At 50.9% G+C, this 72,089-nt stretch overlaps 1 protein-coding gene across 1 annotated transcript; it reads left to right on the forward strand.

Moving 5' to 3' along the window:
- Positions 1 to 44,228: 44,228 nt before the first annotated feature.
- LOC144893945 (uncharacterized) lies at positions 44,229 to 52,796 on the forward strand. The gene is made up of 2 exons (XM_078785191.1): positions 44,229 to 46,523; positions 52,680 to 52,796. The coding sequence occupies exons 1-2, from the start codon at positions 44,229 to 44,231 to the stop codon at positions 52,794 to 52,796; spliced, it is 2,412 nt and encodes an 803-aa protein (XP_078641317.1).
- Positions 52,797 to 72,089: the final 19,293 nt, after the last annotated feature.

Below are 72,089 nucleotides of genomic sequence, written 5' to 3' on the forward strand. Positions count from 1 at the left end.
ACGAGCAATTGGAGAACAAAATTAATGCCCAAACAAAAAACATGGAGGGGCAAATGGGTAGATTAGAGGAGGGTTTGAAAGAACAGATCGAAGGGATGGAAGGAAATTTGGAATGTGAGAGTTGTAATGGGGAATGTTTCCCACATTCTGGCCTGGTTGTTTATCGGGACCGTGTGGATGTCACAACACCCCAACCGGGGGATGAATTTGGAATTGTGCAGCACCAGGGCGGTGGTGCGGAGCAAGTGGTGGCAAAGAAGGTTTCGAAGAAAGCCGTTTCCAAGGTGTCTCGGGGAATAACTGTTAGGTCGCGGTAATACACCACCGCTCGGTCGAAATAACATCTAACCGCGATCTGTAACAATTGGTGTCGAGGAGTGAGATACGAGGCCCGAAGCGCGCTTAACGCGCTCAAAATTACAAGCAGTTGGAAATTGTTTTGTTTTACAAAAAACCCGAATTTTGAAAGTCGCGCTATGGCAGATCAAGACGGCTGGGTTCCGGTAGAGGAGAGTGAGGCAGGGTCGATCCAGGACCAAATTGAGGGACAAGAGGCGAGCGAAGCAGTGAGGGCGGCAGGTTCGCAAAATGGCGTCCTCGCGCACGAGGTTTCGGGCGCACAAGATGGCGTCCTCGCGCACGTGGGTGTAGCGGCACCAAATTTTGCCGCGCCCGTGACCGTAGCAGTACCAAATTGCGCTGCGCCCGTGGTCGCGGCAGCCGAGCCAGAGATGCCAGAGTACATGCGAGTCTTTATGATTCAAATGATGGCAAAAATGGATGCTCAGGGGGAGCGATTGGAGGGCCAAATGAGAGCTGATAGTGAGCAAATGAGGGCTGATAGTGAGCGATTGGGGGGCAGAATGGGGGGCAAAATGGGAGAAATGGGGGAACGGTTAGAACAAAGGATGGGGTCCAATAGCGAGAAATTGAGGGATGACATGGGAAACCAGATCGGGGGTTTAAGGAATGACATGGGGGCCCAGATCGGAGGGTTAGGGAGTAGAATAGAGGGATTAGACAATAGATTAGGGGAAATACAGGAGGGGTTAACGGGGGTAGAAAACAGAATGGCCGCTCAAGAGAATCAAATGGAAGGGATGAAAAAGGGGTTAGAGGGGTTAGAAAACAGTATGGAAGGCAAATTGAGGGACATGAGGGACCAAGCGGAAAGGGAAGTTAAAAAAATGGGGCAGCAGATAGAGGGGGTCAGAATGGGGGTAGAAACTAAATTGGATGCTCACAGGGAGGAAATGGAGCAGATGAGGGTGGCATCTGGGCAGGAGATGCAAGTGATGGGAGAGGAGATCAGAAGAGGTGTGAGTGAGGAGGTCGGAGGAGTGCGCGAGGAGGTGAGGCACTGTAAGGAGCGCATGGAGAAGGAGGTGAGAAAGGGGACTGTAAAATTGCAAGGTGGTATAGAGGAGTTGACGCTGGGAGTAGAACAACTGACAGTGGGACAAAAGGAGTTGGGGGACCAGGTAAAGAAGAACACAGCGGTAATAGAGGGTTTAAAAGCGACACAGAAGGAGATGAAAAAGGACGTAGGGGTAATTAAAAAAGAGTGTCAGACGGTACATGAAGACCTGACGAGGAAAATGAACAAGGTGGTAGAGGTGATGGAGGTTAAAGAGCGGGAGGTGCGGGAGCACATATAAAAAAATAAGGTGGAGTTAGAGGAAGAACTTAAGGGGGCGCACGAGGAGATGAAGGAGGTGAAGCAGAAATTAGAAGAAGTGGAAGAAGGGGTGAGCGAAATTAAGAAGCGACGGAGAGAGGATAAGAAAGAGATAAAGGAGGAAGTAAAAGAATTGGTCCAAAGTCTGTGTTCGGATCGTGATGATGTGCTCATTAACCGGATGAGGGATTCGCAGGTGATGGAGGAGAAGCGAAGAGAAAGAGGACCCGGTGTAAGTGGTGACCAATATGGTCGTGCGTATGATGCGCCAGGTGATTTAATAAGCTTGGGGGTCGAGATGGACCCGGATGTTCGTGAGAGGCCAAGAGTGAGGTGTATGGCTGGTCCAGAGGGTATGGAACGAGGGTGCGAGCGAGAGGGTCCGGTGATGGGAGAGGTGCGAGGTGTGAGTGAGCAAGGTTGTGGTGGTATGGAATGGGTAGCGGGTTGCGGAAGTGTGACCCATGCATCGACACCAACAGGGGTAGTTTTTAGAGGGACAGGGGAGGCACGGGAGCCCCTTGGGGGTAATGTACTGTGGGGGCCCGGCCGGTTCGGCCCCGTGCTGACCCCGCAAGGGGCGACGCACGGGGTCCGGCAGGCGGGCAACGACTCGCATACGAGGTGGTCCCACAAGGTCCCACTCGCGCCGTATGACGGCAAGAGTGATCTACGCGCGTACCTGGCGCAGTTTGACTGTGTGTGTAAGGGCAACGGTTGGGGTGAGGACGAAGGTGGAGTACACCTGGTGGCCGCATTGCACGGCGCGGCGGCGGAGGTGCTGACGGCATTACCACCGGGTGCTCTCACCCTGCCAGCCCTCCGCGACGCCCTAATTAATCGATTCGGCATTGAACAGCAGAGCGAGCTTGTTAAAGCTCAGCTCGCGCTGCGAAAACGCAAGCCCCAGGAAGCCATCGGGGAACTTGCCCACGACATTCGCCGCGCAGTGGGGATCGCACATGCTAACATGGCAGCGGATTCCCGGGAAAGCCTGGCGCTGGACCATTTTATCCAGGCCCTCCCGGATATTGAGCTCCGGCAAGAGCTCGCCATGTGGCGCCCGCAGACTCTGAGCCAGGCGGCTGACGCTGCAGCCTGTTGGGAAGCAGCGAGGCCCCTGGCCCGGGGGAGTGAGCGTCACGCAATGGCGGTCCGCCAGGTGGGACCCCCGATGGAGGGCGGACCCCTTAGGGGGCCTGCCCCCGACGTGAGTCCTGACCTGGCGGGCATGGTCCGGAGGCTGGTGGACCAGTGCCTGGCGGGACCTGCACCATGGCAGGCGGCCCCGGAGGTGGCCCGCGGTGGACCACGAGCGGGTAATCCAATTCGGACCTTCAGGGGGGGAAATTGGGAATTCCGGAGACAAGCACCTTATCAGGTGAGGTGCTATACTTGCAACCGTCTGGGTCACCTGGCGCGGCACTGTCGAGCCACGCGCCGGGATGATCCCCGGCGGTTGAGGTCCTTAACTCCGCCCAGGGGGGAGCGGGTTAGCCGACCCCAGACACCCCCCCGCCAGACCCCGGGAAACTAGAAGGCCTTACACCGGCGAGCAGGCGCCCCCGTGGATTGCCTCGGCTTTAGATGCCGAGGCGGGACCCAGTACCTCTGAATAAGGGGGGCTTATTAGTGCCAGAGGACTGGGGGATTGATGAGCGATGGGCCCGGTGGGTAAGGGTGGCATCCCTGCCACCCTTCCCATGAAGGGGGGCAAAGGAGCACTAGCTTATGGGGTGTATGGCAGTGAAAACTAGCCCGGGTGGGTTAGGATATTGTGTGTAGGGATCTAGCGAAGATGACATTAGGTAACGTTAAGGTTAGTTCGTGACAAGGATACCTGTAGAGGGGACGCAGGTAGATTAGAGTGGATGATAATGACGAGGGAGCGCAATAGTTTAAGGGAAGACGGAGAAGCGCAAGTTTCAGAGGGGAGTAGTTAGATGAGATGATGCTGTGTGAGAACTGGACAGGTGTGTGGAGCAGTGTATGAGTAGGGAGTGTTGTGGATCAGCGCGAATGCGCTTGGGGGAGAGAAGGGTGCAGGCGGCACCAAGTATGAGAGCACAGGTGTGCAAGTACAGGTGTGTGGAATATATGGAGCAGAGAATGAGTGGTGTGGAGAGAGTTGGAGTAAGTGGTATGGAGTGGTGTGCGTGGTGCGAAGGTGTGGATGGGGGAAGAGTGGACCCCCATCACGGATACCCGGGGCGGGTAGTGTAAGTGTTAGGTAGAGGGTATAGGTAAATTGTGGTTGGATATTGGCATTTGTGGTGCGGATGCAGAATGGTATTGTGGATGGGTGCATTGGTGTGGTGAAATTGGCTGGTTGTGTGGCCTGTTAGTATGAGTGTGAATGGTTGGGCACTCCGCCACTGTTAGATGTCGGCCAGGTGAGGCCGCAGGTGGGCTCTGGGAGCCGTTAGTGTCAGTGGGTGCCTGAGGATCCCGGGTGTGGATCGGGCAGCCCGTGCCAGAGAGGGCACTGAGGGGGTGAGAGTGCGAGAGGGCCTTCCCCAGTTAGTTAGGTTAGGGTGAGGAGCAGGTGAGCTTGGTAGGCAACAACAGTGGTGGAGGTGTGCAGGTGGGCGGACCAGCTGGGAGCGTCACACGACCCAGCCACCGAAATTGTGCGGGGGCACCGAGTGATGAATCGGGGGAGTGAGACCCCAACTTGAGAAGCACCACAGTTTGGTCAATGGGAATTGGTTTTTAGAACCCATAGTGTAAGTTGGCCAATGGATTGGCAGGGAAAGACCCCGGGTAATGTAAAGTTGTTAAAGTCATTTAGGAAATAATTAGGATTGATGAACCTGTCGCACCATACGCAGCCACTTACCTGAGGTGATGATGATGACTCCACACCTGTGTTCCTTTGTTCTGTGTTGCAGGAAAGGAGAATTGCTGTGTGGATTTGTGAGACGCATCACGACGCGGATGAGACATTGGGGTGATTCCATCTCTCCCTCCTTAGGAGGGACTGATGATGAATTGGTGATGGCAAATTTTGATGTTGAGTTGGAGATGGCAAATTTTGATGAGAGTTGGAAATGGCAAATTTGATTGGTTAGGAGGGACTGATGATGAATTGGTGATGGCAGATGTTGATGTTGAGTTGGAGATGGCAAATTTTGATGAGAGTTGGAAATGGCAAATTTGATTGGTTAGGAGGGAGAGAAGACGAATTTGGTTTATGGGAGGAACGGGGAAGACAGTAGGGACGTTTGTTGATGTGTAAAGTAGATGTTTATGGGTAGTGTTGAGTTTTGTGGATACAGTAAGGGGTAAGGGAGGGGCAATGTAGGTTACCTGGTGGGGGGGGGGGCGTACGGTAGGAACATACCTGTCTCACCTGGTTCCCATGTGCCCCCAGTGTGCATTACCTAGTATTGCGTGCACTTTTGCGCCCTTACCACCTTACTCACTTGTCTTCTTTTGTCTCCCACCTCCGAGGATCTGGCTTTGGGGCAGAGAGAGAGGAGAGAGAGGTGCTGGCTCCGCAGTTGTGGGCCTGTACCTCCGCTGCTTGCTGCCTGGATCGATACACCATATGGACCGCAATTTTGGTGGCCGCCCACAATGGACCGCAGTTCTTTGGCGGTCAAACACCACCCGTGGATGGACCTCTGGGTCAACGTGGCACCTATGCCATACAGGTGAACCACTTTTAGTTGGCCCCCCTGACGGCCACAATTTAGAAATGGACGCGGTTGGCGCCTTTCTTTATTTCTGAAGAAGCCAGAAGGCCAAGTGCACTCCAAGAAGGCAGGACCAGCGGCAGAACATCGGCCGGCTGCGACACCACCGGTGACTATGAACACTTTATTGGTGCACCGGATGGTGCTGACTGTGCGTATGGGGTGGTGCTGTTGGTGCTCGGACGGGGTGCTCTGCACATTATTAAAGGCCGTAGGGCCACAGGGCACTCGTGGGTTGGTGTATCGATGCTGGCATGCGTGCTCTCTCTCTATGCATAACATCTGCATGTGTTCCTCAAAGAACAAGTCCTGGATCGTAGTGTAAATATCAGTCTTGTATAAATGATGCTCCCTACCGGCTGTATGTTTAGTTTGAGGATGCTTTCCGCGATTCGGTTATCCTGTGGGTGTGTTTCTGTTAGGAGAAGGGTGCAACGTCGCAGGGGGACATATTTACTCATTTGTGAACATCTGTAAAACTGTCGCACTCAGGGTTGAGTTAATAGTAGAGGGAACTACATCTGAGTGCCACACTAACGTAGGTAAAAAGTTATCGGGTCGGGACGCCCCGAGGTAGAGAAGGGTGCAATGTTGCGGATATGGGATTTGCATCCATCCATATCCGCTTGTAAATATTCCCCTATTTCCTCAATACTTCCCAACTATCCCCAATCCCCCATTCCCTAGTCCCATTTTCTGTAAACAACACTCTGTAGACCCGACCTCCCCCTATTTCCCCCATTAAATGTCGTTCCCAGGTTCACCGCATCTCATGTAAGACAACTATAGGACATCTTGCTAGTTATTCTTAGTCTATGTCAGTTAAGGATTCGTTTCCATTAATTCTGACCCTTCGTTGCACCAGAATGTGATTGTATGGCACCGTTAGGAAGTTTAGGACCTCCCAATACCTCCCCGCAGCTCTTCCTCACGGTTCAGAAACAACAACAACAACAACAACAGCAACGGCGGCGGCGTGCACAGGGAGTGCGCGTCCTCACTCCGGCTTGGTTGGTAGGGGGTGTTGGGAGGGCACGAGGCCTTCCCCACGAGCCGCCATCAAACATGTGCTCGACGGGGTTACCAAATAGGGGCTCCCTGTCAGCTCCTCGTCAAGGGCGGAGCCCGGTAACCCCCGCACCCAATGGAAGCGGCGGACCGGTCCCATCTGGGGCGGAGCCAACCAGCCGAGAGCGTGTCACTCCCCGTTGAGCATGCGCAGCCGAGGGAGTGGTGACGTCAGATGCGCGCTGAGCTTGGAGAAAGAAAGACGCCACCTCCGAGCGCTGTGAGGCCTCCCTGCATCTCTTGGACCGTGCTTGATCCTGTCCCCGAGCCAAGGTGCACCTTGTGCTATCGAACTACCTGTCCTTCCCTGCCATCAATCCCTGTGTAAGTCAGCCTTGTTCCGTTTGTCTGTGGTCTGTCTGGGATAAGATAAGACTGTAATTAAGTGCCTATCTCTTCTGTGCCTTTACCTCACTACCTTGTAATCTACCCCTTTTCTCCCCCACTGTAATTATATCCTCCTCCGGAGGTCTTGAGAACTGTACCCCTTGCGTCGTTTCATCTATCCCAGTCGTTGTGTCCTTTCCATCATTGATTTAGCATAGCGCGATTTGGTCAACGTTTGGGTGGAATCGGGGTCTAGTCGGGGAATAACTGTTAGGTCGCGGTAATACACCACCGCTCGGTCGGGTGACACCGTCACAATTTCGGTCTTCGAGGCCGGCCGATAGGCACAGTGTGACCGGAAGGGACGAGGTTCTCCTGACCACGTGGCCCTTGACTTGGTTTGTCCGCACAATGTGGGCGCTTTCAGGATGAACTTTAGCCGGGGAGCGTTTGGGCGCCCCAGTCTGATACTGCCGCCCACGCGCAGAACAACTTGTGAGTGCACGTGGGTCCCGGCGGTCCCACTGGCCTAGCGCTACCATGTTTAGACAGCGAACTCCGTCCCCGGGCACCGGCACCTACTCCCGGAAGTTTGAGAGATCAGCAGTGCCGGGCACGGTAGGACACCCGCGGAGCCCCGGCGGACCGGGGACGCGCGAGCCTACGCGTTAGCGTGCTATGGCGGAATCAACGGCTTCGGCCACGGCCGGGCCGATATTCGGCCCGGTCGCCCGGAAATGAACTGGTTCGACTCCCGCGCTAGATAGGTCGCGGGCGACTGAGATGTATTAACAAATGATTAATTAATTTGAGACGTCCGATTTCTAGTGTTTGGAAATTTGGAAGAGCTTGACCCTAGCCTTTCCCTTGCGAGGGCAAGGAGGAACTTAACACTTGACACTTAAGCTTAGTTTGAAGTACACCCTGCCAGCGCTCCCGGTGGGACGGCAGGGCAACCAGAAGGGATGAGGTTCTGCTGACCACGTGGCCCTCGATCTGGGAAGCGAGAGGCGTTCCATTAGTGGACGCGCCCCTCACGCCCGACTTTTGGGCGGCCCCGGCACCGGGATTCATTCCGGTCGGCCCGGAGGTGGGGGTGCGGGGCCTGTCACGGAACGTCAAAACAAACGGCCTGCCGGGGCCGCCCAAAAGTCGGGCGTGAGGGGCGCGTCCACTAATGGAACACCTCTCGCTTCCCAGATCGAGGGCCACGTGGTCAGGAGAACCTCGTCCCTTCTGGTTGCCCTGCCGTCCCACCGGGAGCGCTGGCAGGGTGTACTTCAAACTAAGCTTAAGTGTCAAGTGTTGAGTTCCTCCTTGCCCTCGCAAGGGAAAGGCTAGGGTCAAGCTCTTCCAAATTTCCAAACACTAGAAATTGGACGTCTCAAATTAATTAATCAATTGGTTAATACATCTCAGTCGCCCGCGACCTCTCTAGCGCGGGCGTCGAACCAGTTCATTTCCGGTGCGACCGGGCCGAGTATCGGCCTGGCCATGGCCGAAGCCGTTGATTCCGCCATAGCACGCTAACGCGTAGGCTCGTGCGTCCCTGGTCCGCCGGGGCTCCGCGGGTGTCCTACCGTGCCCACGTCGCCATGGCTCACTGAATAAGAGAATCAGACGTGGTGCCCGGGGACGGAGTTCGCTGTCTAAACATGGTAGCGCTAGGCCAGTGGGACCGCCAGGACCCACGTGCACTCACAAGTTGTTATGCGCGTGGGCGGCAGTATCACACCGGGGCGCCCAAACGCTCCCCGGCTAAAGTTCATCCTGGAAGCGCCCGCATTGTGCGGACAAACCAAGTCAAGGGCCACGTGGTCAGGAGAACCTCGTCCCTTCCGGTCACCCTGTGCCTATCGGCCGGCCTCGAAGACCGAAATTGTGACGGTGTCACCCGAAAAATCATGCAGCGAAAATGAATGAACTCATTCATTTCGTCATCTAAACAGTGACGCGCATGAAGGGATGAACGAGATCCTCACTGTCCCTATCTACTATCCAGCGAACCCACAGCCAAGGGAACGGGCTTGGCGGAATCAGTGGGGAAAGAAAACCCTTTTGAGCTTGACTCTAGCCCGACTCTGTGGGGGGACTTGAGTGGCCGCAGGCACTCAATAGGGCTGGACCCGTGAAATTTCGGGGATTTTTGGTAAAATTACCTCAGGGTAAAGTTACATAGGAAAACACCGTGTTAAATTTCCGTCGCCGAAGGACTCTATTTCTTATTGCGAAATTCTCTAAGACTTCGCCTCTAGGAGTTATTGAAAATATTAACTTGTAGTGGTTACCGCTGGATGTACATAATCGCCTTGCACCGGCCAGAACACGGCCAGACGCGCCTCTCCCGGGCATGCCCGGACTCACTGTTCCCGGGCACGCCCGAACCTCCCGGGCACGCCCGGTCTCGTCTTTCCCGGGCATGCCCGCTCTCGCCTTTCCAGGGCTCGCCCAGAGCGTCCGGGCATGCCCGCTATCGCCTTTCCAGGGCTTGCCCAGAGCGTCCGGGCATGCCCGCTATCGCCTTTCCAGGGCTCGCCCAGAGCGTCCGGGCATGCCCGCTATCGCCTTTCAAGTGTTCGCCCAGAGCGCCCGGGCACGCCCAGCCTCGACTTGCTAGGCCGCAGCCAAACACGCCCGGGCAGGTCCAGACTCGCCTTTCCAAGGCTCGCCCTTGATACCCGGGCATGCCCGGTATAGCTTTTGCCGGGCAAACTTCCCGACATAAATGTGTATATATATTGTTGCCCGATAAACGGGCTTGTCAGAATACCTGAGCTGTTTTGTTTCAATAAAGCAACTCGGACGAATTCCGTCTTTGGTCGCGTCAATTCTTTCGACTCGCGTTGGAGCGCAGTTCCTTCATTGGTGACCTACCAACATGGATACGGCAGTGACGCTTAAACTGCCTACCTTCTGGGAGGCTCACGCGGCTGTTTGGTTCGCCCAGGCGGACTCCCAGTTCGCCCTGCGAGGCATCACCACGGACGACACCCGCTTCCACCATGTTGTGGCGGCGCTCGGTCCCGCCACCGCGGCCCGCGCCTTGAGCCTCCTCCAGCACCCGCCGGCTGCTGACAAATACGACGCGCTGAAGACGCTCCTCCTCGGCGCTTTCGCCCTCTCACCGGCAGCACGCGCACGGCGCCTGCTTGACCTGCCCGAGCTCGGCGACACGCGCCCGTCCGAGCGCATGGACTATATGCTCTCGTTGCTCGGCGAGCACTCTCCGGCATTCCTGTTCCGGGAGCTGTTCCTCCGTCAGCTGCCTAACCCGGTACGCCTCGCCCTGGCTGGCACGTTGATCACGGATTCCCGCGCCCTCGCCAGGGAAGCCGATAAGATCTCCTCGGCGGGCCAGCACATCGGCGCGGTTACCTGGAGCCCGCCGCCGTCTGAGGCGACGCCCACGACGCCCGAGCGCCCTGCGCGGTTGGAGGCCGAACTGCCGGTGCAACTGGCGGCCGCCACGCCGCACCGCCCGCTTCTGACACGACGGCCGGGGCCTCCACCTGACCGGGCGTGGTGTTATTACCACGCCAGGTTCGGACACAAGGCTCGGACGTGCCGGCCCCCGTGCACTTTCGGCAGGTCGGGAAACGGCCGGGCCGGCGTTCATTCCCAGCCATGAGCGCCGGCCACTCGGGCAACTTGCTGTTTATTCGGGACAAAGCGTCTGGACGGCGTTTCCTGTGCGACACCGGCGCCCAACTGAGCGTCATACCTGCCTCCGAGCAGGACAGGCTGGACGCAGTTTGCGGCCCCTCTTTGGTCGCTGCTAATGGCTCGGCCATACGCACTTTCGGCCCACGCGTCGTCACCCTCTGCTTCGGCAGCTAGCGCTTTCAATGGACTTTTGTTACCGCCAGCGTCACCGTGGCTTTGCTGGGCGCCGACTTCCTCTGCACGCACGGGCTGCTGGTCGACTTCAAACGACGTCGCCTTGTCCACGCCGAGACCTTCAGCTCCCTGGCGTGCACAATGAGCAGCTCCGCGCCGACCGAACTGGCGTGCGCCCTCCCAGCAACGAACGAGTTCGCTCGCCTGCTCGTGGAATTCCCGGCCCTCACGCGGCCGACGTTTTCGGCCGTCGCAGTGCGGCACGGGATCGAGCACCACATACCCACTACGGGCCCGCCGGTCTACGCCAGGGCCCGCCGCCTCGACCCAGCCAAGCTCGCCGTGGCAAAGGCCGAATTCGACGCGTTGGAGCACCTCGGCATCGTGCGGCGCTCCGATAGCGCGTGGGCCTCGCCACTGCACATCGTGCCAAAGCCGGGGGGTGGATGGCGCCCGTGTGGCGACTACCGCCGTCTCAATGACGCTACCACCCCCGACAGGTACCCGATCCCGCATATTCAGGACTTTTCCGCCCGTTTGGCGGGACCGGTCATCTTTTCGAAAATTGACCTGATACGGGGCTACCACCAGGTACCTGTCCGGGCGGCCGACGTCCTGAAGACGGCCGTCATCACGCCGTTCGGCCTGTTCGAATTTTTGCGGATGCCGTTTGGCCTCAAGAACGCGGCCCAGGTGTTCCAGCGCTTGATGGACGGCGTGCTGCGCGACCTGCCGTTTCTTTTTGTCTATGTGGACGACATCCTCGTCGCCAGCACGTCCCGTGCCGAGCACCTCCTCCACCTCCGAACACTGTTCGGTCGCCTCAGCGAGCACGGCTTAATTGTCAACCCGGTCAAATGCCACTTCGGCGCGACGACCGTTGACTTTTTGGGCCACCGCATCACCAAGACCGGGGCCGTGCCGCTGCCGACCAAGGTCGAGGCCATCACCACGTTCCCGCGTCCCCGTTCCATCAAGGCCCTCCAAGAGTTCCTCGGCATGGTGAATTTTTATCACCGATTCGTGCCCCGCGCTGCTCAGCTCATGCGGCCCCTTTACGAGGCCCTCCGGGGCAAGCCGGCCAAGCATGACATTGTTTGGTCCGCGGCCATGGACGCGGCCTTCGCCAGTGCCAAACGGGCCCTCGCCGACGCAACGCTGCTGGCTCACCCGGTGCTCAACGCGCCCATCGCCCTCACTACGGACGCCTCCAACTACGCGGTGGGCGCCGTCCATGAGCAATGGGTGGACGGGGTTTGGCAGCCACTCGCTTTTTTCAGCCGGCAACTCCGGCCGAACGAGTTAAACTACAGCACGTTCGACCGCGAGCTGCTCGGGCTATTCCTGGCCGTTCACCATTTCCGACACCTCCTGGAGGGCCGCCCGTTCACGGCTTTCGTCGACCACAAGCCGTTGGTCTACGCAATGGCTAAGGTCACGGAGCCGTGGTCGGCCCGCCAGCAGCGCCACCTCTCCGCCGTGTCGGAGTTCACCACGGACATCCAGCACGTCGCCGGCAAAGACAACGCCGTGGCCGACTGCCTTTCGCGGGCCAGCGCGAACACGGTCCACCTCGGCGTGGACTTCACGCTCATGGCGGCCGACCAGACCACCGACGCCTCGGTGCAGGCACTCTGCGTGGCGGACACGGGCCTCCGCCTGGCCGACATCCCCTTCGCGGGCACCGTCCTGCTCTGCGACGTCTCCCAGGGCCAGCCTCGCCCCATCGTGCCCGTTTCCTGGCAGCGCCGCATCTTCGCCTCCATCCACGGCCTTTCTCACCCGGGCCGGAAAGCTTCTCAGAAGCTGGTGTCGGCGCGTTTCGTCTGGCACGGCCTTCGACGAAACATCCGCGACTGGGCCAACGCCTGCACGGCCTGCCAGTGAGCCAAGGTCCACCGCCACACCCAGGCCCCGCTGGCACCTTTCGCCGTGCCTGAACGGCGTTTCGACCACGTCCACGTGGACCTGGTGGGTCCCCTGCCCCCCTCGCGGGGGTTCACCCACCTGCTCACCATGGTGGACAGGACCACCAGGTGGCCGGAGGCCGTGCCCCTCACCTCCACCACCACCGCCGACGTGGCGCAGGCGTTCATCTCCACCTGGGTCGCGCGCTTCGGCGCACCAGCGGACATCTCATCCGACCGCGGCCCACAGTTCACGTCTGAGCTTTGGGGCGCGGTCGCCCGTTCGTTGGGGGTCACGCTGCACCGCACCACGGCCTACCACCCCCAAGCCAATGGGTTGTGCGAGCGGTTTCACCGCTCCATGAAGGCCGCACTCATGGCCGGCCTTCAGGACGACGGTTGGGCCGACCGGCTGCCGTGGGTCCTTTTGGGCCTTCGCACGGCCCCCAAGGAAGACCTCCAGGCGTCCGCCGCCGAGCTCCTCTACGGCCAGCCACTCCGCGTCCCGGGCGAATTCGTGCCTGACGCTACCAGTCCCTGGTCCGCCGCTCGCCAGCGCTCGGACCTCCAGGAGGCCGCCCGACGATTTGCCCCCGTGCCGACGTCCCGCCACAGTGGCCCCCAGTCCTACGTCCCCCCGGCACTTCGCACAGCGGAGTACGTCTTTGTGCGTCATGACGCGCACCGGGGGCCACTCCGGCCGCCGTACGACGGGCCCTTCCGGGTCTTGCGACGGGGCGACAAGTCTTTCATCGTCGACTTCGGCGGCCGGCCGGACCGGATTTCTGTGGACCGCCTCAAACCGGCGCACATGGACGTCGACCGACCACCACGGTTGGCCCTTCCTCCGCGGCGAGGCCGCCCCCCGTCCACAGTTCCCCCCGCTCGACCACCCACCACCACGTCAGACCCCTCCCCACGACCCTCCAGGGGTCGCTTCGGCCGGGTCATCCGGACCCCCCTTAAATTGACCCTGCCGGTGCAGGTCGATTCTGGAGGGGCGTGTGTAGCGGTTACCGCTGGATGTACATAATCGCCTTGCACCGGCCAGAACACGGCCAGACGCGCCTCTCCCGGGCATGCCCGGACTCACTGTTCCCGGGCACGCCCGAACCTCCCGGGCACGCCCGGTCTCGTCTTTCCCGGGCATGCCCGCTCTCGCCTTTCCAGGGCTCGCCCAGAGCGTCCGGGCATGCCCGCTATCGCCTTTCCAGGGCTCGCCCAGAGCGTCCGGGCATGCCCGCTATCGCCTTTTCAGGGCTCGCCCAGAGCGTCCGGGCATGCCCGCTATCGCCTTTCAAGTGTTCGCCCAGAGCGCCCGGGCACGCCCAGCCTCGACTTGCTAGGCCGCAGCCAAACACGCCCGGGCAGGTCCAGACTCGCCTTTCCAAGGCTCGCCCTTGATACCCGGGCATGCCCGGTATAGCTTTTGCCGGGCAAACTTCCCGACATAAATGTGTATATATATTGTTGCCCGATAAACGGGCTTGTCAGAATACCTGAGCTGTTTTGTTTCAATAAAGCAACTCGGACGAATTCCGTCTTTGGTCGGGTCAATTCTTTCGACTCGCGTTGGAGCGCAGTTCCTTCAAACTTATATAAAAATAAAATAAAAATAAAAATTAGTTTTCTAAGACTGAAGCGCAGTGACGTCACCACGCCCTTAGTTTTCTAAGACTGAAGCGCAGTGACGTCATCACGCCCCTGCCACGAGTGTCGAAGGTCTTTCGAAGAAGAAGAGCTCGGAGTTGGACTGGACACGAGGCGGAGCGGACGCCATTTGGAAGAGCTGAGAGGACTCAGTCGTAATAGGGTGAGACTGAGTGAGTATATCAAGACAAGAACAAGATCTAGAAGGAGGTATGTACGGTGCGAGTCATATAATATATTGTTTAGTTATCGTCGATGAGGAATTTGGGGTCGGAATGGGTGGTCGGCCTGGGTGACTTGGTCTCGACTAGATGCTAGGCCGCACCTCATTTTGTCCAATAAAGTGGTTTTAAAATATTTTTTGATGGTTCTTATGCTTATCATTAGATGCATAACGTTCGTAGCGAGGTGTGGATATATGGATTGACATCGGATCGTCTGAGATTCGGGATTTAGGAGCTTCGAAGTTTTTTCATTAGGAATATATGCGATTTGTTTTGGGGGGCCCTTAGAGCTAACGGAGGCTCGGATTTTAATTCTGATCCGGATTTCGCAGTCGCTAGTACGTCTTAACACTCGACAGAAACTGGCCCCGCGAAATTTCCAGGATTTTCGGTAAAATTACTTCAGGGTAAATTTACATAGGAAAACCCCATGCTAAATTGTCGTTGCCGAAGGACGATATTTTTTGCGAAATTCATCCTGACTTCGCCTCTAGGAGGATACAGGGGTATCTGTGGATAATGGGAACCTTTATTTGGCGAAATTCGGACTGGTATTGACTGAGTTATTCAAAATATTAACTTATATCAAATAAATCTTTTGAGGTGAAAGCGCGATGACGTCACCACGTCACGCGTCACGAATGCGCGCCTGTGTCGTTGGAGGTATTGACTTATATAGGGTTGGTTTTCTAAGGCTTATATCAAAATATTAACTTATATCAAATAAATCTTTTAAGGTGAAAGCGCGATGACGTCACCACGTCACGCGGCACGAATGCGCGCCTGTGTCGTCGGAGGTATTGACTTCTATAGGGTTGGTTTTCTAAGGCTTATATCAAGATATTAACTTATATCAAATAAGTCTTTTAAGGTGAAAGCGCGATGACGTCACCACGTCACGCGGCACGAATGCGCGCCTATGTCGTTGAAGGTATTGACTTATATAGGGTTGGTTTTCTAAGGCTGTAGGCCGCACCTCATTTTGTCGAATAAAGTGGTATTCGGGTGGTTCCGGTATTTGGGACCGCAGGGACGGAAAGTGCAGGTACGGGGTGCCAGTCACTCCCCAGCCGGCCCACTCTGAAGGTTCGGATCGGGACACCGGGATTCATTCCGGTCGCCCGGTCGGCCCGGAGGTGGGGGTGCGGGGCCTGGCACGGACCGTCAAAACAAACGGCCTCCCATCACCCCTCCCATCACCCTCCCCCACCACCCTCCCCCATCACCCTCCCCCATCACCCTCCCATCACCCTGCCATCACCCTCCCCCATCACCCTCCCATCACCCTCCCATCACCCTGCCATCACCCTGCCATCACCCTCCCATCACCCTGCCATCACCCTCCCATCCCCCTCCCATCACCCTCCCATCACCCTCCCATCACCCTCCCATCCCCCTCCCATCACCCTCCCATCACCCTCCCATCACCCTTTATTGGACCATTTGACTTCTATAGGGTTGGTTTTCTAAGGCTTATATCAAAATATTAACTTATATCAAATAGGTCTTTTAAGGTGAAAGTGTGATGACGTCACCACGTCACGTGGCACGAATGCGCACCTGTATCATTGGAGGTATTGACTTATATAGGGTTGGTTTTCTAAGGCTTATATCAAAATATTAACTTATATCAAATGAGTCTTTTAAGGTGAAAGTGTGATGACGTCACCACGTCACGCGGCACGAATGCGCGCCTGTGTCGTTGGAGGTACTGACTTCTATAGGGTTGGTTTTCGAAGGCTTATATCAAAATATTAACTTATATCAAATGTCTTTTAAGATGAAAGCGCGATGACGTCACCACATCACGCGGCACGAATGCGCACCTGTGTCGTTGGAGGTATTGACTTCTATAGGGTTGGTTTTCTAAGGCTTATATCAAAATATTAACTTATATCAAATGTCTTTTAAGATGAAAGCGCGATGACATCACCACGTCACGCGGCACGAATGCACACCTGTGTCGTTGGAGGTATTGACTTCTATAGGGTTGGTTTTCTAAGGCTTATATCAAAATATTAACTTATATCAAATGTCTTTTAAGATGAAAGCGCGATGACGTCACCACATCACGCGGCACGAATGCGCGCCTGTGTCGTCGGAGGTATTGACTTCTTTAGGGTTGGTTTTCTAAGGCTTATATCAAAATATTAACTTATATCAAATAAGTCTTTTAAGGTGGAAACGCGATGACATCACCGCGTCACGTGGCACGAATGATTCCATTGTGCACGCTTTCGTTTTATTTCCAAATTAAAATCTATTTTCACTTTTGCCGTAAAAATGACATCAGTGCAGCGAGTGTGGTATCTTATTTGGTGAAATTCGGTCGATTTGAAGTGGTGAAAATAAAATGTGATCGTGGAAAATCGTAGCGAGGGGCCATTTTGAATCGGTTTTCGATTATTGCACCGGATTATTGCACCCTCCCATCACCCTCCCATCACCCTCCCATCACCCTCCCATCACCCTGCCCCATCACCCTGCCCCATCACCCTCCCCCATCACCCTCCCATCACCCTACCATCACCCTCCCATCACCCTGCCATCACCCTCCCATCACCCTCCCATCACCCTTTATTGGACCATTTGACTTCTATAGGGTTGGTTTTCTAAGGCTTATATCAAAATATTAACTTATATCAAATGTCTTTTAAGATGAAAGTGCGATGACGTCACCACGTCACGTGGCACGAATGCGCGCCTGTGTCGTCGGAGGTATTGACTTCTATAGGGTTGGTTTTCTAAGGCTTATATCAAAATATTAACTTATATCAAATAAGTCTTTTAAGGTGAAAGCGCGATGACGTCACCACGTCACGCGGCACGAATGCGCGCCTATGTCGGTGGAGGTATTGACTTATATAGGGTCGGTTTTCTAAGGCTGTAGGCCGCACCTCATTTTGTCAAATAAAGTGGTATTCGGGTGGTTCCGGTATTTGGGACCGCAGGGACGGAAAGTGCAGGTACGGGGTGCTTGGCACTCCCCAGCCGGCCCGCTCTGAAGGTTCGGATCGGGACACCGGGATTCATTCCGGTCGCCCGGTCGGCCCGGAGGTGGGGGTGCGGGGCCTTTCACGGAACGTCAAAACAAACGGCCTGCCGGGGCCGCCCAAAAGTCGGGCGTGAGGGGCGCGTCCACTAATGGAACGCCTCTCGCTTCCCAGATCGAGGGCCACGTGGTCAGGAGAACCTCGTCCCTTCGGGTTGCCCTGCCATCCCGCCGTGGCGCTGGCAGGGTGTACTTCAAACTAAGCTTAAGTGTCAAGTGTTAAGTTCCTCCTTGCCCTCGCAAGGGAAAGGCTAGGGTCAAGCTCTTCCAAATTTCCAAACACTAGAAATCGGACGTCTCAAATTAATTAACTAATTTGTTAATACATCTCAGTCGCCCGCGACCTCTCTATCGCGGGCGTCGAACCAGTTCATTTCCGGGCGACCGGGCCGAGTATCGGCCCGGCCGTGGCCGAAGCCATTGATTCCGCCGTAGCACGCTAACGCGTAGGCTCGCGCGCCCCTGGTCCGCCGGGGCTCCGCGGGTGTCCTACCGTGCCTGGCTTGCCGGTGCCCGGGGACGGATCTCGCTGTCTAAACATGGTAGCGCTAGGCCAGTGGGACCGCCGGGACCCACGTGCACTCACATGGTGTTCTGCGCGTGGGCGGCAGTATCAGACCGGGGCGCCCAAAGGCGCCACGCACCCAAACGCTCCCCGGCTAAAGTTCATCCTGGAAGCGCCCGCATTGTGCGGCCAAACCAAGTCAAGGGCCACGTGGTCAGGAGAACCTCGTCCCTTCCGGTCACACTGTGCCTATCGGCCGGCCTCGAAGACCGAAATTGTGACGGTGTCACCCGAAAAAATGTCGCTGGAGGTATTGACTTGTATAGGGTTGGTTTTCTAAGGCTTATATCAAAATATTAACTTATATCAAATGTCTTTTAAGATGAAAGCGCGATGACGTCACCACGTCACGCGGCACGAATGCGCACCTGTGTCGTTGGAGGTATTGACTTCTATAGGGTTGGTTTTCTAAGGCTTATATCAAAATATTAACTTATATCAAATAAGTCTTTTAAGGTGAAAGCGCGATGACGTCACCACGTCACGCGGCACGAATGATTCCATTGTGCACGCTTTCGTTTTATTTCCAAATTAAAATCTGTTTTCACTTTTGCCGTAAAAATGACATCAGTGCAGAGAGTGTGGTATCTTATTTGGTGAAATTCGGTCGATTTGAAGTGGTGAAAATAAAATGTGATCGTGGAAAATCGTAGCGAGGGGCCATTTTGAATCGGTTTTCGATTATTGCACCGGATTATTGCACCCTCCCATCACCCTCACATCACCCTCCCCCATCACCCTCCCATCACCCTCCCATCACCCTGCCCCATCACCCTGCCCCATCACCCTCCCCCATCACCCTGCCATCACCCTCCCATCACCCTGCCATCACCCTCCCATCACCCTCCCATCACCCTCCCATCACCTTCCCATCACCCTTTATTGGACCATTTGACTTCTATAGGGTTGGTTTTCTAAGGCTTATATCAAAATATTAACTTATATCAAATGTCTTTTAAGATGAAAGCGCGATGACGTCACTACGTCACGCGGCACGAATGGGTCCATTGTGCACGCTTTCGTTTTATTTCCAAATTAAAATCTGTTTTCACTTTTGCCGTAAAAATGACATCAGTGCATCGAATGTGGTATCTTATTTGGTGAAATTCGGTCGATTTGAAGTGGTGAAAATAAAATGTGATCGTGGAAAATCGTAGCGAGGGGCCATTTTGAATCGGTTTTCGATTATTGCACCGGATTATTGCACCCTCCCATCACCCTCCCCCATCACCCTCCCATCACCCTCCCATCACCCTCCCATCACCCTCTCATCACCCTGCCCCATCACCCTGCCCCATCACCCTCCCCCATCACCCTGACATCACCCTGCCATCACCCTCCCATCACCCTCCCATCACCCTCTCGTTGGAGGTATTGACTTATTTAGGGTTGGTTTTCTAAGGCTGTAGGCCGCACCTCATTTTGTCGAATAAAGTGGTATTCGGGTGGTTCCGGTATTTGGGACCGCAGGGACGGAAAGTGCAGGTACGGGGTGCTTGGCACTCCCCAGCCGGCCCGCTCTGAAGGTTCGGATCGGGACACCGGGATTCATTCCGGTCGCCCGGTCGGCCCGGAGGTGGGGGTGCGGGGCCTGTCACGGAACGTCAAAACAAACGGCCTGCCGGGGCCGCCCAAAAGTCGGGCGTGAGGGGCGCGTCCACTAATGGAACGCCTCTCGCTTCCCAGATCGAAGGCCACGTGGTCAGGAGAACCTCGTCCCTTCTGGTTGCCCTGCCGTCCCACCGGGAGCGCTGGCAGGGTGTACTTCAAACTAAGCTTAAGTGTCAAGTGTTAAGTTCCTCCTTGCCCTCGCAAGGGAAAGGCTAGGGTCAAGCTCTTCCAAATTTCCAAACACTAGAAATCGGGCGTCTCAAATTAATTAATTATTTGTTAATACATCTCAGTCGCCCGCGACCTCTCTAGCGCGGGCGTCGAACCAGTTCATTTCCGGGCGACCGGGCCGAGTATCGGCCCGGCCGTGGCCGAAGCCGTTGATTCTGCCGTAGCACGCTAACGCGTAGGCTCGCGCGTCCCCGGCCCGCCGGGGCTCCGCGGGTGTCCTACCGTGCCCGGCACTGCTGATCTCTCAAACTTCCGGGAGTAGGTGCCGGTGCCCGGGGACGGAGTTCGCTGTCTAAACATGGTAGCGCTAGGCCAGTGGGACCGCCGGGACCCACGTGCACTCACAAGTTGTTATGCGCGTGGGCGGCAGTATCACACAGGGGCGCCCAAACGCTCCCCGGCTAAAGTTCATCCTGAAAGCGCCCATATTGTGCGGACAAACCAAGTCAAGGGCCACGTAGTCAGGAGAACCTCGTCCCTTCCGGTCACACTGTGCCTATCGGCCGGCCTCGAAGACCGAAATTGTGACGGTGTCACCCGAAAAATGGTGATGGGTGATGGCAGGGTGATGGGAGGGTGATGGGGCAGGGTGATGGGAGGGTGATGGGAGGGTGATGGGGGAGGGTGATGGGAGGGTGATGAGAGGGTGCAATAATCCAGTGCAATAATCGAAAACCGATTCAAAATGGCCCCTCGCTACGATTTTCCATGATCACATTTTATTTTCACCACTTCAAATCGACCGAATTTCACCAAATAAGATACCACACTCGCTGCACTGATGTCATTTTTACGGCAAAAGTGAAAACAGATTTTAATTTGGAAATAAAACGAAAGCGTGCACAATGGAATCATTCGTGCCGCGTGACGCGGTGACGTCATCGCGTTTCCACCTTAAAAGACATTTGATATAAGTTAATATTTTGATATAAGCCTTAGAAAACCAACCCTATAGAAGTCAATACCTCCGATGACACAGGCGCGCATTCGTGCCGCGTGACGTGGTGACGTCATCGCGCTTTCACCTTAAAAGACTTATTTGATATAAGTTAATATTTTGATATAAGCCTAAGAAAACCAACCCTATAGAAGTCAATACCTCCAACGACATTTTTCGGGTGACACCGTCACAATTTCGGTCTTCGAGGCCGGCCGATAGGCACAGTGTGACCGGAAGGGACGAGGTTCTCCTGACCACGTGGCCCTTGACTTGGTTTGTCCGCACAATGCGGGCGCTTCCAGGAAGAACTTTAGCCGGGGAGCGTTTGGGCGCCCCGGTGTGATACTGCCGCCCACGCGCATAACAACTTGAGTGCACGTGGGTCCCGGCGGTCCCACTGGCCTAGCGCTACCATGTTTAGACAGCGAACTCCGTCCCCGGGCACCACGTCTGACTCTCTTATTCAGGGAGTATGGCGACGTGGGCATGGTAGGACACCCGCGGAGCCCCGGCGGACCGGGGACGCACGAGCCTACGCGTTAGCGTGCTACGGCGGAATCAACGGCTTCGGCCACGGCCGGGCCGATACTCGGCCCGGTCGCCCGGAAATGAACTGGTTCGACGCCCGCGCTAGAGAGGTCGCGGGCGACTGAGATGTATTAACAAATTAGTTAATTAATTTGAGACGTCCGATTTCTAGTGTTTGGAAATTTGGAAGAGCTTGACCCTAGCCTTTCCCTTGCGAGGGCAAGGAGGAACTTAACACTTGACACTTAAGCTTAGTTTGAAGTACACCCTGCCAGCGCCCACGGCGGGACGGCAGGGCAACCCGAAGGGACGAGGTTCTCCTGACCACGTGGCCCTCGATCTGGGAAGCGAGAGGCGTTCCATTAGTGGACGCGCCCCTCACGCCCGACTTCTGGGTGGCCCCGGCAGGCCGTTTGTTTTGACGTTCCGTGACAGGCCCCGGACCCCCACCTCCGGGCTGACGGGGCGACCGGAATGAATCCCGGTGTCCCGATCCGAACCTTCAGAGCGGGCCGGCTGGGGAGTGCCAAGCACCCCGTACCTGCAATTTTCCGTCCCTGCGGTCCCAAATACCGGAACCACCCGAATACCACTTTATTTGCCAAAATGAGGTGCGGCCTACAGCCTTAGAAAACCGACCCTATATAAGTCAATACCTCCAACGACATAGGCGCGCATTCGTGCCGCGTGACGTCATCGCACTTTCACCTTAAAAGACTTATTTGATATAAGTTAATATTTTGATATAAGCCTTAGAAAACCAACCCTATAGATGTCAATACCTTCGACGACACAGGCGCGCATTCGTGCCGCGTGACTTGGTGACGTCATCGCGCTTTCATCTTAAAAGACATTTGATATAAGTTAATATTTTGATATAAGCCTTAGAAAACCAACCCTATAGAAGTCAATACCTCCAACGACACAGGTGCGCATTCGTGCCGCGTGATGTGGTAACGTCATCACGCTTTCACCTTAAAAGACATTTGATATGTAAATATTTTGATATAAGCCTTAGAAAACCAACCCTATAGAACACCGTCATTTTTCGGGTGACACCGTCACAATTTCGGTCTTCGAGGCCGGCCAATAGGCACAGTGTGACCGGAAGGGACGAGGTTCTCCTGACCACGTGGCCCTTGACTTGGTTTGTCCGCACAATGCGGGCGCTTCCAGGATGAACTTTAGCCGGGGAGCGTTTGGGCGCCCCGGTGTGATACTGCCGCCCACGCGCATAACAACTTGTGAGTGCACGTGGGTCCCGGCGGTCCCACTGGCCTAGCGCTACCATGTTTAGACAGCGAACTCCGTCCCCGGGCACCACGTCTGACTCTCTTATTCAGGGAGCATGGCGACGTGGGCACGGTAGGACACCCGCGGAGCCTCGCGGCGGACCAGGGACACGCGAGCCTACGCGTTAGCGTGCTACGGCGGAATCAACGGCTTCGGCCACGGCCGAGCCGATACTCGGCCCGGTCGCCCGGAAATGAACTGGTTCGACGCCCGCGCTAGAGAGGTCGCAGGCGACTGAGATGTATTAACAAATTAGTTAATTAATTTGAGACGTCCGATTTCTAGTGTTTGGAAATTTGGAAGAGCTTGACCCTAGCCTTTCCCTTGCGAGGGCAAGGAGGAACTTAACACTTGACACTTAAGCTTAGTTTAAAGTAGACCCTGCCATCGCTCCCGGTGGGACGGCAGGGCAACCAGAAGGGACGAGGTTCTCCTGACCACGTGGCCCTCTATCTGGGAAGCGAGAGGCGTTCCATTAGTGGACGCGCCCCTCACGCCCGACTTTTGGGCGGCCCCGGCAGGCCGTTTGTTTTGACGTTCCGTGACAGGCCCCGCACCCCCACCTCCGGGCCGACCGGGTGACCGGAATGAATCCCGGTGTCCCGATCCGAACCTTCAGAGCGGTCTGGCTGGGGAGTGCCAAGCACCCCGTACCTGCACTTTCCGTCCCTGCGGTCCCAAATACCGGAACCACCCGAATACCACTTTAGTCGACAAAATGAGGTGCGGCCTACAGCCTTAGAAAACCAACCCTATATAAGTCAATACCTCCAACGACACAGGCGCGCATTCGTGCCGCGTGACGTGGTGACGTCATCGCGCTTTCACCTTAAAAGACGTATTTGATATAAATTGATATTTTGATATAAGCCTTAGAAAACCAACCCTATAGAAGTCAAATGGTCCAATAAAGGGTGATGGGAGGGTGATGGGAGGGTGATGGCAGGGTGATGGGAGGGTGATGGCAGGGTGATGGGAGGGTGATGGCAGGGTGATGGGAGGGTGATGGGGGAGGGTGATGGGGCAGGTTGATGGGGCAGGGTGATGGGAGGGTGATGGCAGGGTGATGGGAGGGTGATGGCAGGGTGATGGGAGGGTGATGGCAGGGTGATGGGAGGGTGATGGCAGGGTGATGGCATTTTATTTTCACCACTTCAAATCGACCGAATTTCACCAAATAAGATACCACACTCGCTGCACTGATGTCATTTTTACGGCAAAAGTGAAAACAGATTTTAATTTGGAAATAAAACGAAAGCGTGCACAATGGAATCATTCGTGCCGCGTGACACGGTGACGTCATCGCGTTTCCACCTTAAAAGACTTATTTGATATAAGTTAATCTTTTGATATAAGCCTTAGAAAACCAACCCTATAGAAGTCAGTACCTCCAACGACACAGGCGCGCATTCGTGCCGCGTGACGTGGTGACGTCATCACACTTTCACCTCAAAAGACCCATTTGATATAAGTTAATATTCTGATATAAGCCTTAGAAAACCAACCCTATATAAGTCAATACCTCCAACGATACAGGTGCGCATTCGTGCCGCGTGACGTGGTGACGTCATCGCGCTTTCACCTCAAAAGATTTATTTGATATAAGTTAATATTTTGAATAACTCGGTCAATATCAGTCCGAATTTCGCCAAATAAAGGTTCCCGTTATCCACAGATACCCCTGTATCCTCCTAGAGGCGAAGTCAGGATGAATTTCGCAAAAATTAAAGTCCTTCGGCAACGAAAATTTAGCATGGGGTTTTCCTATGTAATTTTACCCTGAAGTAATTTTACCGAAAATCCTGGAGATTTCACGGGGCCAGTTTCTGTCGAGTGTTAAGACGTACTAGCGACTGCGAAATCCGGAATTCAGAATTAAAATCCGAGCCTCCGTTAGTTCTAAGGGCCCCCCAAAACAAATCGCATATATTCCTAATGAAAAAACTTCGAAGCTCCTAAATCCCGAATCTCAGCCCATCCAATGTCAATCCATATATCCACACCTCGCTACGAACGTTATGCATCTAATGATAAGCATGAGAACCATCAAAAAATATTTTAAAACCATTTTATTGGACAAAATGAGGTGCGGCCTAGCATCTAGTCGAGACCAAGTCACCCAGGCCAACCACCCATTCTGACCCCAAATTCCTCATCGACGATAACTAAACAATATATTATATGAATCGCACCATACATACCTCCTTCTAGATCTTGTTCTTGTCTTGATATACTCACTCAGGCTCACCCTATCACGACTGAGTCCTCTCAGCTCTTCCAAATGGCGTCCGCTCCGCCTCGTGTCCAGTCCAACTCCGAGCTCTTCTTCTTCGAAAGACATTCGACACTCGTGGCGGGGGCGTGATGACGTCACTGCGCTTCAGTCTTAGAAAACTCCTTCTAGATCTTGTGTGCCCGAGCGGTGGTGTATTACCGCGACCTAACAGTTATTCCCCGACTAGACCCCGATTCCACCCAAACGTTGACCAAATCGCGCTATGCTAAATCAATGATGGAAAGGACACAACGACTGGGATAGATGAAGCGACGCAAGGGGTACAGTTCTCAAGACCTCCGGAGGAGGATATAATTACAGTGGGGGAGAAAAGGGGTAGCTTACAAGGTAGTGAGGTAAAGGCACAGAAGAGATAGGCACTTAATTACAGTCTTATCTTATCCCAGACAGACCACAGACAAACGGAACAAGGCTGACTTACACAGGGATTGATGGCAGGGGAGGACAGGTAGTTCGATAGCACAAGGTGCACCTTGGCTCGGGGACAGGATCAAGCACGGTCCAAGAGATGCAGGGAGGCCTCACAGCGCTCGGAGGTGGCGTCTTTCTTTCTCCAAGCTCAGCGCGCATCTGACGTCACCTCCCTCTTCCTGCGCATGCTCAGCGGGGAGTGACACGCCCTCGGCTGGTTGGCTCCGCCCCAGATGGGACCGGTCCGCCGCTTCCATTGGGTGCGGGGGTTACCGGGCTCCGCCCTTGACGAGGAGCTGACAGGGAGCCCCTATTTGGTAACCCCGTCGAGCACATGTTCGATGGCGGCTCGCTGGGAAGGCCTCATGCCCTCCCAACACCCCCTACCAACCAAGCCGGAGTGAGGACGCGCACTCCCTGTGCACGCCGCCGCCGTTGCTGTTGTTGTTGTTGTTGTTGCTGAACCGTGAGGAAGAGCTGCGGGGAGGTATTGGGAGGTCCTAAACTTCCTAACGGTGCCATACAATCACATGCTGGTGCAACGAAGGGTCAGAATTAATGGAAACGAGTCCTTAACTGACATAGACTAAGAATAACTAGCAAGATGTCCTCTAGTTGTCTTACATGAGATGCGGTGAACCTGGGCACGACATTTAATGGGGGAAATAGGGGGAGGTCGGGTCTACAGAGTGTTGTTTACAGAAAATGGGACTAGGGAATGGGGGATTGGGGATAGTTGGGAAGTATTGAGGAAATAGGGGAATATTTACAAGCGGATATGGATGGATGCAAATCCCATATCCGCAACATTGCACCCTTCTCTACCTCGGGGTGGCCCGACCCGATAAATTTTTACCTACGTTAGTGTGGCACTCAGATGTAGTTCCCTCTACTATTAACTCAACCCTGAGTGCGACAGTTTTACAGATGTTCACAAATGAGTAAATATGTCCCCCTGCGACGTTGCACCCTTCTCCTAACAGAAACACACCCACAGAATAACCGAATCGTGGAAAGCATCCTCAAACTAAACATACAGCCGGTAGGGAGCATCATTTATACAAGACTACACTGATATTTACACTACGATCCAGGACCTGTTCTTTGAGGAACACATGCAGATGTTATGCATCGGGAGAGCACGCATGCCAGCATCGATACACCAACCCACGAGTGCCCTGTGGCCCTACGGCCTTTAATAATGTGCAGAGCACCCCGTCCAAGCACCAAAAGCACCACCCCATACGCACAGTCAGCACCATCCGGTGCACCAATAAAGTGTTCAATAACAATGCACAATCAAGTGTCCATGGTCACCGGTGGTGTCGCAGCCGGCCGATGTTCTGCCGCTGGTCTTGCCTTCATGGAGTGCACTTGGCCTTCTGGCTTCTTTAGAAATAAAGAAAGGTGCCAACCGCGTCCATTTCTAAATTGTGGCCGTCAGGGGGGCCAACTAAAAGTGGTTCACCTGTATGGCATAGGTGCCACGTTGACCCAGAGGTCCATCCACGGGTGGTGCTTGACCGCAAAAGAACTGCGGTCCATTGTGGGCGGCCACAAAAATTGCGGTCCATATGGTGTATCGATCCAGGCAGCAAGCAGCGGAAGTACAGGCCCACAACTGCGGAGCCAGCACCTCTCTCTCCTCTCTCTCTGCCCCAAAGCCAGATCCTCGGAGGTGGGAGACAAAAGAAGACAAGTGAGTAAGGTGGTAAGGGCGCAAAAGTGCACGCAATTCAAGGTAATGCACACTGGGGGCACATGGGAACCAGGTGAGACAGGTACGTTCCTACCGTACGCCCCCCCCCCCCCCACCAGGTAATCTACATTGCCCCTCCCTTACCCCTTACTGTATCCACAAAACACAACACTACCCATAAACATCTACTTTACACATCAACAAACGTCCCTACTGTCTTCCCCGTTCCTCCCATCAACCAAATTCGTCTTCTCTCCCTCCTAACCAATCAAATTTGCCATTTCCAACTCTCATCAAAATTTGCCATCTCCAACTCAACATCAAAATTTGCCATCACCAATTCATCATCAGTCCCTCCTAAGGAGGGAGAGATGGAATCACCCCAATGTCTCATCCACGTCGTGATGCGTCTCACAAATCCACACAGCAATTCTCCTTTCCTGCAACACAGAACAAAGGAACACAGGTGTGGAGTCATCATCATCACCTCAGGTAAGTGGCTGCGTATGGTGCGACAGGTTCATCAATCCTAACTATTTCCTAAATGACTTTAACAACTTTACATTACCCGGGGTCTTTCCCTGCCAATCCATTGGCCAACTTACACTATGGGTTCTAAAAACCAATTCCCATTGACCAAACTGTGGTGCTTCTCAAGTTGGGGTCTCACTCCCCCGATTCATCACTCGGTGCCCCCGCACAATTTCGGTGGCTGGGTCATGTGACGCTCCCAGCTGGTCCACCCACCTGCACACCTCCACCACTGTTGTTGCCTACCGAGCTCACCTGCTCCTCACCCTAACCTAACTAACTGGGGAAGGCCCTCTCGCACTCTCACCCCCTCAGTGCCCTCTCTGGCACGGCCTGCCCGATCCACACCCGGGATCCTCAGGCACCCACCGACACTAACGGCTCCCAGAGCCCACCTGCGGCCTCACCTGGCCGACATCTAACAGTGGCGGAGTGCCCAACCATTCACACTCATACTAACAGGCCACACGACCAGCCAATTTCACCACACCAATGCACCCATCCACAATACCATTCTGCATCCGCACCACAAATGCCAATATCCAACCACAATTTACCTATACCTTCTAACTATTCTTTAAACTACCCTCCCCGGGTACTCGTGAAAAGGGGTCCACTCTTCCCCCATCCACACCTTCGCACCATGCACACCACTCCGTACCACTTACTCCATGTATTCCACACACCTGTACTTGCACACCTGTGCTCTCATACTTGGTGCTGCCTGCACCCTTCTCTCCCCCAAGCGCATTCGCGCTGATCCACAACACTCACTACTCATACACTGCTCCACACACCTGTCCAGTTCTCACACAGCGTCATCTCATCTAACTACTCCCCTCTGAAACATGCGCTTCCCAGTCGTCCCTTTAAACTATTGCGCTCCCTCGTCATTATCATCCACTCTAATCTACCTGCGTCCCCACTACAGGTATCCTTGTCACTAACTAACCTTAACGTTACCTAATGTCATCTTCGCTAGATCCCTACACACAATATCCTAACCCACCCGGGCTAGTTTTCACTGCCATACACCCCATAATCTATAGCGCATTTGCCCCCCTATTCATGGGAAGGGTGGCAGGGATGCCACCCTTACCCACCGTCATACGGCGCGAGTGGGACCTTGTGGGACCACCTCGTATGTGAGTCGTTGCCCGCCTGCCGGACCCCGTGCGTCGCCCCTTGCGGGGTCAGCGCGGGGCCGAACCGGCCGGGCCCCCACAGTACATTACCCCCAAGGGGCTCCCGTGCCTCCCCTGTCCCTCTAAAAACTACCCCTGTTGGTGTCGATGCATGGGTCACACTTCCGCAACCCGCTATCCATTCCATACCACCACAACCTTGCTCACTCACACCTCGCACCTCTCCCATCACCGGACCCTCTCGCTCGCACCCTCGTTCCATACCCTCCGGACCAGCCATACACCTCACTCTTGGCCTCTCACGAACATCCGGGTCCATCTCGACCCCCAAGCTTGTTAAATCACCTGGCGCATCATACGCACTACCATATTGGTCACCACTTACACCGGGTCCTCTTTCTCTTCGCTTCTCCTCCATCACCTGCGAATCCCTCATCCGGTTAATGAGCACATCATCACGATCCGAACACAGACTTTGGACCAATTCTTTTACTCCCTCTTTTATCTCTTTCTTATCCTCTCTCCGTCGCTTCTTAATTTCGCTCACCCCTTCTTCCACTTCTTCTAATTTCTGCTTCATCTCCTTCATCTCCTCGTGCGCCCCCTTAAGTTCTTCCTCTAACTCCACCTTATTTTTTTCTATGTGCTCCCGCACCTCCCGCTCTTTAACCTCCATTACCTCTACCACCTTGTTCATTTTCCTCGTCAGGTCCTCATGTACCGTCTGACACTCTTTTTTAATTACCCCTACGTCCTTTTTCATCTCCTTCTGTGTCGATTTTAAACCCTCTATTACCGCTGTGTTCTTCTTTACCTGCCCCCAACTCCTTTTGTCCCACTGTCAGCTGTTCTACAAACAGCGTCACCTCCTCTATACCACCTTGCAATTTTACAGTCCCCTTTCTCACCTCCTTCTCCATGCGCTCCTTACAGTGCCTCACCTCCTCGCGCACTCCTCCGACCTCCTCACTCACACCTCTTCTGATCTCTTCTCCCATCACTTGCATCTCCTGCCCAGATGCCACCCTCATCTGCTCCATTTCCTCCCTGTGAGCATCCAATTTAGTTTCTACCCCCATTCTGACCCCCTCTATCTGCTGCCCCATTTTTTAAACTTCCCTTTCCGCTTGGTCCCTCATGTCCCTCAATTTGCCTTCCATACTGTTTTCTAACCCCTCTAACCCCTTTTTCATCCCTTCCATTTGATTCTCTTGAGCGGCCATTCTGTTTTCTACCCCCGTTAACCCCTCCTGTATTTCCCCTAATCTATTGTCTAATCCCTCTATTCTACTCCCTAACCCTCCGATCTGGGCCCCCATCCTTTGTTCTAACCGTTCCCCCATTTCTCCCATTTTGCCCCCCATTCTGCCCCCCAATCGCTCACTATCAGCCCTCATTTGCTCACTCTGAGCATCCATCCGGTTCCCCATTACCCCCATCATTCTGCTTTCCATTTCTTCGCTATTCTTGTCCATAAGGGCCTTCATTTGTATAAAAAAAGGTTCAAATCCACCAACGGCGCTGCTACGGTCGCGGGCGCGGTCGCCGTAGCCATGTGCGAGGCGCCATTTTGCGCGCCCGTAACCTCGTGCGCGAGGACGCCATTTTGCGAACCTGCCTCCCTCACTGCTTCGCTCTCCTCATGTCCCTCAATTTGGTCCTGGATCGACCCTGCCTCACTCTCCTCTACCGGAACCCAGCCGTCTTGATCTGCCATAGCGCGACTTTCAAAATTCGGGTTTTTTGTAAAACAAAATCAAATTTCGGTGTCTTTATAATTTTGACCAAATTTTTTCCTAGATGTTTTTTTTTTTAATTTGGTTCGGGCCTCGAATCTCACTCCTCGACACCAATTGTTACGGATCGCGGTTAGATGTTATTTCGACCGAGCGGTGGTGTATTACCGCGACCTAACAGTTATTCCCCAACTAGACCCCGATTCCACCCAAACGTTGACCAAATCGCGCTATGCTAAATCAATGATGGAAAGGACACAACGACTGGGATAGATGAAGCCACGCAAGGGGTACAGTTCTCAAGACCTCCGGAGGAGGATATAATTACAGTTGGGGAGAAAAGGGGTAGATTACAAGGTAGTGAGGTAAAGGCACAGAAGAGATAGGCACTTAATTACAGTCTTATCTTATCCCAGACAGACCACAGACAAACGGAACAAGGCTGACTTACACAGGGATTGATGGCAGGGGAGGACAGGTAGTTCGATAGCACAAGGTGCACCTTGGCTCGGGGACAGAATCAAGCACGGTCCAAGAGATGCAGGGAGGCTTCACAGCGCTCGGAGGTGGCGTCTTTCTTTCTCCAAGCTCAGCGCGCATCTGACGTCACCTCCTTCTTCCTGCGCATGCTCAGCGGGGAGTGACACGCCTTCGGCTGGTTGGCTCCGCCCCAGATGGGACCGGTCCGCCGCTTCCATTGGGTGCGGGGGTTACCGGGCTCCGCCCTTGACGAGGAGCTGACAGGGAGCCCCTATTTGGTAACCCCGTCGAGCACATGTTCGATGGCGGCTCGCTGGGAAGGCCTCATGCCCTCCCAACACCCCCTACCAACCAAGCCGGAGTGAGGACGTGCACTCCCTGTGCACGCCGCTGCCGTTGCTGTTGTTGTTGTTGTTGTTGCTGAACCGTGAGGAAGAGCTGCGGGGAGGTATTGGGAGGTCCTAAACTTCCTAACGGTGCCATACAATCACATTCTGGTGCAACGAAGGGTCAGAATTAATGGAAACGAGTCCTTAACTGACATAGACTAAGAATAACTAGCAAGATGTCCTATAGTTGTCTTACATGAGATGCGGTGAACCTGGGCACGACATTTAATGGGGGAAATAGGGGGAGGTCGGGTCTACAGAGTGTTGTTTACAGAAAATGGGACTAGGGAATGGGGGATTGGGGATAGTTGGGAAGTATTGAGGAAATAGGGGAATATTTACAAGCGGATATGGATGGATGCAAATCCCATATCCGCAACAATATGTATGTATGTATGTATTTATATATATATATATATATATATATATATATATATATATATATATATATATATATATATATATATATATATATATATATGTATGTATGTATGTATGTATGTATATATATATATATATATATATATATATATATATATATATATATACATATATATATATACATATATATATATATATATATATATATATATATACATATATATATATATATATATATATATATATATATATATATATATATATATATATATATATATATATATATATATATATAATGGTATCTGTAATCTGGTTCTCCAACCTAATGAGCAGACAACATGACGTAATCGCCATGCACGTCCGCCTTGCCTGCAAAGTTCCAGAGGAACCATCTAGCAGTGCATCATTACGGATTATAAATACAGATACTGTCACAAGTGCATGCAAAACTCACAGTTACCGACCTGGTTTCGCCCTTGTTGGGGCTTCATCAGGGCAACGCAGTGAGGCTTTCCATACACTTGTAACTCTGTGACCCTTTCGGTTTTTATATCAGTCACTATGCGACCTTCATATCATCAGTGATGATACAGATTACAGATACCATTATTAGTAACTCCCAACCGCAACCAGGTCGACTCCATATGATGAGTGGATACCAGAGATAACGTCACCGCGTGGCAGGCGGTGCGTATCGCTCCCAGCAAGGTGCAGCAGCAGCTGTATGGGACACCTTGCTGGCGGTTCTCCACTGATGATATGAAGGTCGCATAGTGACTGATATATATATATATATATATATATATATATATATATATATATATATATATATATATATATATATATATATATATATGTATATATATATATATATGTATATATATATATATATGTATATATATATATGTATGTATATATATGTATATATATATATATATGTATATATATATATGTATGTATATATATATATATATGTATATATATATATATATATATATATATATATATATATATATATATATATATATATATATATATATATATATGTATATATATATATATATATATATATGTATATATGTATATGTATATATATATGTGTATATGTATATATATATAATTATGTATATGTATATTGTTACAGACACGACTTTGATGTTAAGGTGGGCCGAGCGGAATGGCCGTCGTGTCCGCACAAATTCACAAATTACCCGATTGTACTCGAACGTCGACAAAGCCGCGCTACGCTGGCTCAATAGGAAAGAGAAGACACCCGGCTGGGTTATAATGACACAATACGACACCAGGGGTTCAGTTCTCAAGACCTCCGGAGGAGGTTATATTAAGGCGGAAGGTTAGATTACAACTACAAGAGGTACATCATAGGAAGACAGGCACTTAGACACAACCTTATATTATTCCCGACAGACCACAGAGAAACAGGACAAAAACTGACTCACACGGGGATTGATGGCTAGGAAAGCGGGTATTCGTGATGGCCAGCACAAGGTGCACCTTGTGCTCAGGGACAGGATGGCGCGGCCCAAAAGATGCAGGAGGTCTCTCAGCGCTCGAGGTGGCGTCTTGTCTCTCCAGGCTGGGGGCGCATCTCACGTCACGTCCGGCAAGCGGCTGCGTATATCCGGCGGGGAGTCACACGCCCTCGGCTCGTTAGCTCCGCCCAGATGGAATCGGTCCGCCCTTCTTATTGGGTGCGGGGGGGGTTTACCAGGCTCCGCCCTTGACGAGGAGCTGACAGCCAGCCCCTTCGTGGTAACCCCGTGGGGCGCATGGATAATGGCGGCTAACCGAGCCGGAGGGAGGACGCACACTCCCCGCGCGCGCCGTTGTTGTAGTTGTTGTTGTTGTTGTTGTAGCTGTAGTTGTTGTTGTTGTTGTTGTAGCTGTAGTTGTTGTTGTTGTTGTTGTTGTTTGGGGAAGAAGATGGGAGGAGGTATGGGAAGGTCCTAAACTCACTACTGGTGCCATATAATCACATTCTGGTGCAACGAAGAGTCATAATTAATGGAAACGAGGCCTTAACTGACATAGATTAAGAATAACTAGGAAGATGTCCGAAAGTTATCTACGTGTGGTGCGGTGGACCTGGGCACGACATTTAATGGGGGAATAAGGGGAAGGTCGGCTCTACTGATTGTTATTTACATGCAATGGGACTAGGGAATGGGGGACTGGGGAAAGTTGGGGAGTATTGGAGAAAATAGGGGAATATTTACAAGCGGATATGGAGGCCAAATTCCACATTCGCAACATTGCACCCTTCTCTACCCTCGGGGCGTCCCGACCCGATAAATTTTTACCTACTTTAGTGTGGCACGCAATGTAGTTCCCTCTACTATTAACTCTACCCTGAGTGCGACAGTTTTACAGATATTCACAAATGAGTAAATATGTCCCCCTGCGACGTTGCACCCTTCTCCTCACAGAAACACACCCACAGGATAACCGAATCCGGAAAGAATTCTCAAACTAAACATACAGCCGGTAGGGAGCATTATTTACAAGACTACGCTGCTATTTACACTACGATCCAGGACCTGTTTTTGGAGGAACACATGCAGATGTTATGCATAGAGAGAGCGCGCTTGCCAACATCGATACACCAACCCACGAGTGCTCTGTGGCCGACGGCCTTTAATAACGTGCAGAGCACCCTTTCCGAGCATCAACAGCACCACCCCACCACCAATCGGTGCAGTCACCATTGTTCAATGATTAAAAATAAATGCGACAACCCCTAACCCTGCAGGTGTCTCTTGCTCTTCTTGTGGTGCACTTGGTGTCAACTAAAAGTGGTTCACCTGTATGGCATAGGTGCCACGTTGACCCATAGGTCCATCCACGGGTGGTGCTTGGCCGCAAAAGAACTACGGTCCATTGTGGGTGGCCACCAACATTGCGGTCCATATGGTGTATCGATCCAGGCAGCAAGCAGCGAAAGTGCAGGCCCACAACTGCGTAGCCAGCACCTCTCTCTCCTCTCTCTCTACCCCAAAGCCAGATCCTCGGAGGTGGGAGACAAAAGAAGAAACAAGTGAGTAAGGTGGTAAGGGCGCAAAAGTGCACGCAATATAAGGTAATGCACACTGGGGGCACATGGGAACCAGGTGAGACAGGTACGTTCCTATCGTACGCCCCCCCCCCCCACCAGGTAACCTACATGGCCCCTCCCTTACCCCTTACTGTATCCACACAACACAACACTACCCATAAACATCTACTTTACAAATCAACAAACATCCCTACTGTCTTCCCCGTTCCTCCCATATACCAAATTCGTCTTCTCTCCCTCCTAACCAATCAAATTTGCCATTTTCAACTCTCATCAAAATTTGCCATTTTCAACTCAACATCAAAATTTGCCATTACCAATTCATCATCAGTCCCTCCTAGGGAGGGAGAGATGGAATCACCCCAATGTCTCATCCACGTCGTGATGCGTCTCACAAATCCTCACAGCAATTCTCATTTCTGCAACACAACCAAAGAAAACACAGGTGTGGAGTCATCATCATCACCACAGGTAAGTGGCTGCGTATGGTGCGACAGGTTCATCAATCCTAACTATTTCCTAAATGACTTTAACAACTTTACACGACCCGGGGTCTTTCTCCGGCCAAACCATTGGCCCTCTTACACTATGGGTTCTAAAAACCAATTCCCATTGGCCAAACTGTGGTGCTCTTCAATTTGGGGTCTCACTCCCCCGATTCATCTCCCGGTGCCCTCGCACAATTTCTGGGCTGCGGCGTGTACCTCTCCCAGTGGGTCTACCCACCTGCACACCTCCACCACTGCAGTTGCCTCCGAGCTTACCTGCTCCTTGCCCTAACCTAACTACCTGGGGAAGGCCCTCTGGCACTCTCCCCACTCGGTGCCCTCTCTGGCACTGGGCTACCCGGGTCCATCCTCCGGATCCTCGGGCCCCATCCACAACTCTACCGGCTCCCAGAGCCCACCTGCGGCCTCACCTGGCCGACATCCTCACAGTGGTGGAGTGCCCAACCAACTACACACACTAACAGGCTACACGCCCAGCCATTTCCACAACACTAATGCACCCATCCACAACACCATTCTGCAACCGCACCACAAATGCCAATATCCAACCACAATTTACCTGTACCCTCTACCTAACACTTACACTACCCGCCCCGGGTACTCGTGAAAGGGGTCCACTCTTCCCCCATCCACACCTTCGCACCACGCACACCACTCCATACCACTTACTCCAACTCTCTCCACACACCTGTACTTGCACCCTGTGCTCTCACACCTGGTGCCACCTGCACCCTTCTCTCCCCAAGCGCATTCGCGCTGATCCACACACTCACTACTCATACACGGCTCCACACACCTGTCCAGTTGCACACCTGTGCAATCACACCTGTTCAATTCTCACACACACGGCATCATCTCAGCTAACTACTCCCTTCTGAAACTTGCGCTTCCCAGTCGTCCCTTTAACTATTGCGCTCCCTCGTCATTATAATCCACACTAATCTACCTGCGTCCCCACTACAGGTATCAGTCACTAACTAATCTTAACGTTACCTAATGTCAATCTTCGCTAGATCCCTACACACCATATCCTAACCCACCCGGGCTAGTTTTCACTGCCATACACCCCATAATCTAGTGCTCCTTTGCCCCCCCACATGGGAAGGGTGGCAAGGATGCCATCCCACCACATCGGGGGCCTCTCACTACCAATTTTACACATCAAATTTCAACAAATCAAAAATTTGCCAATCACTACTCATCATCTGCCAATCACTACTGCCAATCCCTTGCCAATCATCAAATTTTGTTTTTCTCTAATTTTGGGGCCAAAACACTAACCTCATCACCCAGTCTACTCACTACTGCCTCTCGGTGCGCCAATTCCTGTCCAAAGCCCGGCTTCGTAAAGCCAAGCAATGGATGCTGGTTGTTTTGTGCCAGCGGCTGGATGCGTCCGGCACTCGGTGCAGGGACGGGGGCTTACCCGGGCCGAGATCCCACGCATCACCTCGGCGTGGAGCCATCCAATGTCCCGATCTCGACCTGCCGGCACGTCTCACCAAAAAGTGGTCGCCATGACGACCCTTTCTATCGGGCTGCCCGCTCCGCCTAGTGGAGCCTGGACGCGGCCGTTCAAAGCGAGGCCCGGCACGCACCGAGGGCCCGATTCGGCTATAAGTCGTTCTAAACTCTACCCCGTCTAACGTCGATGCTTCACCTGGACGCTTACACCCCGCAGCCCGTTCCTTGCTCACACATCCAGCCGTGCCCATGCTCCTCGTACCTTTCCTTACACACCCAGGTACACTCATTCCACTCACAGCCTTGGTCACACACCTGACCACCGAACACTTTGGCACACATTCGTCGCTCGCACACCTCACCAATACACCTCTTCGCGCCCCCTCCTCTGTCACCTCCTCTGTGACAATCACAGGTGTGCTCTCATTCGCACACCCAACCACGTGCCTCACTACCAATTCCAGCGTGCATTCCCACTCACGCTCTACCATTCCAGGTGTGCATCCTTCCATCCCAGGTGTACATCCTCGCTCACCTGTCACAACTAACTCACGCTCCATGTCACTCTCACTACTTTCACCTCCACTCGTGACAACGCACTCACCCTTACTCTTGACAGCACACTCTTTCCTCATGCACCTGTCCTTCACACACCTTCCTCGCGCACACTCTTGCGCACACTCTCCGGTCACACCCTCTGTAACACTCACCACACCACGCTTCCATGTGCTCCCTCGCACACGCGCTACGACCGACTCACTCCCGCCAGCACACTCACTCCTTGGCACGCACTTTTTCCTCACACACCCCAGAGTCGGACTTTCTTGCACACCTCCATTTTCGCACACCAGACCTGTCGCACACTTCACCAGTGGCCTCTCACGAACACCCGGGTCTATCTCGACCCCCAAGCCTCTTAAATCACCTGGCGCATCATACGCACGACCATATTGGTCACCACTTACACCGGGTCCTCTTCCTCTTCGCTTCTCCTCCATCACCTGCGAATCCCTCATCCGGTTAATGAGCACATCATCACGATCCAAACACAGACTTTGGACCACTTCTTTTACCTCCTCTTTTATCTCTTTCTTATCCTCTCTCCGTCGCTTTTTAATTTCGCTCACCCCTTCTTCCACTTCTTCTAATTTTTGCTTCATCTCCTTCATCTCTTCGTGCGCCCCTTTAAGTTCTTCCTCTAACTCCACTTTATTTTTTTCTATGTGCTCCCGCACCTCCCGCTCTTTAACCTCCATTACCTCTACCACCTTGTCCATTTTCCTCGTCAGGTCCTCATGTACCGTCTGACACTCTTTTTTAATTACCCCTACGTCCTTTTTCATCTCCTTCTGTGTCGATTTTAAACCCTCTATTACCGCTGTGTTCTTTTGAACCTGCTCCACTAACTCCGTTTGTCCTACCGTCAGCTGCTCCACCTCCTGCGTCAGGTCCTCTATGCCCCCTTGTAACTTTACAGTCCCCTTTCTCACCTCCTTTTCCATGTGCTCCTCACAGTGCCTCACCTCCTCGCGCACTCCTCCGACCTCCTCACTCACACCTCCTCTAATCTCCTCTCCCATCACTTGCATCTCCTGCCCAGATGCCACCCTCATCTGCTCCATTTCCTCCCTGTGAGCATCCAGTTTGGTCTCTACCCCCATTCTGACCCCCTCTATCTGCTGCTCCATTTGTTTAACTTCCCTTTCCGCTTGGTCCCTCATGTCCCTCAATTTGCCTTCCATACTGTTTTCTAACCCCTCTAACCCCTTTTGCATCCCTTCCATTTGATTCTCTTGAGCGGCCATTCTGTTTTCTACCCCCATTAACCCATTTCTCACCTCTTTTATCCCATTGTCTAACCCCTCAAAATTTTTGTCTACCTTCTCACCAGTACCCCTCGCTTCGTCCCTCATTACTCCCAATTGCTCACTCCGAGCCCTCGCTTCGTCCCTCATTACTCCCAATTGCTCACTCCGAGCCCTCGCTTCGTCCCTCATTACCCCCAATTGCTCACTCTGAGCATCCATCCGGTTCCCCATTACCCCCATTTGGTTTTCCAATCGCTCACTATTCTTTTCCATAAGGGCCGTCATTTGTATAAAAAAAAGTTCCAATCTTCCCAGCGGCGCTACTTCGGTCGCGGGCACGGTGACCAGCGAGGCGCCATTTTGTGCGCCCGCTTCTTCGTGCGTGACGGCGCTATTTTGCGAACCTGCCGCCCTCACTGCTTCGCTCTCCTCCTGTCCCTCATTTTGGTCCTGGATCGACCCTACCTCACTCTCCTTTACCGGACCCCAGCTGTCTTGATCCGCCATAGCGCGACTTGCAAAATTCGAGTTTCGTAAAACAAATCCAATTTTTTTTTTTTCGTTATAATTTCGTCGAGCGCAGTACGCGCTCCGAATCGATTTTCCCTCCCAAAATTTGGGCCTAATAAATTTAGTCCCGGGTTCGAATTCCACTCCTCGACACCAATTGTTACAGACACGACTTTGATGTTAAGGTGGGCCGAGCGGAATGGCCGTCGTGTCCGCACAAATTCACAAATTACCCGATTGTACTCGAACGTCGACAAAGCCGCGCTACGCTGGCTCAATAGGAAAGAGAAGACACCCGGCTGGGTTATAATGACACAATACGACACCAGGGGTTCAGTTCTCAAGACCTCCGGAGGAGGTTATATTAAGGCGGAAGGTTAGATTACAACTACAAGAGGTACATCATAGGAAGACAGGCACTTAGACACAACCTTATATTATTCCCGACAGACCACAGAGAAACAGGACAAAAACTGACTCACACGGGGATTGATGGCTAGGAAAGCGGGTATTCGTGATGGCCAGCACAAGGTGCACCTTGTGCTCAGGGACAGGATGGCGCGGCCCAAAAGATGCAGGAGGTCTCTCAGCGCTCGAGGTGGCGTCTTGTCTCTCCAGGCTGGGGGCGCATCTCACGTCACGTCCGGCAAGCGGCTGCGTATATCCGGCGGGGAGTCACACGCCCTCGGCTCGTTAGCTCCGCCCAGATGGAATCGGTCCGCCCTTCTTATTGGGTGCGGGGGGGGTTTACCAGGCTCCGCCCTTGACGAGGAGCTGACAGCCAGCCCCTTCGTGGTAACCCCGTGGGGCGCATGGATAATGGCGGCTAACCGAGCCGGAGGGAGGACGCACACTCCCCGCGCGCGCCGTTGTTGTAGTTGTTGTTGTTGTTGTTGTAGCTGTAGTTGTTGTTGTTGTTGTTGTAGCTGTAGTTGTTGTTGTTGTTGTTGTTGTTTGGGGAAGAAGATGGGAGGAGGTATGGGAAGGTCCTAAACTCACTACTGGTGCCATATAATCACATTCTGGTGCAACGAAGAGTCATAATTAATGGAAACGAGGCCTTAACTGACATAGATTAAGAATAACTAGGAAGATGTCCGAAAGTTATCTACGTGTGGTGCGGTGGACCTGGGCACGACATTTAATGGGGGAATAAGGGGAAGGTCGGCTCTACTGATTGTTATTTACATGCAATGGGACTAGGGAATGGGGGACTGGGGAAAGTTGGGGAGTATTGGAGAAAATAGGGGAATATTTACAAGCGGATATGGAGGCCAAATTCCACATTCGCAACAATATGTATGTATATATATATATATATATGTATATGTATGTATATATATATATATATATATATATATATATATATATATATATATATATATATACAGTATATATATATATATATATATATATATATATATATATATATATATATATATATATATATATATATATATATATATATATATATATATATATATATATATGTGTCAAGTCATAGATTCTTTATTGACAATTCTCTGTTATGACAGCCGACGGCATGTCCCAAGTGAGGTAAACCCCGCCGGGAACGCGAATAGAGCGGCGTGCAGGGAGTGTTGAGATTCGTGCGGAGGCACGAGGGTGCGCGCCAAGACGGGGGGGGGCGGCGTGGCGTCATCGCGTTAAGATGGTAGTGCTAGGTCGATCGGCGATCTCTGAATTTAAATCGGATTTTTGTCATGTGTGTTGTGAAATTAAACGTCTATCCGAGAATCCTGGCAATGTTCGTTTTATCAAAAGGTGGTACAAACCTGCGTTTCCGCCATGCGGCTCCGTGGAAGTTAGAGTAGAGTTATTGTGTTTTTAGGCAAAAGCCGAGCGAGCCGCGAGTCACGGGTGTGCGGTATGAGGTTGCTCGGAGGATGTGTGCCCAAATGCATTGTGGGTCATTGCGACTTTGCTGAATATCGGACGCTGGATGTCGGACGTTCATGCGCGCGTGGAATGTGTAGTTTCAAGCGGAGTGCTCGAATTGCAGATATAAACTTGAAAAACATTAATTATATAATCATAGCGGCGCCTGAATTCTAATAAACATGCTTCAGTTTGTGTTTAAAATGAGGTCATGCTGGACAATGGTATACGTGTGCTTTTTTCAAGGCTGGTCATAAAACCACGCCCACATGCGCTTGTTTTTGCGTAATGCAAGTAGAATGACATGAACCTATCGTTAACTATATATATTTTGTTTTAATCTCAGCAACGCATGACTCTGTATAAACATGCTTTGGATTACTCATGTACACAAACCCATAAAATATATGGGTTTGTTTGGCTAAGCATACACTCTTCTCTTTGTGAGTTACAGTTCTGTTTTCTCGGAGCCCAGAAAAACAATTGGTCCAAATGATAAAGGAAAGGCTGACTCCCCCGAATGATAACGGTGGGAGGGACTCTCGCCAGTCGCTTCGTTCTCTCGGAGATTTTTCTGATAAATCGTATTTGGTATATAAGTGAATGAGAATCAATGCGTTGCCAGGAAGGCTTGACTTGGCATGTTCTTGCTGTAGATTGCTGTAGACGTCGGTCTCCTCCGGATCCGTATAAGTTGGCTTTAATAAAAAACTGCGTCATTTTCCAGGCTATTTGTGGACTTCTTTGCAAACGAAGAGCTGATTCTTCACAGATGGTACCAGGAGTGGGGTGTCAACAGACGCGGAGGACGGGAAGCGGAACCCGGGCGACGGAAGGAAGGCTGCTCGAGGCCGGGACGCTGGCACTCTAATTTGATTAAGGTGAGCAATTGTCTTATACCAGAGGGCTATCTTTCCAAATTTGTACCTTGCTTCTTCGAACGGGTTCAGTCCGCTTCCCTGTCATCCGCGCTGTCTGCACTCGAACAGAATTGTAAGTAAAGGCTCATTTAGGCCTCAGAATGACGTGGTTTTGTTAAAGCCAGGATAAACAAGTAAGGATAAACAAGTAAGGACTTAACAGTAAGCTTAAAGTTACAGTTAGCACCAGGAGGGGAAAGTGAGGTCGGACAGCCGTAAAGGTTGAGCCAAGCCAAGAACTTTCCAGGAAGGATCAGCCCAGAGCAATAAGATGGGAAGCAAGCTAACGAAAGAAAGGGAACCCCTTAAAGGAACCCCGGCATCTTTCATGTTTAAGAGGCATCATTTTGCCGCGGTAAGACCATTAAAGGACTGGGCTGTGTTAACTAAAGATTTAAGTAGTCCCTGGCCAGAGGAGGGATCGTTTGCACTTGACAAGTTGGAAGTGTTGAACGGAGCTTTGGATAAGCTACAAAGGGAAAAGAAACACTTCCCACCCGATTACTGGAAAGTGTATGGCTGGTGGGAAAAGGAAGGAATGAAGCGACTGGCAGCCTCAAGACAGGCTAGCTTGGCAGGGGAAGTACTGAAGCTTCAGGGCCAAAAGAAACAAGCTGACAGGGTTCAGCAGGACAAAACAATTAAGGAGGTAGTTAAGCTAGCAAATCAGCGGCTAATGCCGCTCGTCCATAATCCGGACCAAGACCCCGCGACAGGGGAGGTAGCCACCATGCCCCCACCCCCCCAAGCCCTGAGCCCTGTCCCCGGGCTACAGGCGCCACCTCTCCCACCCCCGCCCCTGTTCCCCCAGGGGTTAGACCCCCATAAAACTAGACCAGCCGCCCCTCAGGTTCACCTTAGCCCGGGCAATCCTTTTAGAGGACAAGAAATTAATGGGGCGGACAGCGGGTTCACGGCCCCAGAGGGGCCAGGAGAACTGTACCCCTCATTGGAAGGGTGCACGGAATCAGAGAACCCACAACCTGCAATTGGGATGTGTCCTTTAAAAACAATAGGACTGAACAGGGGGGCACCCATTAACATCAGGATACCCTGGAGGGAATCAGATTTGGCGTCTATGCAGGAGCGGGTGAGAACCCTGCTGGCTGAACATCCCGGTCAGATACCAGAATTTATGCGGTTGTGGATACAAAATACAGGCGCAGATTGGCGAGACGTCTGCCACATGGGGAAGGCTGTATTGCCAGCGCGGGTGTGGGACCAGGCCAAAGTACACGCACGCTGGCCAAATGTAGCACCGCCCCCGGCCCAAACCGCGGCCCAGACCCTCGCCGATTGGGAGGCCCTGGTCGACTTATTGTTGGCCGGGGTACACACCGCACTGATGCCAGCCGCGGGGCCAGATTGGAATAAAATATACGGCCTAAAACAGAAGCATGGCGAGGCAGCCCTCGATTGGAAAGAGAGGGTAGAACGAGCAGTGTTAAGGTGGGGAGGACTGGGCCAGGTGCGGGCACAAGATCTCCCTCACGCTGTAGTGAACAACTTTTTTGTAGAAGGAATGAGACCGACAGTTAAGAAGCGCATTCAAACGGCTATGATAGGATGGAGAAACACCCCAACCGACCAACTAGTCGAAGCGGCCGAACAATGTGGCGAGGGCGACGAGAAGAAGGCCGATGTTAAGGACGACATGTTGCAAATGCTCGTCCAGGAGAAACGGGACCGACTCAACCAAAATAAGAAGGGAAATCAAGGCCAAGGACGGGCCCAGAATCGGGACACCAGGTTAGAGCCCAACGAAGAGTGGGGGCGCGACGACGAAAACGAAAATGACGCTGATGACAACGACAATGGACGAGTCGACATGCGGACAAAAGGGCCCCCTCCCCAAAATTGGAACCCACAAGGGCCCCCTCCCCAAAATTGGAACCCACAAGGGCCCCCTCCCCAAAATTGGAACCCACAAGGGCCCCCTCCACCGCAAAACTGGAACATGCAGGGGCCCCCTCCACCGCCGCAGAGCTGGGCCATGCAACCACCCCCTCCACAGACCTGGGCAGTACAAACGCCCCCTCCCCAGAACGGGTATCCACAGGGACCCCCTCCCCAAATCGATGGGCCTCCCCCAAGTTATTGGACCCCAAGCGGAGCAAACGGGAATGGGCCGCCACAATGGGGACAGCGGAACCAACAGCCTGCGAGGCGTCCGACGCAACAGGGTCAGCGCAACAGTAACAGGCATCCCGCATCCACCGCTCCACAAGGGGCGTGCTTCCGTTGCGGACAGATGGGACATTGGAAACGTGATTGCCGGGGGCCCCGCCAGGGATACCCGCCACAGAGAAATCAAGTAGCCTATTGACGGGACGCCGGCGGGCCGCCCGTAGAATGCCCCCTCTTGACTATGACACCAACCGAGGAGCCGACCTGGACACTAGACGTGGATGGGCAACCGGTAGATTTTCTCGTAGATACGGGCGCGACTCATAGTACTATTAACGAAGGGCAGCTACCATCTTTGCGCCCCACTGATAGAGATGTTCAGATAGTGGGAGTTTCAGGCTTGCCCCAAGCGCTTCCCATTTCAGAAGAGGTAAGAGTGGTGTGCGGCCCATTAGAGGCTAGACACGCTTTCTTGATGACTACCACCGCCCCGACTAACTTGTTGGGACGGGATTTACTTTGCCGTTTAGGCTGCCAAATTTCATGTACGGAGCAGGGAGTTTTTGTAGACGTCGCGGAATCCAAACGCGATCTGTTAATGACGGCATTGTCTCGGCCCGGCCCCACCGCATACTGGTGGAGCCTGGAAAAGGGGGCTTTGGCCTCTTGGGCACACGTCCTAGACACAGTATGCTCCCAGAGTGACGGGTTGCGAGATTGGCTGCACGTACACCAAATTACAACAGACATAAAGGACAACCCTCCCCATTGCACGGCCTACTACGATGCTAGGGGCGATGACGACGAGTACCGAGGAAAGATAAAGGGGTCAATAGGTAAGAATTCGGACCTAATATTGTCAAATATATGGGTTGGACGGGAGGGAATAGGCGTCGAGGTAACCCTAACCGCGGAACAGCGGGCGTTGTCTCAGTACCCCGCAGGGGTGGACGCCCATGTTACCCTCACCACCGCCAAAGGATGGCCGGCGGAAAGTATAGGATGGATGATGGGGCGTTTGCGAGAAATTCCGTGCAGCGCCATTTATGAAGTGGACCACTGGACAGTGACGATGCTCGACAATGACGAAGGGTATTTGATCACCCTTGAGGAGCAGAGTATAGAAGGAAAATTTGAAGAGACAGACCTGCCCCCAAAGGGCAACCACGTTGTACGAACGGTGTCTCAGGGCCCGGGCGAGTCCGATGACCTCTTGGAGGAGGTTCCGGCCGATTTGTGGTCCCAACACGACAACGATGTCGGGCGAATTCGCGATGCCAAGCCTCTGGTAATACCGGTCCAACCAGGAATGTCCCTCCCAAACGTGAGACAATATAAATTGCGGCACGAGGCCGATGCGGGCATAGAGCCAGTGATTCAATCTTTGGTGAAACAGAAAATAATTGTAGAAACTAACAGCCAATGCAACACACCAATTTTGCCCGTAAAGAAACCAATGCAGGATAAATGGAGGTTCGTGCAGGATTTGAGGGAAGTGAACAAAGTCATACAAGGCATACACCCAGTGGTACCGAACGCGGAAGGCCTTATGACATCTATTCCACCGGACGCAACACATTTTACCGTCATTGACTTATGCTCGGCCTTTTTCTCCGTACCCATCGCACCCGAGTCACAATACTTGTTCGCCTTCACCTTTAGGGGGCGCCAGTTCACCTGGACGGTGTTACCCCAAGGGTTCTCCGACAGCCCCACCCTGTTCTCCCGAGCGTTGCACCGCGATTTGGCAGACGTGGAACTAAAAGGGGGTTCGGTGTTGTTGCAATACATTGACGACTTGTTGATTTGTTCCCCTTCCAAGGAAGCCTGTGAAGTGGACTCCATGGCCCTGCTAAGAGCCTTGGCGGCCAAGGGCCACAAGGTAGGACGGAGAAAGCTCCAATTTGTACGGAAGGTAGTAACCTATTTGGGTCATGCCATTTCACACGGGAAGCGGGAACTGCATGTTGGACGGGTGACCGCCATCATGGAATCGCCACGGCCAAGTACGCAACGACAGATGTTGCGCTTCCTAGGTATGACGGGTTACTGCCGCTCTTGGATAATTGACTACGCGCTACTTGCTAAACCGCTGTACGAAGCCACTAGAGTAGGAGAACCAAACTACTTGGTTTGGACGGACGAATTGATGCGCTGTTTCGAGGGGCTGAAAAAGGCATTGGTAACGGCACCGACTTTAGGACTCCCCGATTATGCGAAACCATTCACCCTTTACACTCATGCAATAAGGGGTTTTGCTCAGTCCGTTTTGACACAGACTCATGGAGATAAGGAACGACCGGTAGCCTACTTTAGTAAAAAGCTGGAACCGGTCGAGCAAGGGTTTCCGGTGTGCCTGCAAGCCGTGGCAGCGGCTAGGTACGCTGTGGAAAGGACAGCGGACATTGTGATGGGGCACCCGGTAACGCTACAGGTACCGCACTGCGTCACTTCACTGTTACTACAGCGGACAACACAACATTTGTCGACCACTAGATTAATGCAATACGAAACAGCACTGATTACGGCCGCCAACGTTACCATTAAACGTTGCACTACACTCAACCCGGCCTCACTGATGCCCACCCCAGAGGAGGGCGAACCCCACGTATGTGTCGATGTAGTACAGCAAGTCTCCACGGTACGTCCGGACCTGAAGGACGTTCCCCTCAACGACCCCGATCGTGTGTACTACGTCGATGGGTCGGCTAAACGCGGATGGGACGGCTCTTTGCTATCTGGATACGCGGTGTGTTCAGATAGCGAGACGGTAGAAAGTGGGCGCCTTCCGCCCACATTTTCCGCCCAGCAGGCGGAGCTGTGCGCCTTGACTAGAGCATGCAGCTTGGCGGCGGACCTGGCCGTCAACATTTATACAGATTCAGCATACGCGCACGGGGTAGTTCACGACAAAGGGGCAATCTGGAAGATGCGAGGCTTTCTCACATCCGCGGGTTCGGTCATAAAGAACGGCGAACTGGTTGAAGGGCTACTCCAAAGCATCTTGCTTCCCCGCGCTATCGCGGTAATTAAATGTCGCGGCCACCAAAGGACAGACTCTGACGTCGCCCGAGGCAACGCCAGAGCAGACGCAGCGGCAGGAAAAGCGGCCAACCAACAAATAGGACAGAACATGCCGATGGTAACGCGAGCAAAGGGGGCACACACGCAAACTGCCAACGTACCGACCTCAGGACCTACCCCCTCCCCGCAAATTGGGTGCACCATCATCACCGCCTCACCAACTAATGAGGACGTTATAAAACTTCAAAACGCAGCAACAGCAGCCGAACACAATGACTGGGTAAAAAGAGGGGCCACACGCCCCGGACCAAATGCGATGTGGACCCTTCACGGAAAACCGATAGCACCCAAGGAACTACTGCCTTGGCTGGCACGTATGGGACATCAAAATGGCCATGTGTGCCAGAGGGGGGTGATGGAACAGATAAACTATACCTGGGCGGCACCGGGACTGTCGCGAATCGCATCAGAGGTGTGCCGGTCATGCGCGGTTTGCCAACAACACAACAGGGGGGCACCCCCTAGGCACCCACATAATGCGGGCCATCCTCGGCCAATCGGGCCCTTCTGTCATGTCCAGTTCGATTTTATTAACATGGAACCAAGTATGTCGTTCCGATATGTCCTGGTAATCGTGGACATGTTCACAAAATGGGTCGAGGCCTATCCATGCGTCAAGTCAGACGCCCCGACAGTAGCCAAGCGCCTCGTGCGGGATTTCATGTGCAGATTCGGCATCCCTCAGAAAATTTCGTCAGACAAAGGGGGCCACTTCACGGGAGAGGTGATTAAGGGTATCCTAAAGGCACTGGGCGTGAAACAATCTTTCCATTGCGCTTATCACCCACAATCAGCGGGACTTGTGGAACGCACCAATGGGACGCTGAAACTCAAGGTAGCCAAGATCTGTGCAGACACAGGTTTGAAGTGGCCGGAAGCACTCCCGCTGGCGTTAATGAGTATCCGGTCCACCCCGGGCTGCACCACGGGCCTTTCCCCCCACGAGATATTAATGGGACGACCTATGAGTTTGCCTGTTTCGGCACCGATGGACATGTCCAAACTTGACTTGCCTGTGATGGATGACATGCTTTTAAAGTTTTGCAGAGGATTGTCCAACGTGGCACGCAGAATTCACGCCCGGGTACGAGAGGCGTTGCCTGAACCAACAAGCCACGCCATCCACGACTTCCAGACCGGCGATTACGTGCTCGTAAAACACTTCACCCGCAAGAACGCCTTGGAACCAAGGTGGAAGGGACCAGTCCAGGTGTTGCTGACTACACCAACGGCAGTCTTTTGCGAGGGCAAGACTTCGTGGATCCACGCCACGCACTGTAAGTTGGCCATACAAGCACCAGACACTACACCACAGCAACCACAGTAAGGATGGGCCTAATCATAGGTACAATACTATTGATAGCGACAGCAGCTAGGGGAAACTCCGATTCCAATAGATGCAAAAACGAAACCCGACACCTCACCGTAACATGGGGACAAAGAGTATCACTACCATGTTTCGAACAGAAAGCCCTGCACACAAATTGGGTGAACATAAATTGGCTAGCACTGTCGGCAGGGCCTGGACGCGTTGGCATGGTACTACAAAAGCAACGAGAGTTCCGGGAAGACGGGCAAGCTAGCATTAAGACCTTGGCCCAACCAGGATACCAATGGGGAACCCCTGATTTTAAGCTACAAACACGCACACGCCTAGGGAAAGACATGACCATGCAGGTCCGGTGCAGCGTCTGGACCCCTGGCGCGGCCGGTGGCGAAAGGAACTACATACCATGCATCGAATACATACTCACGCCACAACCCCAGAATAAGGCCCCAAAGAAGGGTGAAAACACATATTGGAAAGTGGCCAGGGAGGTGGCAACAATTCAAAATAGGACACACTGCTGGTCGTGCATGCGCTTTCCCCAAGCAGGCACCACAGGAATACACATGATAGTGCTACCTCTGTCCCTCAATGACCTCTGCTCACAACCTATCGATTCCCCATGTTTAGTCACCACGCTGGAAAGAGAAGGGGTTGACAACGGCAAGAGTTGCAATCGACAATTTAATTATCGCCCGTCAATGATTGCCCATGTGGCCGAGAGGCCTGCCCCCGTCTGGGTCAAACCACAGAAAGGGAGGGTCTGCCTCCAGGGTTCCGGCCACTTGCGTATGGGAGAATCAGAATGCGCCTACACTCTCCCCGGAAAGCTGGGACAAGGGAGCTCGGGGATTACATTACGAATAGTACTGCAAGATAAACGCAACCACAACATAACGGCTATAACATTCTCTAGGGGGGTTAGTAGGATTAATGGGGTGGTAAAGGGACTCCAGTGCTTATCCACCCACCTGGTCCCACCCCATGGGACAATGTTTATATGCGGCGACAAGGCTTACCCCTATTTACCAAATAATTGGGGGGGCACATGTTATCTGGGTTCAGTCCTTCCTGACGTTGAGATACTGGATGAGCTAGACCCAAAGTCCTTGGACAGGCGTAATAAGAGGTCAGTCATGAATGAAGATGGAACCACTAAACTACACGGGAGTCTATGGGAAAAGGTGTTTGGTTTCTTCTTCCCAGGAGCGGGCACAGTCATGGATAGTTTCCGAATAGACAAATTGGCTTTGACCCTAGAAAAGGTGGCAAACGACACCGCTACGGCTCATGACATACTATTGGACACGGTAATTCACATGCGTACAATGGTGATGCAGAATCGGGTGGCTTTGGACATGCTCCTGGCAGAGAAAGGAGGGGTATGCGGAATTATAGAGGGAAAATGTTGCACTTACATACCCGATCCATCTGAAGGAGTGTCAGCCGCAATAGTGAGACTAAGGGAAACTAGCCACGCCCTGACGATCGATCGGATCGCGCGCGAAAATTCTTATACATTTAGCTGGCTCACTGACTGGTTCCAGGGATGGACGGGCACCATAGTGAAGTGGTTATTGACCGCACTGGCTGTGATAATCGGGGTAGTAATTTGGGGGGCACTAATGAAATCTCTAGTCCTCCTCTGTATGAGAAAGTATTTTACAGGATGGAAAGTGAAAAAGCCGCCGACAACGACTATGGTTCTGACCACAGAGGCCGTCGACCTGAACGGGTCCTTCAACAAGGCAGACGTGACCGGCGCTCCAGAAAATTGCATTGAATTTTGTGACGACTGTGATACTTGTGTGGATCCCATGTGGGAACTGGCTGCTGCCTGTAACGGTGTATGTGATGACTGTGATACTTGTGCTATAAACCCCTTGCGTGTACTGGCTAACGCTGCTTATGTATTACAAGCGGACAGCTGCACGCCCCCTTCCGACCCAACTATGGATCTGATTGCGACACTGGGTCTGGCGGTCGAGGGACCCGACGTGGATATCCTAGACCCGCAAGCCGACCAGGCGCCCATGGGAGACTTTGACATAAAGGAAGTCCCTCTCTTTTCTTCAAATGTTTCGGATCTCTTTGATCCAAATGTTTCGGATCTCTTTGATCCACATGTTGCGGATCTCTTTGCTTCAAGTGATTCGGATTCGGATTTTTACGCTCTGTACCCTGACCAGGAAATTGAGACACAAGATACTGACGACATTTTGTATTCCCCAGAACAGCAACACGTGAGGGACCTCATGGGCATGACCGTTGATTAACTTCGAAGATCTGCAAGGACTGCGTCTGCAAAGGGTGGGGGGAGCCAGTTCCGCAGGGGAAGTGATGCACCCTCTGGCGGAGCAGAACCTCATCTGGACCAGACGTCTTCGTTGTGGATCCGAAACGTTAATGAACTTTCATGTTCTGAGCCCTCAGGTTCCAAGCACGCACCGCACGACACGCTCGCCAAATCGCCAGGCGAGGCGCTTTGGGTGCACGATATGCCCTTGGGAAATACCCGCATTGCAATTATTTTTTCAACACCCGCATTACACAATTATTTTTCAATAAAGCCCGATGTGGCACGTTGTCTCTTAAGATACTTTGTCTCGACGAGACAAGAGGAAGGAATGTCAAGTCATAGATTCTTTATTGACAATTCTCTGTTATGACAGCCGACGGCATGTCCCAAGTGAGGTAAACCCCGCCGGGAACGCGAATAGAGCGGCGTGCAGGGAGTGTTGAGATTCGTGCGGAGGCACGAGGGTGCGCGCCAAGACGGGGGGGGGCGGCGTGGCGTCATCGCGTTAAGATGGTAGTGCTAGGTCGATCGGCGATCTCTGAATTTAAATCGGATTTTTGTCATGTGTGTTGTGAAATTAAACGTCTATCCGAGAATCCTGGCAATGTTCGTTTTATCAAAAGGTGGTACAAACCTGCGTTTCCGCCATGCGGCTCCGTGGAAGTTAGAGTAGAGTTATTGTGTTTTTAGGCAAAAGCCGAGCGAGCCGCGAGTCACGGGTGTGCGGTATGAGGTTGCTCGGAGGATGTGTGCCCAAATGCATTGTGGGTCATTGCGACTTTGCTGAATATCGGACGCTGGATGTCGGACGTTCATGCGCGCGTGGAATGTGTAGTTTCAAGCGGAGTGCTCGAATTGCAGATATAAACTTGAAAAACATTAATTATATAATCATAGCGGCGCCTGAATTCTAATAAACATGCTTCAGTTTGTGTTTAAAATGAGGTCATGCTGGACAATGGTATACGTGTGCTTTTTTCAAGGCTGGTCATAAAACCACGCCCACATGCGCTTGTTTTTGCGTAATGCAAGTAGAATGACATGAACCTATCGTTAACTATATATATTTTGTTTTAATCTCAGCAACGCATGACTCTGTATAAACATGCTTTGGATTACTCATGTACACAAACCCATAAAATATATGGGTTTGTTTGGCTAAGCATACACTCTTCTCTTTGTGAGTTACAGTTCTGTTTTCTCGGAGCCCAGAAAAACAATTGGTCCAAATGATAAAGGAAAGGCTGACTCCCCCGAATGATAACGGTGGGAGGGACTCTCGCCAGTCGCTTCGTTCTCTCGGAGATTTTTCTGATAAATCGTATTTGGTATATAAGTGAATGAGAATCAATGCGTTGCCAGGAAGGCTTGACTTGGCATGTTCTTGCTGTAGATTGCTGTAGACGTCGGTCTCCTCCGGATCCGTATAAGTTGGCTTTAATAAAAAACTGCGTCATTTTCCAGGCTATTTGTGGACTTCTTTGCAAACGAAGAGCTGATTCTTCACATATGCAGTGCATTCAGAAAGTATTCAGGCCCCTTAACTTTTGTCACATTTTGTTATGTTACAGCCTTCTGCTGAAATCGTTGAAATTCATTTTTTCCCTCATCAATCTACACTCAATCTTACGATAATTCACCAAATGTCCGTCTGTCTGTTCGAAGGTACCGTAAAAACTGCTGAACCGATCACAAAGATATTTTGGGTGGATAATCCTGGGATCTCCAGGAGTAAAATAGGCTATTTAGTTTTCCCAATTTCAGCTTTGGTCTCCAGCATTCTCAGGTTTGGACTCCCGCATAACATTCGCGTTCGCATAACGTTCATTGTGACGATGTTCTCATTGTGACGATGTTGTGACGATGTATGTGTTTACGGTAGTGTTTGACGTGACGGTATGAACGTAATTTCGTAATGTTTTTCGTTTCGTAATCCTTTAATGAACGTTTAATGTTTCATGAACGTTTAATGCCCTTCGAAGTCTGGGGCCGCACTCGCGCTACACTGGACGGGCCAGCGTGTACCTTGCCCTTCGCCATCAGGCGCGGGTAAACTGCTGAGCCCCATCCGTGATGGGGACTGGGGCTTGAGACAATGAGAAAGTGTCCCATGAACGAGGAATTCCCAGTAAGTGCGAGTCATCAGCTCGGGTTGATTAAGTCCCTGCCCTTTGTACACACTGCCCGTCGCTACTACCGATCGACGGTTTGATGAGATCCTCGGATCAGCCCCTGCACGGGCCGTTCTCGGCTCGTGCCGGTGCACCGAAAAGATGAGCGAACTTGACTGTCTAGAGGAAGTAAAAGTCGTAACAAGGTTTCCGTCGGTGAACCTGCGGAAGGATCATTATCGGGACAACATGAGAGCGAGCGAGACGCGAGACGTACGTGGTACGTGATCGTCCATGTACTGTTTAGCCATGTACTGTTTAGATTTTGATGATTTGCATGTGATATGATTCAACGGATGTTTATATGAATCGTTTAAAATAAAAAAGACTTCAATTTCTGATATTTTACCTTTTTATTTGGGCTTCCAAATTGAAGCCCCGCCCATCGGGCGGGAACCGTTGCTTGTACCCCATAATGACAAAGAGAAAACAGGATTTTAGAAAGTTTTGCAAATTTATTAAAAAGAAAAAACTGAAATATCACATTTACAAAAGTATTCATACCCTTTGCAATAACACTTGAAATTTAGCTCAGTGCCTCCCATTTCTCTTGATCATCTTTGAGATGTTTCTACACCTTGATTGGAGTCCACCTGTTGTAAATTCAATTAATTGGACATGATTTGGAAAGGCACACACCTGTCTATATTTAAGGTCTCACAGCTGACAATGCATATCAGAGCAAAAACCAAGCCATGAGGTCCAAGGAACTGCCTGCAGAGCTCAGAGACAGGATTGTGTCGAGGCACAGATCTGGGGAGGCCTACAAAAAAAATTCTGCTGCATTGAAGGTTCCCAAGAGCACAGTGGCCTCCATAATTCTTAAATGGAAGAAGTTTGGAACACCCAGGACTCTTCCTAGAGCTGGCCGCCCGGCCAAACTGGGCAATCGGGGGAGAAGGGCCTTGGTAAGAGAGGTGACCAAGAACCTGATGGTCACTCTGGCTGAGCTCCAGAGATCCTGTGTGGAGATGGGAGAAACTTCCAGAAGGACAACCATCACTGCAACACTCCACCGACCTGGGCTTTATGCCCCCATTCCACTTATGCCGATTGGCCCCGATTAGCCCCGATCTCCAGGTCGGGAGCGATCGGGACACTTTGGGAAAAAACTGGTCATCTACGCTGTATCTACGTCCTAAGTACGCTCCGATTACGATCACTACGCTGTAACCACGCTCATCGTGGGTAGATCGGGTCCCTGAAGACCCGATCGAAGCCGTTTAGAGCCGCTGTGTTCCCGCTCGCGTACGCTGTAACCACGCTGCATTCGCGATTGCCGCCGCTCTGACACGATGCATTCCCGATCGCCGCCGATCTAAAACTGATCCAACGCCGATGCTGCCGATCTATTGCCGTTTCAACTACGTCATTCCCGACCAAACCGATCTAACTACGCTCTATTCCTGTCTTTAAGCCGACTAAAAAGCAGATTTCAGGTCCCGATCCGTATAAATAGGGCCCGATTTGCTTGCCGATGATCAGTATCGTCGAAGACAGCCATGGATCAACATCAGAGAAATGGCCGTCTGCAGCTCGCTCTACTTCTCCAACAATATGCAATTAATGAAAGAAGAGCTGCTCAAGTGAGAAGAAGAATGAGAAGAAGAACAAGAGCCCCTCAGTTCTGGGTCTGGCCATGGTTGACAGAAGAAAGAAGATTGCAGTTTGGGCACTACGACCGCTTGATGAATGAACTGAGGCTGGAGGACATCAACTCTTTCCAGAACTTTGTGAGGATGCCACCTGCTCTCTTTGATGAAATCCTCCACAGAATCACCCCCAGGATTGAGAAAGAAGATACCAGGCTGAGAAAGGCCCTACAACCTGGAATGAAGCTCGCCATCACCCTGAGGCATCTGGCTACAGGAGACCTCTACCCAACTCTCTCCTACGACTTCAGGGTCAGCAGAAACACCATCGTCAAGTTCATTCCGGAGGTGTGTCAAGCCATCGTTGCAGAGTTCAAAGAAGAAATGGTGAAGTGCCCTACCACCCCAGAAGAATGGACAGAAGTCGCTGATGATTTCGAAAGTAAATGGAACATCCCTCATGTGCTCGGAGCTCTTGATGGCAAACACGTCGCCCTCAGATGCGCACCCAACTCAGGCAGCCTCTACCACAACTACAAGGGCTTCTTCTCGATCGTGTTGATGGCACTGGTGGACGCCGACTATAAGTTCTTGTGGGTGGATGTTGGTGGAATGGGACACATGTCAGATGCTCAGATTTTCAATGCTTCGGAGCTCAAAGAGTGCATAGAGAATGAAACCATTGGATTCCCCGACCCCCTGGCCATGCGGAACGATGATGAAGAGATGCCATTCTTCATCCTTGGAGATGATGCCTTTGCTCTCCGCACCTACTTGATGAAACCCTATGCCAGACGTGGACTCTCTCCTGAACAACTCGTCTACAACTACCGCATCTAAAGGGGTCGACGAGTGGTGGAGAACGCCTTTGGCATCTTGGCAAACCGTTGGCAATGCTTGCTCAAGACACTACAACAGTATCCTGAGGTGGTGCGTGACCTGGTCGAAACTGCTATCTGTCTGCACAACATGCTCCGCATCCGGTTGCCAAGTATTCAGCATGCCGAGGTGGACCAGGAGGATTATCGACACAACATCATCCCTGGTGAATGGAGAGATCAAGCCAACATGTTAGAGGTGGAGCAGGCAGTTCGAGGTAACAGGGACAGTGTAGAGGCCAAGCGTCAGAGGGAGGTACTGAGACTCTATTTTAACAGCCCTGCTGGTGCAGTTCCATGGCAGGAGAGGATGGTGAGACATCATTAGAGACACTATGGGAAGGAGTTGAAAGACATTTTGGAGGACATTGTTGTATTGTTATGTATTGCATTGATAATGATTTCTATTGATATTCATGTGACAATAAACATTAGGAAACTTGATATTCAATGTTTGCCTTGTGTTGGTTGGAAAGGGAGAAGTTATTATTGCTGGGTTGAGGGGATGAAAATGCATTGCAAAATGAAAGGTCTTCAAAATAAAAGCTAAAAATTTGACAAGTTTTTGCTGGGTAGAGGGGATCAAAGTTTGCATTCACTTAATTAAAAGGTCATAAAATTGAAAGCGGTAAAATTGATCATTAACAAGTCAAGTGAATCCACTTGGATTCCGCCCAGGTTGGCACATGGAAATTATGATGTAGCATAATTATCATCTCGGGTCAAGATTTGAAATTATGCCATGGTTTTTGTAAAATTGCTACTAGTATTCACATTATGTACTTTCACCAAAACATACATCATCATAGAAACATACATAGAATTTGGGTCCTCTGGGTCATTTGGGTCCTCTGGGTCATTTGGGTCCTCTGGGTCATTTGGGTCCTCTGGGTCATTTGGGTCCTCTGGGTCATTTGGGTCCTCTGGGTCATTTGGGTCCTCTGGGTCATTTGGGTCATTTGGGTCCTCTGGGTCATTTGGGTCCTCTGGGTCATTTGGGTCCTCTGGGTCATTTGGGTCCTCTGGGTCATTTGGGTCATTTGGGTCCTCTGGGTCATTTGGGTCCTCTGGGTCATTTGGGTCCTCTGGGTCATTTGGGTCCTCTGGGTCATTTGGGTCCTCTGGGTCATTTGGGTCCTCTGGGTCATTTGGGTCCTCTGGGTCATTTGGGTCCTCTGGGTCATTTGGGTCCTCTGGGTCATTTGGGTCCTCTGGGTCATTTGGGTCCTCTGGGTCATTTGGGTCCTCTGGGTCATTTGGGTCCTCTGGGTCATTTGGGTCCTCTGGGTCATTTGGGTCCTCTGGGTCATTTGGGTCCTCTGGGTCATTTGGGTCCTCTGGGTCATTTGGGTCCTCTGGGTCATTTGGGTCCTCTGGGTCATTTGGGTCCTCTGGGTCATTTGGGTCCTCTGGGTCATTTGGGTCCTCTGGGTCATTTGGGTCCTCTGGGTCATTTGGGTCCTCTGGGTCATTTGGGTCCTCTGGGTCATTTGGGTCCTCTGGGTCATTTGGGTCCTCTGGGTCATTTGGGTCCTCTGGGTCCTCTGGGTCATTTGGGTCATTTGGGTCATTTGGGTCCTCTGGGTCATTTGGGTCCTCTGGGTCATTTGGGTCCTCTGGGTCATTTGGGTCCTCTGGGTCATTTGGGTCCTCTGGGTCATTTGGGTCCTCTGGGTCATTTGGGTCCTCTGGGTCATTTGGGTCCTCTGGGTCATTTGGGTCCTCTGGGTCATTTGGGTCCTCTGGGTCATTTGGGTCCTCTGGGTCATTTGGGTCCTCTGGGTCATTTGGGTCCTCTGGGTCATTTGGGTCCTCTGGGTCATTTGGGTCCTCTGGGTCATTTGGGTCCTCTGGGTCATTTGGGTCCTCTGGGTCATTTGGGTCCTCTGGGTCATTTGGGTCCTCTGGGTCATTTGGGTCCTCTGGGTCATTTGGGTCATTTGGGTCCTCTGGGTCATTTGGGTCCTCTGGGTCATTTGGGTCCTCTGGGTCATTTGGGTCCTCTGGGTCATTTGGGTCCTCTGGGTCATTTGGGTCCTCTGGGTCATTTGGGTCCTCTGGGTCATTTGGGTCCTCTGGGTCATTTGGGTCCTCTGGGTCATTTGGGTCCTCTGGGTCATTTGGGTCCTCTGGGTCATTTGGGTCCTCTGGGTCATTTGGGTCCTCTGGGTCATTTGGGTCCTCTGGGTCATTTGGGTCCTCTGGGTCCTCTGGGTCCTCTGGGTCATTTGGGTCCTCTGGGTCATTTGGGTCATTTGGGTCCTCTGGGTCATTTGGGTCCTCTGGGTCATTTGGGTCATTTGGGTCATTTGGGTCCTCTGGGTCATTTGGGTCCTCTGGGTCATTTGGGTCCTCTGGGTCATTTGGGTCCTCTGGGTCATTTGGGTCCTCTGGGTCATTTGGGTCCTCTGGGTCATTTGGGTCCTCTGGATCATTTGGGTCCTCTGGGTCATTTGGGTCCTCTGGGTCATTTGGGTCCTCTGGGTCATTTGGGTCCTCTGGGTCATTTGGGTCCTCTGGGTCATTTGGGTCCTCTGGGTCATTTGGGTCCTCTGGGTCATTTGGGTCCTCTGGGTCATTTGGGTCCTCTGGGTCATTTGGGTCCTCTGGGTCATTTGGGTCATTTGGGTCCTCTGGGTCATTTGGGTCCTCTGGGTCATTTGGGTCCTCTGGGTCATTTGGGTCATTTGGGTCCTCTGGGTCATTTGGGTCCTCTGGGTCATTTGGGTCATTTGGGTCCTCTGGGTCATTTGGGTCCTCTGGGTCATTTGGGTCATTTGGGTCCTCTGGGTCATTTGGGTCCTCTGGGTCCTCTGGGTCATTTGGGTCCTTTGGGTCATTTGGGTCCTCTGGGTCATTTGGGTCCTCTGGGTCATTTGGGTCCTCTGGGTCATTTGGGTCCTCTGGGTCATTTGGGTCCTCTGGGTCATTTGGGTCCTATATTCCTATCCTATAACATATATATCTCCTATAACCTATCCTATAAATATAGATTTAATGACGTCATGTTTACACATCTGAGCGACAGAAATGAGCGACAGAAATGGGTGACAGAAACTAGCTTCACTTTTGAGCGCCCGAAATTCCCAGGCAAACGCTATAACGCACCAGGTTTACAACCTGTGCGTTAATAATATTTGTTTAACTTGTACCGCTTTTAATTTTAGACCATGGGGTTATTGGGCAATGCAATTTGGCTCATGCAGTTATCAATTCCACTTAACAACGTTGACAAAAATTGTCGTGTCGAAATACTTGATCGGGTGAGGCTGATGCAATCCGGACCGATTTATATACAGCGGCTTTGATCGGCATTGGAGCGGGACGGATAGGTAACGATCGTCGTCGAAACGGCACAAGATAATCCTCCCGCTGCAACGACGCTGTAATCACGATCAAGCCGTTCTAACTATGATCAAGCCGTTCTAACTACGATCATTCCGATGGACTACGTTGCATTCACGCTGTAATCCCGATCAAGCCGTTCTAACTATGATCAAGCCGTTCTAACTACGATCAAGCCGATGGACTACGTTACATCTTTCACGCTGTAATCACGATCAAGCCGTTCTAACTATGATCAAGCCGTTCTAACTACGATCATTCCGATGGACTACGTTGCATTCACGCTGTAATCACGATCAGTCCCGCTATTTCAGATCGGGATGGAAATTTTAAACATGTTTAAAAAATCGCCCCGATCTATTTTTATGTCCCGATCGACAAAGATCGAAGACGTTCCGTTTACGATCATGCCGATTGATCCCGTTCCAAATAGGATCGTTCCCGTTGTGCAGATCGGGGTCGATCGGCATAAGTGGAATGGGGGTATTATGGCAGAGTGGCAAGATGGAAACCTCTCCTCAGTGAAAGACACATTAGTACAGCGGATAACAACAACAATTGTGCATTTTAAGAGAAAAGCATGAAATTTCTAACATAGTTATTGCATACCATAAGGTTTATTTTCAGATGTGGAGGGAAGTCAGATTTGACCTCTGAGGACCGTGAGAGGTCAAATCCAAAATGGCCGCAAGTCCACCGAGTCTAATGTTCAAACGCGCTTAATTTTGGAACCAAATAGTATAGAAAAACATTATAGGTGTCATTTCCAACTAAATTGGGGATGCTCCTGATGAGCTGTGGGTTGCCTTTGGTGTCGGGTCAAGCTTTCGGTACATAGCTGTTCACGAAATGGTTGCCACATTGAATCCAACACAGTGTCTGACTCTCCCAATCTTTCACGCTTTCACCGGGTGTGATACTGTATCTGCATTCGCTGGCAGAGGAAAGAAGACTGCCTGGGAAACTTGGAAGTCTTTCTTAGAGGTGAATGATGCTTTCAATGAACTCCTAAGCATGCCAAGTGAGGTCAGTGAAGGCTTAATGTTACTGCTGGAGCGATTTGTGGTGCTGATGTACGACCGAACCAGTGAGAGCACGGAAGTGAATGATGCCAGGAAACAGCTCTTCACACAGAAGTGTAGAACTCCAGAGAACATTCCTCCAACCCAGGCAACACTCAAGCAGCACATCAAGCACACTTGCTACCAGGCCAACTGTTGGAACCAGGCATTGGTCATGGATCCAGAGATGCCAGACCCATCTGACTGGGGTTGGACAAAGGAGACAACTGGGTGGTGGCCTCTTTGGATCACTCTCCCTGAAGCATCAAAATCGTGCCAAAATCGATCCACTGTGGCTGCAAGAAAGGGTGCACTGGACGCTGCAAGTGCCAAAGCTGCACTCAAGTGCACTGCACTGTGCTTCTGTTCTGGAGACTGTTAGATTTTGATCATTACCAATTTTCATCATTGCACTTGATTTAATGTAAGCTTTTGTGGACAAGCTTGGTTAACTACAGTTATTTTTTCAGAGGTTATTGCATCATTCCTTGCAGTGTAAACACTTTTTTTTTCATCATTTCTGGTATTTGGGTGTTCCGTACCTATCCCTCCCTGTACCTGAAAAAAATTAAGTTTTAAAAGTTCAAATGAACTTTTTCCAATAGCAGTTCCAACTGCAGTATCATAAAAATAGATATATAAAAATAACCACCTTTAGAGGCCATTTTTCCCTGCAAAGCGGGGGTTGGCCTTTTTCGGGAACCGTGGTTGTTGTTGTTTTTTGGTCCCCTTTTTGAAGCAATGTTTTACGGCCGGATGCCCTTCCTGACGCCAACCCTTTTTGCCGCCTTTTTTTTTTTTTTGTATACTGAATCGAGGCTCGTGAAAGAGCTAACATTTACTTCACAAACAAATCAACCAGACAAACAAAATATATAAAAAGAGGGAGCGGAAAACAAGATGGGGAGAGAAGGGGAAGCACACAAACACAACATTTGAGAGCAAGGAGATGTGTGGGAGGGAGAGGGCTTGGGGGGAGGATGCGTGGGAAGGGGGGGGGGGGAGGGAGAAGTATAAAACACAAGGACACCAAGCACTTCCAGGACAGAAGTTGGTATTTCAAAAAAGTGGAATTGGGGTGAAATTAGCGGGGGTAGAAAAGATCAAGGTTTTGGATGGGGGAAGATAAGAGATGGTGGTGAACAGCTGTTTTAAAGACCTGGAGGGTGGAGTGGGATTGAAGAGAGTGAGGGAGTTTGTTCCAGAGGTGGGAGAAAAGAGGAATGAAGGAGTGAAGGTGAGCAGAGATTGGTCATGGGGTTGGACAAGGGAGGTTGGTACAAAGGAGGAGGTTGTACCAGTGAACTGGTACTCAATTAGCCGACCTCGGAAGGATGACAGGCTGAGTCAACCCCCCTGGCGTTAATTCAGCGATCGACCGGGATTCGGAAACCAGGATCCTAGGATCCAAAGCCGGCACCCTAGCCGCTAGCCCAACACCAGGGTGTGATCATAATAGATATTTAATATCATAAAAATAGATATTTAACGTAATTTGACCTTGACTTAAATGCATGTCTTTGAGTTCTGGCGATCTCAAAAGTATCACCAAATGAATGGGCACCCCCAATTTAGTTGGAAATGATACCTTAAATGTTTTTCTACGCTGTTTGGTTCCAAAATTAAGCGCGTTTGAACATTACCCCTGGGGAACTGGCGGCCATCTTGTATTTGACCTCTCACGGTCCTCGGAGGTCAAATCTGACTTCCCTCCACATCTGAAAATAAACCTTATGGTATATACTAACTGTGCTAGAAATTTCATGCTTTTCTCAAAAAATGCACAATTTGTTAAAATATGAGAGCTTATCCGCTGTACTACATGAAAGCCCGCTTGGAGTTTGCAAAAAAGCACCTAAAGGACTCTCAGACTATGAGAAACAAGATTCTGTGGGCTTTCATGTGTCTTTCACTGAGGAAAGGCTTCCATCTGGCCACTCTGCCATGAATCCCAGATCGGTGGAGTGTTGCAGTGATGGTTGTCCTTCTGGAAGCCAATGATGCTGCTCGCAAAGCCCGTTCTTCACCCGATAGATACTCCACTGCAATCCTTTATTCTCTAATCTTTTCCTTTTTGAAATCCATGCTAGAAGCATCTGAATTTAACTTCATACCATTGAGCAATCTTGAATATACCACAAACATAAAATCTAATTTCACATCAAAATAATAATAATTTTTAAAAATCCATTTTTTGGGGGCCAAAGGCAAAACATTTTTTACCTTTTTGTGTTCAAATCCGTTATGAAACGAAACAATCCTTCATTATTGCCATTATCAAAGTGAAATCCCCATCAAAAATCGCTGTTATTTTGCACATCGGCTAAGAATAATTTCCAGATGATGTTAAGTCTTTGGGGGATGTTTGCTGTCATTTACCCAAGGGAGCATTGCAGGGAGTCCAGATATAATGATTTCTTTAAAGGATTATCAATGTGACGATTTCAAATACCAGAAATAATTCCTGAAGATTTTACGCTCGGCTGTAATGTGTTTGTGACCAAACCAGCAAAGAAGGACTCATGGCTGTCCTGAAATAGATACGAAACCAACATTTATTTTTCTCTAACGGCCACAATTATTCCCGCTCTTGTGGGGTTGGCCGGATCAAAGTTTTGGCTTAAGTCTTTCACGAACCGGCTGGGCAGGACTGGATCACCCTGCACCGATGACAGTTTATAGCTGGGTCGGGATTCGAACCCAGGCTAGACAGCTGAGGCGTGTGCATCGGCCTACCTCGAATCTCGGGCCTCGCACCACCTGCAAGCCAACACAGTTTTTTTTTGGCTGTGATGAGCAGCTCGATGAGAGGACCGCGTTGTTGTTGTTGTTGTTCTTGTTGTTGGGGTGCCTTTTTGAATAGCGCATGCGCATACACTCGGACGTCCGTTGGTATGAGGTAAGAACATCGCGGACTAAAATCGCGATTTGTTTGAAGAAACAAGAATAAATTTAGCAACAAAGACAACATGAATGTTTTCATATCAATCTCGTTTCACAGAACTCGACACAAATTAGGTGTAATTGTTGAATAGTGCATGCGCATACACTCCGACTTCCCCTATACCGACTAAGCCCGTTTCAAATTATCCCTCTGCCACCCAGAATTAACATTAATAAATAACATTAATGAATTAACATTAACATTAACAGAAATAACATTCACGTGCATACATTATATGTAATCAGTTGATGAAGCATGTTGCGTCGCAAAACAAAGGACAAGACCAGAACTGAAAGACAAAAAGATGCTAGTGCATCTATCTATAATTCCAGTAATCTCTGTGTGTGTGTGTGTATGCGACCGCTGTTTCTCGACAACTACCGGTCCGATATACTTGAAACTTGCCAGGTATATTGCTGGGGACCCGAGGATGTGCCTTTTCAAGGTTTCATATTAATCGGACAAGTAGTTACCGAGCTATGTCCAAAAAACGATTCAACCAATCAGAGAGCAGCGAGCTATCACGTGTGCCGAACGTGCCGAACAGACTCTGCCTCAGACGGCACATTTGAGAGCGTATTCATTTATTTCACGTTGGCAAACTATGTTGGCGTTCAACTATGTTTTAAAACTAATTAAAACTAATTTGCGATTCTTTCGCTTTCCTGCGCGTTTGTGCACGCTATGGCGATTTCTTTACCAAACTCCGCAAGCCGTTCGCTTTGGACCAAACCATTTCATGTAAATAGAGGGGGGGGGATTGTCACCGTACTCGCAAGCCGTTCGCTTTGGACCAAACCATTTCATGTAAATAGAGGGGGGGGGGGGATTGTCACCGTACTCGCAAGCCGTTCGCTTTGGACCAAACCATTTCATGTAAATAGAGGGGGGGGGGGGGATATAATTTTAGATATATATATAGTACGGGCATGCCCTAGTGTGTATAATTTAATGACTGGTCGAATTTGGTAGCGCATATTGCAACGGATATCCTCATGATTCTACACGTCGCAGCTGGTGACCACACTGGTCATTTTTCTCTTGTTTTTTTTTGGAATACAAGATCGAGGCTCGTGTAAGAGCCAACGTTAATCACAAAAAAACAAACGGACACATAAAAAACATATAATATGGGGAGCGGGAGACAAGATGGGGATAGAGAGAGAAGCACACAAGTACAACATTTGAGAGCAGGGACATCGGGAGATCTGTGGGAGGGAGAGGGCTTGGGGGGGGGGGAGGCATGAGAAGGAGGGGGAGGGTGGGAGAGGTATAAAACGCATGGACACTACTAGGACTTCAAGGAAAGAAGTCGGTATTTCAAAAAAGTGGATCTGGGGTGAAATTAACGGGAGTAGAAAAGATCAAGGTTTTGGATGGGGGAAGATAAGAGATGGTGGTGAACAGCTGTTTTAAAGACCTGGAGGGAGGAGTGGAATTGAAGAGAGTGGGGGAGTTTGTTCCAGAGGCAGGAGAAAAGGGGAATCAAGGAGTGAAGGTGAGCCGAGAGTCTTGATTTTGGCAGTTTCACCAGAAGAGGGTGACTGGCAGATCTTGTGCGACCTGTAGGAATATTTGGGGGACAGACCACAGACAGAGCTGGGGGAGCTAGGCTGGAGAGGAATCGGGAGAAGACAGAAAGACCACCAACCTGCTTGCGGTGAGAGAGTGAAAGGCCGTCAGAGTTAGCTTCATTGCGGGAGATTCCAATGATTCTGAAATCTTTGGTTTAAACAGAGTGAAGCCGAGCTAGATGTGAGGCAGGAGCACCAGCCCAGAGGGGAGAACAGTATTCCATTGAGCTGTGGATGAAAGCCTTGTATGTGGTGAGGAGCTCAGGTGTGCCAAGGAAGGTCTTCGCATGACGGAGGATGCCCAGTCGACAACTGGCTTTGGAGGCCAGCTTGGAAATGTGGTTTTCCCAGGAAAGATCATGGCAGATAGTGAGACCCAAAAGCTTGAGTGACAGAACTTCTTGGAGAGGATTGTTGAGAAAGTAGATGGGAGTGTTGTCCAGTCGTTCTTTTTGGAGAGACATCGTAAGAGTGTGAGATTTGTCAGGATTGAAAGACATGTTCCACATCTTTGACCAGTCTGTGATTTTGTTGAGGTCTGCAGAGAGTGAGGAGCCTGCAGACTGCCAATCTGAGGGATGAGGTATGGAGTGGAAGAGAGTGGAGTCATGAGCAAAGAGATAGAGAGGATTTTCCAGACAGTCGGAGAGATCATTGATGAAGACCAGAGAAAGCTCAGGGCCCAGAACACTGCCTTGGGGAACTCCAGCCTGAACAGGAAGGGGAGATGAGAGAAATCCATTCAGGGCCACACATTGACAACGACCAGAGAGGAAATCAGCAAGCCATGCGTGGAGATTTCCATGGATACCTTAGGAGGAGAGTTTGGTGAACAGAGCGGGGTGCCAGACCATATCGAAGGCACGTGATATGTCAAGGGAGACAGCTCTGATTTTCTGTTTGGCATTGAGGACCTCCATCCATTGTTGAGACAGCAGAAGCAGCATTTTCAGAGTCGAGTGACCTGATCTGAAACCAAATTGATGATCAGAGATCAAGGCATTGGAGAAGAGGAAGGATTTGATATCAGAAGCAATGATGGATTCCATGACTTTTCTAATAATTGGGAGCAGGATGATTGGTCTGTTGTTGCAAGGATCTGTTTTTGCACCTTTTTTGTGTAAAGCGGTAATGTTGTCTGATTTCCAAGCTGATGGCAGTTGACCTTGAGCAAAAGAGAGGGTGAAGAGAACAGAGAGAGGGTGTGAAAGCGCTGCAGAGCAGGATTTTAGGACCCGTGGGCTAATGCCGTCTGGTCCAGTTGCAGAATCAGAGTCGAGGTTTGACAGAAACTTCTCCACCTTGTTAGGAGAGAAGGACACAGAGTCTAGGAGCAGCTGGGCACGACTGGGTATGGTGGGAACAGAGATACACGGGTTTGGGACACAAGATTTTGAGGATATACCCTGACTATCTGGGACCCCTGGCTCTTGAGACAACAGAATACTCTGTGGTGTGCAGGTGTCAGCCTGTCCTGTTTCTGTAGGAACAGGTTGAGGGGGAGGTTCTACCAGAACCCCGGGTAATGTGTGTGGGGGGTGGGTGATTCTGCAACATGTTGCACAATTTGAGGTTCTTCCTCGGGACAATCATTGTGTTCAGGTACGTTTTTAAAATTGGCCGGCACAACGACTATTTGGTTTGAAAGGTCGCCATCAGGTGCGTTGGAACACTGTGGGGACAAAACCGTTTTAGATGCTCAAAGTTCCCACAGCCAAAACATTTTAACGTTTCCGTGGACGCATATACCTGGTACTCGTGATTATCCACACGAAACGTAAATACCGCGTTTAGCACCTTGTCCACATTGGATGCAGGAAACACAATGTACGCTTGCCGCTGGAAGGACATGATGTGTTTATCCTGCTCGTTGCGACACCCCAGAGACAACATCGTGATCTCCGTCACCACTGTACCATACCGAGAAAGCTCTTTTAAAATTAAGTCATTTTTCAGGAATGGGGGACAATTTGATATGAAGACTTTCACGGCTGGGGTGTCCAGTGGGGAGACCAGGACAAAATGTCCATTCTCGGTAGACAAACCGGTCGCCACAATTTCATGTACAAACTGCTCTTCAGCTACGAATATTACCAGTCGTTTGTTCATCCGTGAAGCTGCACGGATTTTCTCGAGCCCGATTATGTTACCACCGCAATGACGATGTCTTCCACGGTGACCTCGTTAGGGGGAACGCAAACCACGCCATGTTTCCGCGTCAGGCCCTCAAACTTTGACTCAAAGGCCGCGTCGCGGGAACGTGCCGACATTACGACGATCGGAAAACCCTCGGCCTAAGCCGAGATTGATTTGGGGAGGGTGGACAGCTTTCTGTACAAGTCGGGGGAAAAAAAGGGAAAAGTGCTACTTGGATATACCAGCACGAGCGAAACGATCGCGAGGAAACACACCTCTCAATGAGGAAAAGGGCGAGAAATCACGACAACCCGTCAGAGTGCCGATGGACTCACTCCTCGATCTCACCGAAAGGCGTGGGCTCTCTCTCACTCTCTTTCTCTGTATCTCACAGACAGAGGGAGAGGGGGAGAGAGAGGGGGAGAGAGAGGAGCAGAGAGAGGGGCAGAGAGAGGGGGAGAGAGAGGGGAGAGAGAGGGGGAGAGAGAGGGGGAGAGAGAGGGGGAGAGAGAGGGGGAGAGGGAGAGGGAAAGGGAGGAGGAGAGGGAGAGGGAGAGGGAGGGAGGGAGGGAGAGGGAGAGGGAGGGAGGGAGAGAGAGAGAGAGAGAGAGAGAGAGAGAGAGAGAGAGAGAGAGAGACTTCGACTTTTGAGGGTCTTTTATTACAAAAGTATAAAAGGAAAACAAGTCATACAATAGCAGTCAACAAAAATAATTAAATCAAGGAACAGAAAGACATGAGATATTAATTAGAGCACCAAAAAAAGTTCATCTCCTTCCAACTTACACAGGACTTCAGCTTTGCACCATTTCTGAACAAAGTGATTAACCCAAGTCTCTCAGTAAAAGTGAAATTCAGTTTTAAGACGGGCAAACACAAAGCCTTTAAAGTCTAACAAAACACTGCATTCCGGTGAACTTATCCTGGAAACCCTTCTCTTCCGTGTAAATATATATCGCGAGCTTCGCCTCAGCAAGCAAAAAATTAACAATTTGAGATCCGACATTCTCGTTAGATACAGGCATGCAGTACACAAAATGATAGGAGAAACAAAAACCGAAATTCCGGAAAGTAGATTTCAGGAGTTGAAAAAGTGGAGCCAGCCTTTGGCATCCGACATATGCATGGAAAGTGTCCTCGGAGTGATGGCAAAAAGGGCATTCATCAGATAACACGAGGTTCAGTCTTTTGAGAAACACGTTGAAGGCAAGGAATAGTGTGCAAGCCTCCAATGTATGTCTCCGGCACGTTTAGACACAGGTGACGTGTACATCGTGGACCAGGTAGGAGATGATGGAGCCCTTGCAGGCAGAAGCTCTTTCCAGTGGGTGGTCAGTGGGCTATTGGGGTTAGCAGAAATAACAACATTGATACATTGCATGTACAGTTTGCCTTTGCACAGGCTTGTAGAGGCTTTGTGGAAGGAGCACCAGAAAAACAAAAATCAGGGAAGTCAGGGTGCATTGTTTTTGTGTTTTGAACATCGTGCAGTGGAGGCCACGATAAATTAAAAGAGTTAAACACTTTAACAATTGAACGAAGAAGTTGTCCAATTAATCGGGCTGAAGTAACATTGCAAACTTCCAAAATCTGGTTAGGGGTCTGCCATCCAGAATAAGTATGGCTAACAAAGTCCCTGACGAGGAAGAAACCAGATTCAATAAAGGATTGAATTAGGGACCTACTTTGGCAGTAATCACAAAATAGGCTGTTGTAGAAAACGGGTTCACACATTAGGTTCCAAAATTTATACGTGTTCTTATTTCATACTCGAAGGAGGCTCTGACTGGCATTCACGAGACTTCGATAAAAGGAGGGCAGCAAGGAGATGTCTATTCGCTGCAGATGAAGTAGAAAGAGCTCGGGGCCACACCTGAGCTTACCAGCTTGCTGCAACAAGCAAGAAGCCAGGGGCCACCAAGACAGGACTTCCTTGTACATAAGTTGGCGCAAGGTGGTTAGCCGAAAAGCCAGTACTGGTAATGTCCACAAGTCCTTGACCCCCTTTATCCAGAGGGACACTTAGAAGATCAGCTCGAAGCCGGTGCATACCATTCCAGAAAAAATTCTCAAGGATACGCTGCAAGTTAATGACTAGCGATTTGGGCGGTTGTAAGACAGCCATCCGATGCCAGAGTTTGGAAGCAGCCAAGTTATTAATTATCAGCACTCGACCTCTATAAGACAGTAGGCTGGACAATCTTTTCCAACAATTAAGGATATGGGAAATTTGATCGACCAGCTGATTCCAGTTCTTTAAGGAAAAGGAAAAGGTCTCATTCAAGGAAAAGGTCAAGGTCATTCAAGGACCTCAAGGAAAAGGTCTCATTCCCAAGAAACACACCGAGATGCTTAACACTATCATACCTCCACTGCAAAGCATTAGGCAGGGAAGGTGGGACAAATAAACCAGAAGGACCAAGACACAAGGCTTTACTCTTACTCCAATTGACAGTAGCAGAAGATGGCAAATTGAATTCTCATAGAACACTTGTGAGGGCAACAATGTCAGACTGAGTGTTAACAATCACACACAGATCGTCAGCATACGCAAGCACCTTAACAGGATTAGCAAGAGGTGTCACCAAGAACCCAGAAAGTTTGTGGCGTAAGTGAATCAGCAAGGGTTCAATGGAAAGTGAATACAGGTACCCGGAGAGAGGGCAACCTTGTCTAATACCTCGCTGAATAGGAAAAGGTGAACATAAACTGTTGTTGAAGTTCACCAAACTAAAGTTGTTGTGCTTCAGCAGCTTGATACAAGAAATAAAGAAGGAGCCAAACCCAAACCCCTTCAAAACTTCAAATAAATACGAATGGTCAACACTATCAAAGGCCTTTTCCTGATCTAAAAAGATCAGCCCGGTGTTAACATTCTGACAATGACAAATCGAAATCAAATCACGAACAGAAAAAATATTGTCAAATATCGATCTGCCGGGAATACACTAAGACTGGTCGGGGGATACAATGTGCCCAATTAAGGTTTTTATGCGATTAGCGAGTAACTTAGACAGGATTTTGTAATCGGTACAAAGTAGAGAGATCGGGCACCAGTTCTCAACAAGTTGAAGATCTCCCTTTTTAGGGATTAATGAAATGATGGCACGTCTGCAGCTCAAGGGAAGTTCACCAGTTTGTATGCTTTCTATGAAGACAATTAGTAGACATGGTCCCAGCAAATCCCAAAAGGTGCTGTATAATTCCACTGGCAACCCGTCTAAGCCAGGTGCCCTGCTGGTGGGCAAGGCCTTTAAAACACGAGTGAGTTTGTCCAATGTTAATTCACCTTCAGCAGTCGAATTCTGGGCCTCAGTAAGTGGAGGCAAAGAAGCGGTAAATGAATGTATATGGTTTGGGGAAGTGTGCTTGGAGGAATAGAGGTGAGAAAAGAAAGTCTTAATAGTAAGTTTAATGTCACTTGGATCAGTCAAAATCCTTCCGTCAGCAGAAGGCAAGGACAATATTTGTTTCTGTTTTTTTTGAGGCAGTTTCCAGCTTGAAGAAAAGTCTGCTTGGGGTATTTAGTTGTTGCAAATGAGTCATTCTCATCCGAAGGAGTGCACCTTTTGCACGTTCGGCCAGTAATTCGTTTAACAGGGCTTTCTTTTCATACAACGTCTGCTGCTGCCCATTATTACTAGAGGAGGACACTTTGTTTTGCAAGTGAAGAATTTGTGTCTTCACCAGATCTATATTTACATAGTGATCCCGAGTACTGTGTCGTGAAAGATTTTGACAAAAAACTCTAATTTGAGCTTTAGCGTTGTCCCACCACTGACGTAAACACGAGAACTCTTTATCCATCATGATGTAATGTTCCCAAAAGGCCCTAAAGGATGCAACAAAGAATTCGTTTTGAAGAAGTGTTGTGTTGAACTTCCAATAAGGGCTCACCACCTTAATGAGTGGCAACTGAAAATGCATAGTGATGATGGGGTGATCGGAAAACCCAGATGGGAGAATGGAGGTGTTTTAGATGAGGTTGAGGAAATGATCAGAAACGTACAATTTATCAAGTCGAGCTAGGGACACTAAATTGTTAGAGCAGCGACACCAAGTAAATTGTTGCTGCATCGGATGTTGCAATCTCCAAATGTCAGTCAACTTGAATCTTGAGATTGAGTGAACGGGAGGTCTTGTACTGGCTGCATGTGGCTCAGCCCCATTCCTATAAAGGGAGGGGTTAAGTGTGCAATTGAAATCTCCTCCAAGACATAGAAAGTGGTCAGGGGGAACACCAGCAAGATACGAGTCGAGACAGTCAAAAAAGGAAGATCTTTCAGCATTTGTACTTGGTGCATACACATTGATTATTGTGAAAAGCTGCTGACCAACAGCGAAAGTCAGCGAAACTAAATATCCCTTCACCATTTATTTAAAGGAAACCAAAGTTAGAGGAAGAGTTTGCCAAAAGAAGATGGCTAGCAATTGGGCTTGATAGATTGCTAAAGAACCAATGCCCTTTAAGAAACAACTCCCACTCAGCTGAAGAACCTTCAGTAGAATGAGTTTCATGCAACAACAAGATGTCAACCTTGTTACACTCAATTAGTTGTTCAACTTGCACTTTACGAAGAGACGTGTGACCACCGTTGATATTTAGGCTGGCAATGCGTAGTTTCATTTGTGATGAGACATCGGCAGGACATCAGCCATGGTCTTTGAGTTCGCTCCGAGCACGACTTAGAAATTTTCTTAACCGGTGATGTTGAGGGTCTGCAACGTTGTATCGATCCGGTCTAGTGTGGAGGCATATATAATTATTTATATTCTCCCCTCTTGTTAAAATGTGTTTTCCTTTTACTCAAATGAAGCTTGGAACATTCTTGTTTCTCGGAGGGGTCAGGAAGAGAGTGACCTATGGGGAACAGAAAAGGTGCGTTTATCATTTATTAGATAAGATAGTCTGAAAAGGCCCTTAGAATTCTCCAAGATGGGAACCAGACTGTTCCACTGTCTGGGCCGAGAGAGTCTGTGTGGAGTCTTAAATTCCATACCATATATGGAAGTGAACATTCATAATATAAGGAAAATGGGACTTCGAGAAGGAGAGCTGCGCTGAACCCAGGGAGAACAGAGGAAGATCTGCTTCTTGGAGGAGATTGGAGCCTTTGGCACGACCGGCGGAACGATGCTTTGTTTAAAGTTCAGATTCGTTCTTAGTTAGTCAATGTCTTGAATTAGTAAATACTGCCCTACCCTTTTAAAGTCTTAATAAACCGAACAAAAGAAAAAGTGGAGTCTTCCTTTATTGTAGCTTTAGGAACTCTTCGATAAGTTGGTGGCTCGTACGGGGAAACCCCATTGGAGTGGCAACCTAGAGACCCAGAGATGCAGCCCAGAAATACAAGTGAAAAGGTGGACAGACCAGGCAATGACAGGAATCGATGTTTCAATTGTGGAGAAATGGGACATTGGAGAAGACGATGTCCATATGTCAAAAAAGGACAATTTCGCAAGGGAAACCAGGGACAGGGATACTATCAGTTACCACCGCCTCCGTCAACAAATAGGGTTCCATTGAGGAACGCCCCAATTCAGGGAGGATCTCAGCAGAATAGATGGTCTGCAACACCTCTTTGACTAGACCGGAATGATCAAGTGGCAGCGCTTCCTTTAATCTCAAGGTCGGCTGCACAGGAACCAAGTGCTAATTTGACAGTAGGTGGACGCAAGGCTCCTTTTCTA

This window comes from Myxine glutinosa, chromosome 10 (genome assembly GCF_964187855.1).
Source record: "Myxine glutinosa chromosome 10, kmMyxGlut1.1, whole genome shotgun sequence".
NCBI classification, from domain to species: domain Eukaryota; kingdom Metazoa; phylum Chordata; class Myxini; order Myxiniformes; family Myxinidae; genus Myxine; species Myxine glutinosa.

Coding starts and splice junctions, on each gene's coding strand:
- LOC144893945 (XM_078785191.1), top strand. CDS start 44,229: ATGACACCAACCGAGGAGCCGACCTGGACACTAGACGTGGATGGGCAA. Junction 46,524..52,679: donor CACTGATTACGGCCGCCAAC/GTTACCATTAAA, acceptor TGCCCTTCGAAG/TCTGGGGCCGCACTCGCGCT.